General features: G+C 39.2%; 1 protein-coding gene and 1 pseudogene across 1 annotated transcript; both read left to right on the top strand.

The window, feature by feature from the left end:
* The first annotated feature begins 25,929 nt into the window (after positions 1 to 25,929).
* LOC141639622 (uncharacterized) lies at positions 25,930 to 30,186 on the top strand (annotated as a pseudogene).
* Positions 30,187 to 32,759: 2,573 nt separating this feature from the next.
* Positions 32,760 to 35,432, top strand: LOC141639621 (uncharacterized). The gene is made up of 2 exons (XM_074448695.1): positions 32,760 to 33,525; positions 33,571 to 35,432. The coding sequence occupies exons 1-2, from the start codon at positions 32,760 to 32,762 to the stop codon at positions 35,430 to 35,432; spliced, it is 2,628 nt and encodes an 875-aa protein (XP_074304796.1).
* Positions 35,433 to 64,330: the final 28,898 nt, after the last annotated feature.

Raw genomic sequence — 64,330 nt, 5'->3', positions numbered from 1 at the left:
TTAAACCATTTGCCATTGTTTATTAGTCCCTGTGACTCGTTGTGTAAACCATTTGTCCTTGTTATTGTGACTTGTCGTGTGAACCATTTTTCCTTTTTCATTAGTCCTTGTGACTCGTTGGTGAACCAATTGTCCTTGTTCATTAGTCCTTGTGACTCGTTGTGTAAACTATTTGTCCTTGTTCATTAGTCCTTGTGACTCGTTGTATGAACCATTTGTCCTTGTTCTTTAGTCCTTGTGAATCATTGTGTAAACTATTTGTCCTTGTTCTTTAGACCTTGTGACTCGTTGTGTGAACCATTTGTCCTTGTTTATTAGTCCTTGTGATTCGTTGTGTAAACCATTTGTCCTTGTTATTGTGACTTGTTGTGTGAATCATTTATCCTTGCTCATTAGTCCTTGTGACTCGTTGTGTGAACCATTTGTCCTTGTTCATTAGTCCTTGTGACTCGTTGTGTAAACTATTTGTCCTTGTTCTTTAGACCTTATGACTCGTTGTGTGACCCATTTGTCCTTGTTCTTTAGTCCCTGTGACTCGTTGTTTAAACTATTTGTCCTTGTTCTTTAGACCTTGTGACTCGTTGTGTGAACCATTTGTCCTTGTTTATTAGTCCTTGTGATTCGTTGTGTAAACCATTTGTCCTTGTTATTGTGACTTGTTGTGTGAATCATTTTGTAATACTCCGTATTTATGGTCTTGGGGGTACTCTATCGAGTAGCCCTTACTCTGTCGAGTAAGGGTATGTTGCAGAATAAAATAGTTTCTGACCTGTTGGGCACTCGATCGAGTAGCTGGGGCACTCGATCGAGTAGGGTGGTACTCGATCGAGTACCTTGGGTACTCGATCGAGTGTCCCATTTCTGAGGGAGTTTTTCGCGGGTTTTGTTAATTATGCGATTAGGGTATTTAAACTTAATCGTCGTTGTTTTAATTCACTTTTACCAAAACCTAAAACCTGTTTAAGAGAGAAAGCAGTCAGTCATCTTCCTAATCGCATCCTTAACAATTCCCGGAGTTCAGACGGTCAGTTCGCATCGTAGTTCGTGTCGTTGGATTCCTTGTGTCAAGGGTAAGCTTTTAATATAATTTATATAATGTTTTGCTAGGTTTGGTCAAACCCTAATTTGGGATTTGGGGGTTTTATGAATAGTAAGTAATTGGTAGTCTTTATGTGTTATATGTTAGGAGGAGAATTCGTAGAAGAGGCGTTTTGAGACAAATTTGTAGATACCGTCTGCGTGTTGTGCTTTCCAGGTAGGATTTCCTACTCGGTATTAGTCCCATAATGGGATATTGGTGATGTCTTTGTAGTTAGTTGCGTGATATAATGATTGTGTTTGTAATTGTGCTTGTGGTTGTGTTGTTGATGGTTCTCGAGATGCGTTCTCGGCTGAGTGGGGTCACTTGCGGGAGTGATCTCACGCCCTAGTTTCGCCCTTCGTGGAACCCGCCACGAAAGGGGATGTGCACATTAATGGACAGGGTTATCGCTCGTACGATGAGCGGGGCTTAGGTGGGAACGGCTGCGGTCCCCCAGCATCGCGGGGTCCAAAGGACGATCGGTATTGAGATGATGGGAGTTGGTGGTGTTGTGTGTGTGTGACAGTTCAATTTGTCTGTTTGTCTTATTGTTGTTATCTATATTGATTGTGTGATTAGTCTTGACCCCGTGTTGTTTTGTAAACCTGCGGTGATCCATTCGGGGATGGTGAGCGGATATTGAACAGTATAGAGATGATATCTGGGATAGGCTGGGATGGTCACGACATGACGATAGAGTCTTCCGCTGTAGTTTAGCATTTATTTACATTTCAGTTGAGAACGGATAGTTTGGAATAATGTATTGTACTTTCAGTTTGGTTTCGAGGATTGTACTTATTCATTAAACTACTTATAATAAATGTTGTTTCTGTTTTGTCTATTTGATTATCATGCCTCGGGCAACCGAGATGGTGATGTCTTCATACCTGAGTGGTCCTGGTAAGGCACTCGGAGTATGGGGGTGTTACAAATGGTATCAGAGCGACGATCCTGAAACCTGTAACCAATGAACTTAATAGGGAGTCAATTAAAATGAACCCGGGGTAAAAGTTGTAGGAGCTAGTGCAAAGGCTTGGGAGACGTCCTAAAGTCGCGGGGGTTGCCCTACAACTTTGAACCGGTCACATGGGGAAAGTGTTTGTCGAGTCATCTGTATGTTTGATTAACGTGTGCAACAAAGTGATGAAGTGTGTTGATTGTTTGGTGTTGAAATAGGAAGTTGAGCAAGTGAAAGGATATGATATGTTGAACATGTTAGTGAGATGATAACATGTTGAATGATTTACAATGTGGCTTTAATAGCATGATAAATTGATCTTGTTGATAGTATAATAGATGCGTAGCATATGTATTCTGATAGCATGTGGTTTTGTAAAGTTAGCATGTTAGTATACGACGTAATATGCGGGTAGCTCTTACGTATTGGGGGTACTTGATCGAGTGAGGCTGACTCGATCGGGTAGGTTTTTGGCGATTTTGAGTCCAGAATCGAGTTTTGGGGCACTCGATCGAGTAACTAGGGGTACTCGATCGAGTAGAAATCACTCGATCGAGTAGCCTAGATACTCGATCGAGTGGGTTAGAGATCGAAGGTCCGTTTGGTTCTCGGAGTTTGGGTACTCGATCGAGTACATGGGGGCACTCGATCGAGTAGCCCGTTACTCGATCGAGTGGGTTTGGATACTCGATCGAGTAGGTTCTGGGCAGCGTGTTTTCGTGTTTTGAGGTTTAGCACGCGTGTTTATGTTTATCCCTTTCTTATATAGCTTCAAGATGCCGCCCAAGAGAAATGCTTTGTACGCGAGAGCTGAGCTTATGACTACGGATGACATCGTTAAGATGTTGGAACACCAGGACGCTCTTCTTACGAGACCCCGAAGAGAGTGAATGAGGACAAGGATAAGAGTAAGGAGAAGGAGGTTGACCATGCTAAAGTCAGCCTCTATATTGCGAGGTTTAACCCGAAGGAGTACAAGGGAGTTGAGGAGCCTAACCATCTTGATAGTTGGTGAGGGAGATGGAGAACATACTAGATTTAGTTCACTTGTCCCGATGAGATGAGAGTGGATCGGTGCATTTTATCCGAGGGAGGCGGTGGCAAGTGGTGGGATTCCGTGAAAGTGAGTGCCAAGGAGATATATACCAACCAGGGGTTACCTGCTATACCTTGGGAGGAGTTTCGTAGGGGGTTTGTGAGGAAGGAGTTCGTACCCGAGCATGTGAGGAGTAAGTTGAGAGAGGAGTTCGACAAGTTTAAGATGATCACGAGATGTCTGTGGTGAGTACTACGAGACAGTTCAATGAGAAATCCAGATATCTTTGAGGATATGGGTTTGAGTGAGGAGAATCTGGCTTTGAGGTTTGAGAGAGGGCTAACCACGAAAATTATGGATAAGTTACCCGTGGGAGTCCTTACTGATGTGAAGGAAGCATATGAGAGGGCTGGGAGAGCTGAGAGGCTAGTGGAGATGGCTCAGGAGAGGTCAGGTGGAGAAAAGAGGAAGTCTGAGAGCGAGGGTGGGGGCCAATCTAATTTCAAGAAAGGCAACCACAATCAATCTAAGGGATTTTCTTCTGGGTCTGGGTTTAGTCTTTGGAACTTCCTTTGGGCGAGGTCGTGGGAGTGTGAGCAACAGGGGGAGTGACTCGCTTTGGTTGTGGTGGCGTAGGCCACAAGAGACATGAGTGCACGAGCGCACCGGGATCCTTTCGAGACTGCGCGAGCTTTGCAAGCAACAGACCCGGGATCATGGCCAAACCGGGAGGTCGAGCTACCAGTGGGAGGCAACCACAACGGCGGTAATTCTTATCAGAAGACACCGATGAACAACAACAACAATCAAGGGTCGGGTGCTAAGCCGACCGCATCAGCTAGTACTGTCCAGGGAGGTGACAAGAAGGCAGCTGAGGAGGATGCGCACGTTATCACCGGTACATTCCTTGTTAATGGTATTCCTACGTTTGTTTTGTTTGATTCGGGGGCTTCTCAATCGTTTGTGTCTTCGAGTCATGTAAAACAGTTTGGTTTGAGAGTATATGAGTCTGTTAGGGAGCAAGTTTTCATACCTTCAGGTGAGTCTGTATCGTGTGGGAGGTTGTTTAGAGATGTATCTTTGATAGTTGGGCAAGTCGATTTCCCTGTAGACTTGCTAGAGTTTCCTTTTAATGGTTTTGAGATGATAGTTGGGATGGATTGGTTAGGAAAGTATAAGGCTAAGATAGACTGTCATCAAAAGAGAGTGTCCCTAAGAGGTCCTAGGGGTGTAAGTGTGTCTTATCGTGGGTTTCTAGTCAAACCCAAAGTTAAGTTGATTGCAAATTGTCACTTTGAAGTCGTATCTGAGGAAGGGATGTCCTCTGATTTTGTGCCATGTGAGAGATGACCGGATAGAGAGCCGGCGATTGACGAGATACCATGGTGGGAGAGTATGCGAGATGTTTTTCCGAGAGGAGATTCCGGGTTGCCACCGAAGAGGGAGATAGATTTCACCGTTGAGTTGAAGCCGGGGACGGGGCCAATCTCTAAGGCACCGTACCGTATGGGTCCTAAGGAGATGGAGGAGCTTAGGAAGCAGTTGGATGATTTGATAGAGAAGGGATACATTAGACCAAGTGTATCGCCTTGGGGAGCACCAGTTCTTTTCGTGAAGAAGAAGGATGGAACTTTGAGGTTATGCATGGACTACCGGAGGTGAACCGTGTGACGATAAAGAACAAGTATCCTTTGCCAAGGATAGATGACCTGTTTGATCAGTTGAGTGGTGCAACGGTCTTTTCTAAGATCGATTTGAGGTCGGGGTACCATCAGGTGAAGATTAGAGATGTGGACATACCGAAGACAGCTTTCACGTCGAGGTATGGCCACTATGAGTATGTGGTGATGCCATTTGGGTTGTCTAATGCGCCGGCGGTGTTTATGGATTTGATGAATAGAATCTTGAGACGTTCTTGGACCATTTGTGGTGGTGTTTATCGATGACATCTTAGTCTACTCTAAGACTAAGGAGGAGCATGAGGAGCATCCGAGGATCGTGTTGCAGACTTTGAGGGATCATGAGTTGTATGCTAAGCTGTCCAAGTGTGAGTTACGTTAGAGAAAGTTGCTTTTAAAGGGGGGCATGTAATCTCTAAAGATGGAGTAGTTGTGGATCCGGCGAAGATTGAGGCGGTGACAAAGTGGGAAGCACCGAAGAATGTTCTTTGAGGTTAGGAGTTTCTTGGGTTTAGCTGGATACTACAGACGGTTCGTGAAAGATTTCTCCAAGATAGCTAGACCTATGACATCGTTGATGAGGAAAGAGAACAAGTTTCGTTGGGATGAGAGTTGTGAGACGGCGTTCCAAACCTTAAAGGAGCGTTTGACCACGCTCCCTGTCTTGGCATTACCTGAAGGGAGCGAGAATTTCGAGGTCTATACAGATGCCTCGAAGAATGGGTTGGGATGTGTGTTGATGCAGAATGGTAAAGTAATTGCCTATGCTTCTAGGCAGTTGAAGCCTTATGAGGAGAACTACCCTACTCATGACCTGGAGTTGGGTGCAGTGGTGTTTGCTCTCAAGATTTGGAGGCACTACCTTTATGGAGCAATCTTTAAGGTATTTTCTGATCACAAGAGTCTCAAGTACATCTTCACGCAGAAGGAGTTGAACATGAGACAGAGGAGGTGGATGGAGCTGATTGGTGATTACGACATGGAAATCATCTACCATGAAGGAAAGGCCAATGTTGTTGCTGATGCTTTGAGTAGAAAGAGTGTACATTCCTTGTGTACAACTCTATCTTTGATGAGGCCGAGGGATGAGGTAGCGAGCTTTGGGATTCATATGATACGAAAGGAGATGCTATGGGTGATATGACAAAGACACATGGAGTTTTATGATGATATTCGAGGTAAACAGGCTTTGGATCCTAAGATAGTGGAGTGGAGAGCCGGAGTAGAGAAAGGGACAGTGTCCCGGTTTTCCATTCATACGGATGGTAGCTTGAGGTTTGATGGTAGGTGGTGTGTTCCTAATGACGAGGAGTTGAAAAAGACAATCATGAAAGAAGCGCATTGCACACCATATTCGATTCATCCGGTGGAGACAAGCTTTACAAAGATTTGAAGAAAACGTTTTGGTGGCACAGGATGAAGAAAGAGATAGCTGAGTTTGTGTCCCGTTGTTTGACATGCCCGAGAGTTAAAGGGGAACAGAGAAGACCACAAGGTAAGGTTCAGTCTTTGGAGGTGCCCGAGTGGAAGTGGGAATCCATTTCCATGGATTTCATTGTGGGTTTACCTAAGAGTCAACAAGGTAACAATATGATTTGGGTGATAGTGGATCGCTTGACCAAGTCGGCTCACTTTGTTCCAATGAAAGATACATGGACTAAGGCACAATTGGCTATGGCCTATCGAAAGAACGTGCTTAAGTTACATGGAGTCCCTAAGGACATAGTGTCCGACAGAGATGCGAGGTTTATATCGAGGTTTTGGAAGGAGTTGCGGGAATCGTTGGGAACGACTTTGAAGATGAGTACAACATTTCATCCTGCGACAGATGGGCGACGAGAGAACAATCAAGACTCTTGAGGATATGTTGCGAGCTTGTGTGATGGATTTTGGTGGTAGGCGGGAGCGGAGGTTGGACTTGATAGAGTTTTCTTACAACAACAGCTATCACACCGGTATTGGTATGGCACCGTTTGAGGCTTTGTATGGGAGGAGATGTAGGAGTCCGATCTGTTGGGACGATAGTCTTTGAGGCGGTGGTTTTAGGACCAGAGATGGTACATGAGATGGTGGAACAGTTTAAGATGATCGAGAGAACGTATGAGAGCGACCCGGGATAGACGAAAGAGTTATGCGGATCTACATCGTCGGGACATAGAGTTTCAGGTTGGGGACAAGGTTCTTCTAAAAGTGTCTCCTATGCGAGGAGTTATGAGATTTGGGAAGAAAGGCAAGCTAAGCCAGAAGTTTATAGGGCCTTATGAGATCTTAGAGCGAGTTGGGGAAGTGGCTTATCGTTTGGCTTTACCGGCTGCTTTGGAGAGAGTGCATAATGTGTTTCATGTATCGCAGCTGCGGAAGTATGTGAGTGACCCGTCACATGTGTTGGAGGCAGAGAGCTTAGAGCTGGATGAGTCTTTATCGTACCTTGAGGTGCCTAAGCAGATCCTAGACCGAAAAGTTAGAAAGACCAGGAGTGGTGAGACAGTTTTGCTTAAGATCCTTTGGTCTAACCATGAGACTGAGGAAGCTACATGGGAGGCGGAGGATATCATGAAAGAGCGTTACCCTTTCCTTTTTTATCAGGTATGTATGGTTACGGGGACGTAACCTTGTTTCTTTTAGGGGGGTAGGAGATGATCGCGAGAGTTTTTAAGAGTTTTTACACCCCTTTTATGTGTTGTGTCGGTATGTTTGTCGGGATAAGTTGGGTTAGTAGCATGTTTTACGTTGTGTTTATTTTGACCTTCGAGTCGGGAAGCTTATGGGAGTACCTTTGTTTAGTAGTGGTTTGAACTTCGGGGACGAAGTTCCTTTTAAGGAGGGAAGACTGTAATACTCCGTATTTATGGTCTTGGGGGTACTCTATCGAGTAGCCCTTACTCTGTCGAGTAAGGGTATGTTGCGAAATAAAATAGTTTCGACTGTTGGGCACTCGATCGAGTAGCTGGGGCACTCGATCGAGTAGGGTGGTACTCGATCGAGTACCTTGGGTACTCGATCGAGTGTCCGGTTTACGGGGAGTTTTTCGCGGGTTTTGTTAATTATGCGATTAGGGTATTTAAACTTAATCGTCGTTGTTTTAATTCACTTTTACCAAAACCTAAAACCTGTTTAAGAGAGAAAGCGATCATCATCTTCCTAATCGCATCCTTAACAATTCCCGGAGTTCAGACGGTCAGTTCGCATCGTAGTTCGTGTCGTTGGATTCCTTGTGTCAAGGGTAAGCTTTTAATATAATTTATATAATGTTTTGCTAGGTTTGGTCAAACCCTAATTTGGGATTTGGGGGTTTTATGAATAGTAAGTAATTGGTAGTCTTTATGTGTTATATGTTAGGAGGAGAATTCGTAGAAGAGGCGTTTTGAGACAGCTGTAGATACCGTCTGCGTGTTGTGCTTTCCAGGTAGGATTTCCTACTCAGTATTAGTCCCATAATGGGATATTGGTGATGTGCTGTAGTTAGTTGCGTGATATGATGATTGTGTTTGTAATTGTGCTTGTGGTTGTGTTGTTGATGGTTCTCGAGATGCGTTCTCGGCTGAGTGGGGTCACTTGCGGGAGTGATCTCACGCCCTAGTTTCGCCCTTCGTGGAACCCGCCACGAAAGGGGATGTGCACATTAATGGATAGGGTTATCGCTCGTACGATGAGCGGGGCTTAGGTGGGAACAGGCTGCGGTCCCCCATCGGCGGTGGTCCGGTCCAAAGGTGGACGATCGGTATTGAGATGATGGGAGTTGGTGGTGTTGTGTGTGTGTGATTCGATTCAAATTTGTCTGTTTGTCTTATTGTTGTTATCTATATTGATTGTGTGATTAGTCTTGACCCGGTGTTGTTTTGTAAACCTGCGGTGATCCATTCGGGGATGGTGAGCGGATATTGAACAGTATAGAGATGATCTTTGGGATAGGCTGGGATGGCCACGACATGACGATAGAGTCTTCCGCTGTAGTTTAGCATTTATTTACATTTCAGTTGAGAACGGATAGTTTGGAATAATGTATTGTACTTTCAGTTTGGTTTCGAGGATTGTACTTATTCATTAAACTACTTATAATAAATGTTGTTTCTGTTTTGTCTATTTGATTATCATGCCTCGGGCAACCGAGATGGTGATGTCTTCATACCTGAGTGGTCCTGGTAAGGCACTCGGAGTATGGGGGTGTTACACATTTATCCTTGCTCATTAGTCCTTGTGACTCGTTGTGTGAACCATTTGTCCTTGTTCATTAGTCCTTGTGACTCGTTGTGTAAACTATTTGTCCTTGTTCTTTAGACCTTGTGACTCGTTGTGTGACCCATTTGTCCTTGTTCTTTAGTCCCTGTGACTCGTTGTTTAAACAATTTGTCCTTGTTTTTTAGTTCTTGTGACTCGTTGTGTAAACCATTTGTCCTTGTTATTGTGACTTGTTGTGTGAACCATTTTTCCTTGCTCATTAGTCCTTGTGACTCGTTGTGTAAACGATTTGTCCTTGTTCATTAGTCCTTGTGACTAGTTGTGTGAACCCTTTGTCCTTGTTCTTTAGTCCTTGTGACTCGTTGTTTAAACAATTTGTCCTTGTTGTTTAGTTCTTGTGACTCGTTGTGTAAACCATTTGTCCTTCTTATTGTGACTTATTATGTGAACCATTTTTCCTTGTTCATTAGTCCTTGTGACTCGTTGTTTGAATCATTTGTCCATGTTCATTAAACCTTCTAACTCGTTGTGTAAACTATTTGCCCTTGTTCATTAGTCCTTCTAAATCGTTGTGTGAGCCATTTATCCTTGTTCTTTAGTCCATGTGACTCGTTGTGTGAACCATTTGTCCTTGTTCATTAGTCTTGTGACTCTTTGTGTAAACCATTTGTCCTTGTGAGTCGTTGTGTAAACCCTTTGTCCTTGTTCGTTAGTCTATGTGACTCGTTGTTTAAACCATTTGTCCTTGTTTATTAGTCCTTGTGATTCGTTGTGTAAACCATTTGTCCTTGTTATAGTGACTTGTTGTGTGAATCATTTATCCTTGCTCCTTAGTCCTTGTGACTCGTTGCGTGAACCATTTGTCCTTTGTCATTAGTCCTTGTGACTCGTTGTGTAAAGTATTTGTCCTTGTTCTTTAGACCTTGTGACTCGTTGTGTGAACCATTTGTATTTGTTCTTTAGTCCTTGTGACTCGTTGTTTAAACCATTTGCCATTGTTTCTTAGTGCTTGTGACTCGTTGTGTAAACCATTTGTCCTTGTTATTGTGACTTGTTGTGTGAACCATTTTTCCTTTTTCATTAGTCCTTGTGACTCGTTGTGTGAACCAATTGTCCTTGTTCATTAGTCCTTATGACTCGTTATGTAAACTATTTGTCCTTGTTCTTTAGACTTTGTGACTCGTTGTGTGAACCATTTGTCCTTGTTCTTTTGTCCTTGTGAGTCGTTGTTTAAACAATTTGTCCTTGTTGTTTAGTTCTTGTGACTCGTTGTGAAAACCATTTGTCCTTGTTATTGTGACTTGTTATGTGAACATTTTTTTCCTTGTTCATTAATCCTTGCGACTCGTTGTGTGAATCATTTGTCCTTGTTCATTAGTCCTTCTAACTCGTTGTGTAAACTATTTGCCCTTGTTCATTAGTCCTTCTAAATCGTTGTGTGAGCCATATGTCCTTGTTCTTTAGTCCATGTCACTTGTTGTGTGAACCATTTGTCCTTGTTCAATAGTCTTGTGACTCGTTGTGTAAACCATTTGTCCTTGTGACTCATTGTGTAAACCATTTGTCCTTGTTCATTAGTCTATGTGACTCGTTGTTTAAACCATTTGTCCTTGTTTATTAGTCCTTGTGATTCGTTGTGTAAACCATTTGTCCTTGTTATTGTGACTTGTTGTGTGAATCATTTATCCTTGCTCATTAGTCCTTGTGACTCGTTGTGTGAAGCATTTGTCCTTGTTCATTAGTCCTTGTAACTCGTTGTGTAAACTATTTGTCCTTGTTCTTTAGACCTTGTGACTCGTTGTGCGAACCATTTGTATTTGTTTTTTAGTCCTTGTGACTCGTTGTTTAAACCATTTGCCATTGTTTATTAGTCCTTGTGACTCGTTGTGTAAACCATTTGTCCTTTTTATTGTGACTTGTCGTGTGAACCATTTTTCCTTTTTCATTAGTCCTTGTGACTCGTTGGTGAACCAATTGTCCTTGTTCATTAGTCCTTGTGACTCGTTGTGTAAACTATTTGTCCTTGTTCATTAGTCCTATTTGTCCATTTGTCCTCATTAGTCCTTGTGAATCGTTGTGTGACCCATTTATCCTTGTTCATTACCATTTGTCCATTTGTTCTTTTTAGTCCTTGTGATTCGTTGTGTAAACCATTTGTCCTTGTTCTTGTGACTTGTTGTGTGAATCATTTATCCTTGCTCATTAGTCCTTGTGACTCGTTGTGTGAACCATTTGTCCTTGTTTATTTGTCCTTGTTCTTTAGATTCGACTTGTGAACCATTTGTATTTGTTTTTTAAACCATTTGTCCTTTTTATTGTGACTTGTTGTGTGAACCATTTATCCTTGCTTTTTCCTTTTTCATTAGTCCTTGTGACTCTTTGTGTGAACCAATTGTCCTTGTTCATTAGTCCTTGTGATTCGTTGTGTAAACATTTGTCCTTGTTCATTAGTCCTTGTGACTCGTTGTATGAACCATTTGTCCTTGTTCTTTAGTCCTTGTGAATCATTGTGTAAACTATTTGTCCTTGTTCTTTGTAAACCATTTGTCCTTGTTCTTTGTGATTCGTTGTGTAAACCATTTGTCCTTGTTATTGTGACTTGTTGTGTGAACCATTTGTCCTTCTTCTTTAGTCCTTGTTACTCGATGTGTGAACCATTTGTCCTTGTTCATTAAACTAAACTTTTGTCCTTGTTCTTTAGACCTTGTGACTCGTTGTGTGAACCATTTGTCCTTGTTTATTAGTCCTTGTGATTCGTTGTTTAAACCATTTGTCCTTGTTATTGTGACTTGTTGTGTGAATCATTTATCCTTGTGATTCTTTAAACCATTTGTCCTTGTTATTGTGAATCATTTGTCCTTGCTCATTAGTCCTTGTGACTCGTTGTGTGAACCATTTGTCCTTGTTCATTAGTCCTTGTGACTCGTTGTGTAAACTATTTGTCCTTTGTTCTTTAGACCTTGTGACTCGTTGTGTGACCCATTTGTCCTTGTTCTTTAGTCCCTGTGACTCGTTGTTTAAACAATTTGTCCTTGTTTTTTAGTTCTTGTGACTCGTTGTGTAAACCATTTGTCCTTGTTATTGTGACTTGTTGTGTGAACCATTTTTCCTTGCTCATTAGTCCTTGTGACTCGTTGTGTAAACGATTTGTCCTTGTTCATTAGTCCTTGTGACTAGTTGTGTGAACCATTTGTCCTTGTTCTTTAGTCCTTGTGACTCGTTGTTTAAATAATTTGTCCTTGTTGTTTAGTTCTTGTGACTCGTTGTGTAAACCATTTGTCCTTCTTATTGTGACTTATTATGTGAACCATTTTTCCTTGTTCATTAGTCCTTGTGACTCGTTGTTTGAATCATTTGTCCATGTTCATTAAACCTTCTAACTCGTTGTGTAAACTATTTGCCCTTGTTCATTAGTCCTTCTAAATCGTTGTGTGAGCCATTTGTCCTTGTTCTTTAGTCCATGTGACTCGTTGTGTGAACCATTTGTCCTTGTTCATTAGTCTTGTGACTCTTTGTGTAAACCATTTGTCCTTGTGACTCGTTGTGTAAACCCTTTGTCCTTGTTCGTTAGTCTATGTGACTCGTTGTTTAAACCATTTGTCCTTGTTTATTAGTCCTTGTGATTCGTTGTGTAAACCATTTGTCCTTGTTATAGTGACTTGTTGTGTGAATCATTTATCCTTGCTCCTTAGTCCTTGTGACTCGTTGCGTGAACCATTTGTCCTTTGTCATTAGTCCTTGTGACTCGTTGTGTAAAGTATTTGTCCTTGTTCTTTAGACCTTGTGACTCGTTGTGTGAACCATTTGTATTTGTTCTTTAGTCCTTGTGACTCGTTGTTTAAACCATTTGCCATTGTTTATTAGTGCTTGTGACTCGTTGTGTAAACCATTTGTCCTTGTTATTGTGACTTGTTGTGTGAACCATTTTTCCTTTTTCATTAGTCCTTGTGACTCGTTGTGTGAACCAATTGTCCTTGTTCATTAGTCCTTATGACTCGTTGTGTAAACTATTTGTCCTTGTTCTTTAGACTTTGTGACTCGTTGTGTGAACCATTTGTCCTTGTTCTTTTGTCCTTGTGAGTCGTTGTTTAAACAATTTGTCCTTGTTGTTTAGTTCTTGTGACTCGTTGTGAAAACCATTTGTCCTTGTGACTCGTTGTGCAAACTATTTGTCCTTGTTCATTAGTCCTTGTGACTCGTTGTATGAACCATTTGTCCTTGTTCTTTAGTCCTTGTGAATCGTTGTGTAAACTATTTATCCTTGTTCTTTAGACTTTGTGACTCGTTGTGTGAACCATTTGTCCTTGTTCTTTAGTCCTTGTGACTCGTTGTTTAAACAATTTTTCCTTGTTTTTTAGTTCTTGCGACTCGTTGTGTAAACCATTTGTCCTTGTTATTGTGACTTGTTATGTGAACCATTTTTCCTTGTTCATTAGTCCTTGTGACTCGTTGTTTGAATCATTTGTCCATGTTCATTAGTCTTTCTAACTCGTTGTGTAAACTATTTTCCCTTGTTCATTAGTCCTTCTAAATCGTTGTGTGAGCCATTTGTCCTTGTTCTTTAGTCCATGTGACTCGTTGTGTGAACAATTTGTCCTTGTTCATTAGTCTTGTGACTCTTTGTGTAAACCATTTGTCCTTGTGACTCGTTGTGTAAACCATTTGTCCTTGTTCGTTAGTCTATGTGACTCGTTGTTTAAACCATTTGTCCTTGTTTATTAGTCCTTGTGATTCGTTGTGTAAACCATATGTCCTTGTTATAGTGACTTGTTGTGTGAATCATTTATCCTTGCTCCTTAGTCCTTGTAACTCGTTACGTGAACCATTTGTCCTTTGTCATTAGTCCTTGTGACTCGTTGTGTAAATTATTTGTCCTTGTTCTTTAGACCTTGTGACTCGTTGTGTAAACCATTTGTCCTTGTTATTGTGACTTGTCATGTGAACCATTTTTCCTTTTTCATTAGTCCTTGTGACTCGTTGTGTGAACCAATTGTCCTTGTTCATTAGTCCTTATGACTCGATGTGTAAACTATTTGTCCTTGTTCTTTAGACCTTGTGACTCGTTGTGTGAACCATTTGTCCTTGTTCTTTAGTCCTTGTGACTCGTTGTTTAAACAATTTGTCCATGTTCATTAGTCTTGTGACTCGTTGTGTAAACCATTTGTCCTTGTTTATTCGTCCTTGTGACTCATTGTGTAAGTTATTTGTCCTTGTTCTTTAGACCTTGTGACTCGTTGTGTGAACCATTTGTCCTTGTTCTTTAGTCCTTGTGACTCGTTGTTTAAACAATTTGTCCTTGTTTTTAGTTCTTGTGACTCGTTGTGTAAACCATTTGTCCTTGTTATTGTGACTTGTTGTGTGAACCATTTTTCCTTGCTCATTAGTCCTTGTGACTCGTTGTGTAAACGATTTGTCCTTGTTTATTAGTCCTTGTGACTAGTTGTGTGAACCATTTGTCCTTGTTCTTTAGTCCTTGTGACTCGTTGTTTAAACAATTTGTCCTTGTTGTTTAGTTCTTGTGACTCGTTGTGTAAACCATTTGTCCTTGTTATTGTGACTTATTATGTGAACCATTTTTCCTTGTTCATTAGTCCTTGTGACTCGTTGTTTGAATCATTTGTCCATGTTCATTAAACCTTCTAACTCGTTGTGTAAACTATTTGCCCTTGTTCATTAGTCCTTCTAAATCGTTGTGTGAGCCATTTGTCCTTGTTCTTTAGTCCATGTGACTCGTTGTGTGAACCATTTGTCCTTGTTCATTATTCTTGTGACTCTTTGTGTAAACCATTTGTCCTTGTGACTCGTTGTGTAAACCCTTTGTCCTTGTTCGTTAGTCTATGTGACTCGTTGTTTAAACCATTTGTCCTTGTTTATTAGTCCTTGTGATTCGTTGTGTAAACCATTTGTCCTTGTTATAGTGACTTGTTGTGTGAATCATTTATCCTTGCTCCTTAGTCCTTGTGACTCGTTGTGTGAACCATTTGTCCTTTGTCATTAGTCCTTGTGACTTGTTGTGTAAAGTATTTGTCCTTGTTCTTTAGACCTTGTGACTCGTTGTGTGAACCATTTGTATTTGTTCTTTAGTCCTTGTGACTCGTTGTTTAAACCATTTGCCATTGTTTATTAGTGCTTGTGACTCGTTGTGTAAACCATTTGTCCTTGTTATTGTGACTTGTTGTGTGAACCATTTTTCCTTTTTCATTAGTCCTTGTGACTCGTTGTGTGAACCAATTGTCCTTGTTCATTAGTCCTTATGACTCGTTGTGCAAACTATTTGTCCTTGTTCATTAGTCCTTGTGACTCGTTGTATGAACCATTTGTCCTTGTTCTTTAGTCCTTGTGAATCGTTGTGTAAACTATTTATCCTTGTTCTTTAGACTTTGTGACTCGTTGTGTGAACCATTTGTCCTTGTTCTTTAGTCCTTGCGACTCGTTGTTTAAACAATTTTTCCTTGTTTATTAGTTCTTGCGACTCGTTGTGTAAACCATTTGTCCTTTTTATTGTGACTTGTTATGTGAACCATTTTTCCTTGTTCATTAGTCCTTGTGACTCGTTGTTTGAATCATTTGTCCATGTTCATTAGTCTTTCTAACTCGTTGTGTAAACTATTTTCCCTTGTTCATTAGTCCTTCTAAATCGTTGTGTGAGCCATTTGTCCTTGTTCTTTAGTCCATGTGACTCGTTGTGTGAACAATTTGTCCTTGTTCATTAGTCTTGTGACTCTTTGTGTAAACCATTTGTCCTTGTGACTCGTTGTGTAAACCATTTGTTCTTGTTCGTTAGTCTATGTGACTCGTTGTTTAAACCATTTGTCCTTGTTTATTAGTCCTTGTGATTCGTTGTGTAAACCATATGTCCTTGTTATAGTGACTTGTTGTGTGAATCATTTATCCTTGCTCCTTAGTCCTTGTAACTCGTTGCGTGAACCATTTGTCCTTTGTCATTAGTCCTTGTGACTCGTTGTGTAAATTATTTGTCCTTGTTCTTTAGACCTTGTGACTCGTTGTGTAAACCATTTGTCCTTGTTATTGTGACTTGTCATGTGAACCATTTTTCCTTTTTCATTAGTCCTTGTGACTCGTTGTGTGAACCAATTGTCCTTGTTCATTAGTCCTTATGACTCGATGTGTAAACTATTTGTCCTTGTTCTTTAGACCTTGTGACTCGTTGTGTGAACCATTTGTCCTTGTTCTTTAGTCCTTGTGACTCGTTGTTTAAACAATTTGTCCATGTTCATTAGTCTTGTGACTCGTTGTGTAAACCATTTGTCCTTGTTTATTCGTCCTTGTGACTCATTGTGTAAGTTATTTGTCCTTGTTCTTTAGACCTTGTGACTCGTTGTGTGAACCATTTGTCCTTGTTCTTTAGTCCTTGTGACTCGCTGTTTAAACAATTTGTCCTTGTTTTTTAGTTCTTGTGACTCGTTGTGTAAACCATTTGTCCTTGTTATTGTGACTTGTTGTGTGAACCATTTTTCCTTGTTCATTAGTCCTTGTGACTCGTTGTGTGAATCATTTGTCCTTGTTCATTAGTCTTTCTAACTCGTTGTGTAAACTATTTGCCCTTGTTCATCAGTGCTTATATATCGTTGTGTGAACCAACCGTCCTTGTTCTTTAGTCCATGTGACTCATTGTGTGAGCCATTTGTCCTTGTTCATTAGTCCTTGTGACTCGTTGTGTGAACCATTTGTCCTTGTTCATTAGTTTTATGACTCGTTGTGTAAACCATTTGACCTTGTTTAGTAGTCCTTGGGACTCGTTGTATGAACCATTTGTCCTTGTTCTTTAGTCCTTGTGACTCGTTGTTTAAACAATTTGTCCTTGTTTTTTAGTTCTTGTGACTCGTTGTGTAAACCATTTGTCCTTGTTATTGTGACTTGTTGTGTGAACCATTTTTCCTTGCTCATTAGTCCTTGTGACTCGTTGTGTAAACGATTTGTCCTTGTTTATTAGTCCTTGTGACTAGTTGTGTGAACCATTTGTCCTTGTTCTTTAGTCCTTGTGACTCGTTGTTTAAACAATTTGTCCTTGTTGTTTAGTTCTTGTGACTCGTTGTGTAAACCATTTGTCCTTGTTATTGTGACTTATTATGTGAACCATTTTTCCTTGTTCATTAGTCCTTGTGACTCGTTGTTTGAATCATTTGTCCATGTTCATTAAACCTTCTAACTCGTTGTGTAAACTATTTGCCCTTGTTCATTAGTCCTTCTAAATCGTTGTGTGAGCCATTTGTCCTTGTTCTTTAGTCCATGTGACTCGTTGTGTGAACCATTTGTCCTTGTTCATTATTCTTGTGACTCTTTGTGTAAACCATTTGTCCTTGTGACTCGTTGTGTAAACCCTTTGTCCTTGTTCGTTAGTCTATGTGACTCGTTGTTTAAACCATTTGTCCTTGTTTATTAGTCCTTGTGATTCGTTGTGTAAACCATTTGTCCTTGTTATAGTGACTTGTTGTGTGAATCATTTATCCTTGCTCCTTAGTCCTTGTGACTCGTTGTGTGAACCATTTGTCCTTTGTCATATGTCCTTGTGACTCGTTGTGTAAAGTATTTGTCCTTGTTCTTTAGACCTTGTGACTCGTTGTGTGAACCATTTGTATTTGTTCTTTAGTCCTTGTGACTCGTTGTTTAAACCATTTGCCATTGTTTATTAGTGCTTGTGACTCGTTGTGTAAACCATTTGTCCTTGTTATTGTGACTTGTTGTGTGAACCATTTTTCCTTTTTCATTAGTCCTTGTGACTCGTTGTGTGAACCAATTGTCCTTGTTCATTAGTCCTTATGACTCGTTGTGCAAACTATTTGTCCTTGTTCATTAGTCCTTGTGACTCGTTGTATGAACCATTTGTCCATGTTCTTTAGTCCTTGTGAATCGTTGTGTAAACTATTTATCCTTGTTCTTTAGACTTTGTGACTCGTTGTGTGAACCATTTGTCCTTGTTCTTTAGTCCTTGCGACTCGTTGTTTAAACAATTTTTCCTTGTTTATTAGTTCTTGCGACTCGTTGTGTAAACCATTTGTCCTTGTTATTGTGACTTGTTATGTGAACCATTTTTCCTTGTTCATTAGTCCTTGTGACTCGTTGTTTGAATCATTTGTCCATGTTCATTAAACCTTCTAACTCGTTGTGTAAACTATTTGCCCTTGTTCATTAGTCCTTCTAAATCGTTGTGTGAGCCATTTGTCCTTGTTCTTTAGTCCATGTGACTCGTTGTGTGAACCATTTGTCCTTGTTCATTATTCTTGTGACTCTTTGTGTAAACCATTTGTCCTTGTGACTCGTTGTGTAAACCCTTTGTCCTTGTTCGTTAGTCTATGTGACTCGTTGTTTAAACCATTTGTCCTTGTTTATTAGTCCTTGTGATTCGTTGTGTAAACCATTTGTCCTTGTTATAGTGACTTGTTGTGTGAATCATTTATCCTTGCTCCTTAGTCCTTGTGACTCGTTGTGTGAACCATTTGTCCTTTGTCATATGTCCTTGTGACTCGTTGTGTAAAGTATTTGTCCTTGTTCTTTAGACCTTGTGACTCGTTGTGTGAACCATTTGTATTTGTTCTTTAGTCCTTGTGACTCGTTGTTTAAACCATTTGCCATTGTTTATTAGTGCTTGTGACTCGTTGTGTAAACCATTTGTCCTTGTTATTGTGACTTGTTGTGTGAACCATTTTTCCTTTTTCATTAGTCCTTGTGACTCGTTGTGTGAACCAATTGTCCTTGTTCATTAGTCCTTATGACTCGTTGTGCAAACTATTTGTCCTTGTTCATTAGTCCTTGTGACTCGTTGTATGAACCATTTGTCCTTGTTCTTTAGTCCTTGTGAATCGTTGTGTAAACTATTTATCCTTGTTCTTTAGACTTTGTGACTCGTTGTGTGAACCATTTGTCCTTGTTCTTTAGTCCTTGCGACTCGTTGTTTAAACAATTTTTCCTTGTTTATTAGTTCTTGCGACTCGTTGTTCTTGACTAAACCATTTGTCCTTGTTATTGTGACTTGTTATGTGAACCATTTTTCCTTGTTCATTAGTCCTTGTGACTCGTTGTTTGAATCATTTGTCCATGTTCATTAGTCTTTCTAACTCGTTGTGTAAACTATTTTCCCTTGTTCATTAGTCCTTCTAAATCGTTGTGTGAGCCATTTGTCCTTGTTCTTTAGTCCATGTGACTCGTTGTGTGAACAATTTGTCCTTGTTCATTAGTCTTGTGACTCTTTGTGTAAACCATTTGTCCTTGTGATTCGTTGTGTAAACCATATGTCCTTGTTATAGTGACTTGTTGTGTGAATCATTTATCCTTGCTCCTTAGTCCTTGTAACTCGTTGCGTGAACCATTTGTCCTTTGTCATTAGTCCTTGTGACTCGTTGTGTAAATTATTTGTCCTTGTTCTTTAGACCTTGTGACTCGTTGTGTAAACCATTTGTCCTTGTTATTGTGACTTGTCATGTGAACCATTTTTCCTTTTTCATTAGTCCTTGTGACTCGTTGTGTGAACCAATTGTCCTTGTTCATTAGTCCTTATGACTCGATGTGTAAACTATTTGTCCTTGTTCTTTAGACCTTGTGACTCGTTGTGTGAACCATTTGTCCTTGTTCTTTAGTCCTTGTGACTCGTTGTTTAAACAATTTGTCCATGTTCATTAGTCTTGTGACTCGTTGTGTAAACCATTTGTCCTTGTTTATTCGTCCTTGTGACTCATTGTGTAAGTTATTTGTCCTTGTTCTTTAGACCTTGTGACTCGTTGTGTGAACCATTTGTCCTTGTTCTTTAGTCCTTGTGACTCGTTGTTTAAACAATTTGTCCTTGTTTTTTAGTTCTTGTGACTCGTTGTGATACGAAAATTTGCGCGGAAGCGATTTTAAGAATAACGAACAATAAAGAAGTAAGGATATTTGATGCGGGAGCAATGTCGAGCTCTAGCGCACTCTTACTTAACGCTGATCCGAGTCCTTATTTTGGTGCTAAAAGAAATGCGAGTTATGTCACAATGATAAGTTGGACATCGAGCTCTAGCTGATCCAAGGAGTGCCGCCCAAGGAGAGTGCCGCCCAAGTTAGAGGATGATTTTAGTCTTCCTCACCTAGTTTTCCTCACCTAGTTTTTACAAAAATCTAGCATATTTTTTCTATATAATTTTAAATAATGCCTTGGTGCCCAAGCATGCCTAGGAAATAGTTTTTAGCATTTAATGTTGCCTTGGAGCCCAAGCACATATTTGCTATATAAGGGGCGAAAATCCTCATTTGTAAGAATCCAATTTTCAGAAATATAAACCCAAGTGTAGAGATTTTCTCTCAAACTTTGAATGCTTGCGAGTGTTCTTGTCTTCCTTGCGAGGTCGGCGCCTTATTTCAGCCTTGTTTACTGTGTGTTCTTGGTTGAAATATCCTTTATTTCCCTCCTTGTTCCTGTGTGGTCTTGGTTGGAGATTCCAGTTTTAGTTGAGTTATCTTGCGAGGTTTCTTAGCTAATCCATATCCATTTTACTTAACATTTTCCGCTGCAATTTAAACTCATAAAACACCAAAAATATCACTCACAATACTTTACCAAATCAGGCCTTTTCGTGTCTAACATTCACACCGATTTGGTATCCGGTTTTACATCAAATTGGTTATCAGAGCTGTGTTCAAATTTGTTTCTTAACAAGTTTGTCTTGGGAAAAGCATAATCATGGGAGATAAAGATGGAAAAAAGTTGGATTGCTACAATGAAGAAGTTGAACTAGAGGATAATTTATTCTTTTCCAAAGATTTTATGGAGGAAGGTGATTCTTCCTTAAATTTTGATTTGCCACCAATATTTGACGACTATGGTGATGATGATGCATTGGATGATGTCACTTTCAAAGTTACAAATCCTATGAACTTCTATGTGATTGATTTTCAAGAAAAAAAAGCGTTATCGATCTCCACTTGAAAGCTACATTAAGAAGAAGCTCAACGGACATATCGTGAGTAAAATTAGTTTGAGCATATTTCTTTATCATGATGAACACAAGCAATTCAAGGTTGCTACCTTGAAAATGACCAAGTATGCATCCTTGTGGTATGAGAACCTTAAGAAGCAAAGAAGGCGTGAAAGAAAGAGTAAGATTGAGACTTGGGATAAGTTGAAGAAGCACTTGCAAAAACGCTTCGTGCCAAGAGACTATGAACAAGAGCAAAGACTTGATGCTTACATCTCTTTCTCAAGGTAATTTAAGTGTGACTGATTACATTAAGGAGTTTGAAAGACTAATTATGGTGTGTGACCTTGAGGAACGGGAGGAGATGCAAATTGCTCGGTTCATTAAGGGTTTGAGTCCTTCATTGGCCCAACGAGTTGAAGTTCAGAATTTCCTTGATTTTAATGATGTGTGTAAGCTTGCTCTTAAGTTTGAAAAGCAGGACAAAGGAAAGAAACCCCTGGTTGCTCGTGATGGTTCTAAGGGTGTTAATCCTTTTTATAAGTCAAGCGCTACATCATCGTTCAATAAGGAAGCCAAAAAGGAAGAACCCAAAGACAAAGGCAAAGGAGTTCCTACTGATTTTAAAAATATGGGTGCTAGGAGATGCTTTAAATGCCAAGGTTATGGACACATCGCTAACGAATGTCCCCAAAAGAGAGCGCTTACTCTTCAAGAGTTAGGTGAGATTACTCCATGTTTCGTGGTGACAAATGAGACGGAGGTCAATTCTGTCCAGAACGATGGAGATGAAGAAGATGATGAGGTTCACACTCATATTGTCGAACCATCATATGACACCGATAAGGAGATGTTCGTGGTGAGAAACTTGCATATTCAATCCACACCGATTGAAATGGAGCAACGTGAGCAGATTTTCCATGCTCGTTGTAAGGTGCGTGGTAAGACTTGCAATTTGATTATTGATAGTGGGTCTTGCACAAATGCGGTTGCTACTGAATTGGTGGATTCCTTTAAGCTTGAGACTCGTAATCACCATAAACCATACATGCTGCATTGGTTGAATGAAAACAGTGGGATTAAAGTCAAGAAACAAGCTTTGCTTTCATTTGTTATGGGTCCCTATGAAGATGAAGTATGGTGTGACGTGTTACCCATGAGTGCATGTCATATTCTATTGGGACGACCATGGCAATTTGATAGAGAAGTTGTTCATCAAGGAAGGGATAACATTTACATTGTTAGTAAGGGTAAAAACAGATTCCACTTGAAACCCTTGTCACCTAACAAAGTAAAGAAGAAAAATGAGAATTTGTTTATGAATGCTAAAGAATTTGTTGAAGCATTAGAACAAGGGGAACAAGCTTATGTTCTTATGGTTCGAGATGTGGAAGAGGGAATTGGAGTTCATGACGAGACTGTCCAAATGTTGTTGAATGAGTTTGGTGATGTGTTCCCGGAAGAGTTGCCACTTGGATTACCTCCTAAGCGTGGCATAGAGCACCAAATTGATCTTATTCCAGGAGCTACACTTCCAAACAAACCAGCCTATCGATGCAATCCAGAAGAGGCTAAAGAGTTGCAAAGACAAGTGCAAGAATTGATTGATCGAGGCTATGTGCAAGAGAGTCTTAGTCCTTGTGCCGTACCTGCTCTTTTGGTACCCAAGAAGGATGGGACATGGCGTATGTGTATTGATAGCCGAGCGGTGAACAATATTACAATCAAATATCGCTTTCCTATGCCGAGACTAGATGATATGCTTGATGAGTTGAATGGAGCTCGTGTGTTCTCGAAAATTGATCTTCGAAGTGGTTATCATCAAATGAGGATTCGAGAAGGTGACGAATGGAAAACAGCCTTCAAAACAAAGCAAGGGTTGTATGAGTGGCTTGTTATGCCATTTGGGTTATGCAATGCTCCTAGTTCTTTCATGCGGCTGATGAATGAGGTCCTAAGGCCATTTCTTAATAAGTTTGTTGTTGTTTATCTTGACGACATTCTTATTTACAACAAAAATAAGGAACAACACTTGGAGGATTTGAGGAAGGTATTTGAGAAGCTAAGAGAACAAAAGCTTTATGGAAAGCTCGAGAAATGTATGTTCATGGTGCCTAGTGTAACCTTTCTTGGTTATATCGTTGGAGAAGAAGGGGTGAGCGTTGATCCTTCAAAAGTGGAAGCAATTCAATCGTGGCCTATTCCTAAAACAACTACTGAAGTTAGAAGTTTTCATGGATTGGCTTCGTTTTATCGAAGGTTCATTCAGAATTTTAGCTCTATTGTTGCACCTATCACAGAGCTAACAAAGAAAGGAGAGTTTGTGTGGAATCCAAGTGCACAAAAGGCATTTGATGAGATCAAAGATAAGTTGTGTTCAGCACCTATTCTAGCTTTGCCCAACTTTGACAAATTGTTCGAAGTTGAATGCGACGCTAGCGGAGTTGGAGTTGGAGCTGTTCTAATCCAAGAGAAACGACCTATTGCATTCTTTAGTGAGAAATTGGGTGGAGCAAGGCTAAAGTATTCCACCTATGACAAAGAGTTCTATGCGATTGTGCGAAACCTTTGGATCATTGGGCTCATTATCTTCGCCCAAAACCATTTGTTCTCGCATTCGATCACGAGGCTCTAAAGCACATTCATGGGCAACAAAAGTTGAATGCAAGACATGCCAGATGGGTAGAGTTCCTACAATCCTTTACCTTTTCTTCAAAGTATAAAATGGGAAACTCTAATGTTGTGGCTGATGCGCTTTCAAGGAGGCATTGTTTGCTTGTTGCACTTGATGCGAGGTTACTTGGATTTGAGCAATTGAAAGAATTATACAAAGATGATCCTGATTTCTCAAATGAACTTATTAGTCCTACTAATTTGTTCTCGGTGCAAGAAGGATATTTGTTCAAAGGAAACAAGCTTTGTATTCCTAAGAGCTCAATTCGAGAGCTATTGGTTAGAGAAGCGCATGGAGGAGCGTTGGCTGGACACTTTGGCGTCAATAAAACGTATGATATCCTTGGAGAGCACTTCTATTGGCCTAAGATGCTCAAGGATGTGCAAGATGTGATAGCAAGGTGTGCTACATGCCAAGTATCGAAAAGTTCATTCACTAAGGGGCTTTACACTCCCTTACCAGTTCCTACACAACCATGGGACGAGGTAAGCATGGATTTTATTGTTGGGTTGCCGCGAACTCAAAGAGGTAAAGATTCAATCATGGTGGTGGTTGATCGATTCTCAAAAATGGCTCATTTCATACCATGTCACAAAATTGATGATGCTTCTAAAGTAGCTGAGTTGTATTACAAGGAAGTTGTTCGTCTACATGGCATTCCTAAAACTATTGTTTCCGATCGAGACACTAAGTTTTTAAGCTACTTTTGGAAGACGTTGTGGCGTTTGGTTGGTACTAAGCTGTTGTTTAGTACTTCTCACCATCCCCAAACTGATGGTCAAACGGAGGTGACAAATCGAACTCTTGGAAGTTTGTTACGAGGTTTAGTGAGTAAGAGCACAAAGGATTGGGATGTAAAGTTGGCACATCTTTGAGTTTGCCTATAATCGTACACCGTCTATGACTACTGGCCGTGCACCATTCGAGATCGTTTATGGGATAAATCCTTATCTCCCTATTGATCTTATTCCTATTCCAAAGAAGGAGACGGTAAGTTTTGAAGCTAAGGAAAGACAAGCTGCATTCTTGCGTACTTGTGAGCAAATCAAAGCTCAAATTGAGAAGGCTAATGCAAGATACAAGGAGAAAGCTAATAAGCATCGAAAACAGCCTACATTCAAGGTGGGAGATCTTGTTTGGTTACATCTTCGCAAGGAGAGGTTTCCCTCTAAGCGAAAGAACAAGTTAATGCCAAGGGCCGATGGTCCATTTCGAGTGCTTGAACGCTACGGTGAAAGTGCTTACAAAATTGAACTCCCTGATGAATATGGTGGTGTAAGTGCTACTTTCAATATTGGTGATCTATCTCCATACTTGGATGATGAAAATTTGAGGACAAATTCTTTTGAAGAAGGAGAGAATGATGCGGGAGCAATGTCGAGCTCTAGCGCACTCTTACTTAACGCTGATCCGAGTCCTTATTTTGGTGCTAAAAGAAATGCGAGTTATGTCACAATGATAAGTTGGACATCGAGCTCTAGCTGATCCAAGGAGTGCCGCCCAAGGAGTGATACGATATTGATTGATGAGGAAGTTAACTTAGACCTGGAGCAGCTAAATAAAACAGTCCCGAGGACTGTTCAGATCCATCAGCTGTTTGGTGCCAAGTCCGAATCAGCCAAAGGAGTCGTGTGTTTACTTGGGCTCCAAGTATAGTCTTACCTTGGACGCCAAGCAACAAAGACCGAGTGTGGAGAAGCAAGGAAACGTGCATAGGCAAGCACAAAGTCGGTTGCCATATCTTTCCTTATTTAAGTTTTCCTAATTAGTAGTCTATTCGGTTTTAGGAAAGTTTCCAATTTTCTTAAAATCTGGTTTAGTTAATTATTTCCTAGTTGTTATTTCCTTTAATTATTTTCCCTAAAAGTATTAGGATTATAATAAGGCAAATTAGCCATAGCATATGTCGAGTAAGATTAGGGAAGTCGATTGTTTCCTTAAGTCCTCTAGGAGTCAGTCTAGTTTAGTATAAATAGGGAGCTATTGTATCCTTATTTCACATCCAAGAATTATCAATAAACTTGCAAAGTTTTCGTTTACATTGTGTAAGCATAGGTTCGACGAGTTTCGTTCCGAATTTCGTTATTGTTTGACGCGTTTTCGAACATTAACACGAGTTATAATCAATAGGTCTTGATTATAATTCACCATTGGTTGAGCTATAGGTCTAGCTCAAGCAAATATCCTTTTATTTTCTTGTTTCGTTTATATCACAAAAAAACACATAAAAATTACTAAGTTCTCGTTAAATCGACAGTTCAAAAAACCGTTCAAATCTTATAAATCCGACAATCGAGACAGTCTTGAAAGATTGTCCAGTTTGGTTAATTCCGCTGCAACTCTAACGAATCTTATTCTTTTGAGTAATTTTCGTATCATTTGGCATCGAGAGATGATTTGTTGATCCAAGACGGTGATCATGGATTTTAATGATCCAAATTTTCTTCAAAATCTCCAAGAGGCTTTAAAGAACATCAACTTTACCCCAGGACAACGTATGCAACCACGGAGAGAACCGGTCAAGTACATGGATGAGTTCAAAATCAATGAACTTCCAGAGTTTGTTGGTGGCACGGATCCCGAGGAATATTTTGAATGGGAAAGACAGATGGAGAGGATGTTCGACTTCAAGGACATTGATGATGAGAAGCGTTGCAAATATGCAATCTTGAAGCTACGCAAGAATGCATCTTTATGGTATGAAAGTTTGAAGGCTGCTAGGGCACGTGAAGGGAAGGAAAAGCTAGCTTCATGGGAGTCTTTAAAACGTAAGCTACGAAAGAGGTTTGTTCCCAAAACTCATAAGATTGATTTATATCGTAAATTGGCTGAATTAATGCAAGGGAGCTTGAGTATTGCCGATTATATTGCTGAATTTGAAAGAATAACCCTTATGAGTGAAGTAGAGGAGATTGAGGAACAAAAGATGGCTCGTTTCTTTCGAGGGTTAAACCTTAATATTGCTCATGCGGTCGAGATGCACCCTTATTCTTCTTTCGATATGTTATGTGATCTTTGTATCAAGGCGGAAGGGCAAAATAAGACTAAACGTGCTTATGTGAGTAACTCATCGAAAGTTAATCCTTGGAGTAAACCTGATTTGTCTAAGAATATGGGAGCTAGTTCGAGTTCTAGTTCGAAACCTCTGTTCCAAAGAACAACACCGAGTCGCTCAAACAGTCCCCAAGACTGTTCGGACGCCTAAGGAAAAGAGTTTGGCTACTTTTAAAAATTCGTTGTTTTAAGTGTCAAGGTTTTGGACACTTTCAGAATGCTTGTCCTAACAAACGAAATATCACATTGCGAGAGGCCGTGGATGTTCGTGATGAGTTATTTGAAGAAGACAACGAAGATGGGTTGTTTCTATTGAATGAAGCCGAGGAGGGAGAGGTGGATTTTGAGCCTTATGAACCACCTATGTATGATACTAATCTTGTTCTACGACGTACTTTGCAAGCTAATACAGAGCCTATTACAACGGAGCAACGAGACCAGATTTTTCATACAAAGTGTCAAGTGAAAGACAAGTGGTGTAGTGTGATTATTGACGGAGGAAGTTGCACGAATGTGGCTTCAACGGAGATGGTAGAAAAATTGGCACTCGTTACTATGGTACATCCTAAACCTTATAATTTACATTGGCTTGATGATGGTAGCAAGGTGAAGGTTACGAGACAGGTACGTGTTGGTTTTACAATGGGTTCTTACAAGGACGAGGTGCTTTGTGACGTTATTCCTATGGATGCTTGTCATATTCTCTTAGGACGTCCTTGGCAATTTGATCGTAATGTTAATCACAATGGAAGAAGTAATGAATATTCTTTATTGGTGAATGGCAAGAAGATAGTATTGCGTCCTATGTCCCCGTAAGCAATTCGAGCTATGCACGCAAAGAAGGGTAAGAAACCAAGTTTGTCTATGTTTGCTAGTGAACGAGAGGTGGAGCAAGCTATTGATGATGGTGAAACAGTATATGCATTGGTCTCAAGTGAGAGTCCTACAAAGACCATCACAACGAGTCATGAAGACGGAATACTTAAAGAACTATTGCACGAGTTTAAGGATGTCTTCCCCGAAGATGTACCACCGGGTTTGCCTCCTATTCGTGGAATTGAGCATCAAATTGATCTCGTACCAGGTGCACCACTTCCTAACAAGGCCGCTTATCGTAGTAATCCCGAGGAGACCAAGGAGTTACAACGTCAAATTGAAGAACTCATGGAGCGTGGCTATGTTCGTGAGAGTATGAGTCCTTGTGCCGTTCCCGCATTGCTTGTACCAAAAAAGGATGGAACGTGGAGGATGTGCATCGATAGTAGAGCGGTAAATAATATCACTATCAAATATCGCTTTCCTATTCCAAGACTTGATGATATGTTAGATGAGCTTCATGGTTCGGTCATATTTTCAAAAATCGATTTGAGAAGTGGTTATCATCAGATTCGAATGCGTGAAGGTGATGAATGGAAGACCGCGTTCAAAACAAAGCATGGTTTATATGAGTGGTTGGTAATGCCATTCGGTCTCACTAATGCCCCAAGTACCTTTATGAGATTAATGAATGAAGTTTTGAAACCATTCTTGGGACGTTTTGTTGTCGTCTACTTGGACGATATTCTAATTTATAGTAAGAGCATCCAGGAGCATTTTGAACACTTACGGGCGTGTGTTTGAAACACTTGAAAGCAAAGCTATATGGTAAGTCCGAGAAGTGTACATTCTTGGTAGATAACGTGGTGTTCTTGGGTTATGTTGTCTCGAAAGATGGAGTATCGGTTGATCAAACAAAGATAGAGGCTATTCGTTCTTGGCCAAGTCCTAAAACAAGAATCGAGGTTAGATCTTTTCATGGACTTGCTTCCTTCTATCGACGTTTTATTCGTGATTTTAGTACCGTTACTAGTCCTATTACGGAGTGTATGAAGAAAGGCACATTCCATTGGAGCGAGGCTGCCCAAGGGGCGTTTGAAACAATTAAAAGGAAGCTATGTGAAGCTCCCGTGTTAGCATTACCCGACTTCTCCCAACCTTTCGAAGTCGAATGCGATGCTAGTGGTGTAGGAATTGAGTCGTTCTTATTCAAAATAAGCGACCCATTGCTTATTTCTCGGAGAAGTTAGGAGGAGCTCGACTTAATTATTCAACCTATGACAAGGAATTTTATGCTATTGTTAGGGCTCTTAATCATTGGAGTCATTATCTTCGTCCTAGTCATTTTATTTTACACTCGGATCATGAATCATTAAAACATATACATGGGCAACAAAAGTTGAATCCGAGGCATGCTAAGTGGGTTGAATTCCTACAATCATTTTATTTTTCATCGAAGTATAAGGATGGTAAGAGTAACGTTGTGGCAGATGCTCTTTCACGCCGTTATTCATTATTATCTACACTTGAAGTTCGTTTGCTAGGTTTTGAGACCTTGAAAGATTACTATATTGAAGATATTGATTTTGGAAAGATTTACAAGGAATGTCAAGATGGTTCATTCAAAGAATTCGTGATTCAAGACGGATTCCTCTTCAAAGGTAATCTTCTTTGTGTACCTAAGCATTCAGTTCGTGAATTATTGGTGCGTGAAGCACATGGAGGTGGGTTAGCTGGTCATTTTGGTGTGCAAAAGACGTTGGATGTATTGAAGGAACATTTTCATTGGCCAAAGATGCAAGGAGATGTATACAACATTGTGAGCAAGTGTGTGACTTGTCATCTTATGAAAAGCAAGTTCAAGCCCGGAGAATACACCCCATTGCCGATTCCAATTAGACCATGGGAAGATGTGTCGATGGATTTCATTGTTGCTTTGCCTCGCACTCAACGAGGTAAGGATGCTATCATGGTGGTAGTTGATCGTTTCTCAAAGATGGCGCATTTTGTGGCTTGTAACAAGACAGATGATGCAAGTAATGTGGCTGATTTGTATTACAAGGAGATCGTTCGTCTACATGGAATACCAAAGACAATAGTTTCTGATCGTGATTCGAAATTTTTGAGTTACTTTTGGAACACGTTATGGAGGAAGGTTGGAACAAAGCTTTTGTTTAGTACTTCACACCATCCTCAAACAGATGGGCAAACTGAAGTTACTAATCATATTCTTGGAACTATTTTACGAGGATTGGTAAGCAAGACTCAAAAGGATTGGGATTTAAAATTATCACATGCCGAGTTCGCTTACAATCGTTCTCCCACGTTTGCAACAACTCACTCTCCATTTGAAGTTGTTTATGGTTTAAATCCTTACTTACCGTTAGACTTGATACCGTTACCTAAAGATGAATTGGTGCATAAGGATGCGGAGTCAAAGTTGAAGTCTATGATCAAGCTACATGAACAGGTAAGAGAACGGATCAAAACCGTTAATGAGGCTTACAAGAAGAAATCAAACAAACATAGGAAGCCAAGGCTTTTCAATCCAGGAGATTTGGTATGGTTACATTTGAGGAAAGAAAGGTTCCCTAGCAAGAGGAAGAACAAATTAATGCCAAGGGCCGAGGGACCTTACAAAGTGATCGAGAAAGTGAATGATAATGCATACAAAATCGAACTTCCAGGAGACTATGGAGTACATGCTACATTTAATGTCGGGGATCTATCTCCATACCTTGATGATGATGGGATTTCAGAATTGAGGACAATTCCTTTCAAAGGGGAGGGGATGATACGATATTGATTGATGAGGAAGTTAACTTAGACTGAGCGACTAAATGAAACAGTCCAGAGGACTGCTTCGATCCATCAGTTTTTTGGTGCCAAGTCCGAATCAGCCAAAGGAGTCGTGTGTTTACTTGGGCTCCAAGTATAGTCTTACCTTGGACGCCAAGCAACAAAGACCGAGTGTGGAGAAGCAAGGAAACGTGCATAGGCAAGCACAAAGTCGGTTGCCATATCTTTCCTTATTTAAGTTTTCCTAATTAGTAGTCTATTCGGTTTTAGGAAAGTTTCCAATTTTCTTAAAATCTGGTTTAGTTAATTATTTCCTAGTTGTTATTTCCTTTAATTATTTTCCCTAAAAGTATTAGGATTATAATAAGGCAAATTAGCCATAGCATATGTCGAGTAAGATTAGGGAAGTCGATTGTTTCCTTAAGTCCTCTAGGAGTCAGTCTAGTTTAGTATAAATAGGGAGCTATTGTATCCTTATTTCACATCCAAGAATTATCAATAAACTTGCAAAGTTTTCGTTTACATTGTGTAAGCATAGGTTCGACGAGTTTCGTTCCGAATTTCGTTATTGTTTGACGCGTTTTCGAACATTAACACGAGTTATAATCAATAGGTCTTGATTATAATTCACCATTGGTTGAGCTATAGGTCTAGCTCAAGCAAATATCCTTTTATTTTCTTGTTTCGTTTATATCACAAAAAAACACATAAAAATTACTAAGTTCTCGTTCTGAATCAGACAGTTCAATAAACCGTTCAAATCTTATTATCCGACAATCAGACAGTCTTCAGCACTGTCCAGTTTGGTTAATTCCGCTGCAACTCTAACGAATCTTATTCTTTTGAGTAATTTTCGTATCAAGGAGAGTGCCGCCCAAGTTAGAGGATGATTTTAGTCTTCCTCACCTAGTTTTCCTCACCTAGTTTTTACAAAAATCTAGCATATTTTTTCTATATAATTTTAAATAATGCCTTGGTGCCCAAGCATGCCTAGGAAATAGTTTTTAGCATTTAATGTTGCCTTGGAGCCCAAGCACATATTTGCTATATAAGGGGCGAAAATCCTCATTTGTAAGAATCCAATTTTCAGAAATATAAACCCAAGTGTAGAGATTTTCTCTCAAACTTTGAATGCTTGCGAGTGTTCTTGTCTTCCTTGCGAGGTCGGCGCCTTATTTCAGCCTTGTTTACTGTGTGTTCTTGGTTGAAATATCCTTTATTTCCCTCCTTGTTCCTGTGTGGTCTTGGTTGGAGATTCCAGTTTTAGTTGAGTTATCTTGCGAGGTTTCTTAGCTAATCCATATCCATTTTACTTAACATTTTCCGCTGCAATTTAAACTCATAAAACACCAAAAATATCACTCACAATACTTTACCAAATCAGGCCTTTTCGTGTCTAACATTCACACCGATTTGGTATCCGGTTTTACATCAATATTTGCTTCGAAATCTGTCTTGAAGTCGAAACAATGGGATATTTGCGCGATCTAGACCTATAGATCGAACAATGGTGAACTATAATCAAGACCTATGATGCGTATGGAGGGGGGGTAAAAATTCTAATAAATTTCAGCGGAAATCACGAATAAAACCCGTCCAAAATAAGCCCAAAATAAATACGACGGTTAAGAAATTACGGGTTGACAAGTGAAGCAAGTACGCATAAACATGGATGAGCTCGTTTAAAGAAAAGGAAATATGCGCGGTTGAAGCTCGAGATCCGCACACCCCTTGAAGCCGTGTGGGAACAAAAGAAAAATCAAATGGGAACAAGGGGAGAGGGCCGAATGTGGCGGCACCAAGGGAGAAGAATCCTAGTTTATATTTTTGCATTTTTCAACATAGTTTGAATAAGATTTGACAAAAGGTCTAGGTTGTAAGTTCTATGCATCTAATCATCCTAGAACTTTCAACTAGCATTTAATGTTTTGCTTGGAGGCCAAGGACTTTTTCCTATAAAAGGACCTAGCCTCCCTCATTTGTAATCATCAAAGTTGAAGTAAAAACATTTTAGAGAGAGAAACTTGGTGGTTTCAATCTTTTTTCCAAAGAGTCGAGGCTTTCGAATCTTGCCTTAAACTAAGGACGTGCTCCGCAGTTTGAGATTGAGTTGCTTGACGCGTTTCGAGTAATTCCCCATTGTTATCACTATAGGTCTAGTGATACCAAATATCCCATTGTTTTCGATCTCTTCTCAAGGAATCGAAACAAATATCCTTTATCTTTTGCACAACAAAAACTCAAAAACAAAACAATTAAGTCTTCCGCTACGTATACGCTCCAAATGGTATCAGAGCTTCGGCTCTTGATCACCCCAAAAAAAATCAAGACGGTCCTAAGGAGGTCCCAATCCGTTGATAGTTGAATATCCAACGCGCTTGGTGTTCAAAGATTAAACTCGGCAAGGAAGTTGAGGTTTAATCGATTGGATCTTGAAGGCACGAATTGAACACAAAAAAAAAAAAAGAAAAAAACGAAAATCACTGTTCACGGTACTGTTCACGGTACTGTTCACCAGCAAAAAAAAAAAAAAAAAAAAAAAAAAAAAGATCCGAAACTTCAAAGAAAATTTTTATCAACATGGACTTCGACGATCTCAATTTTCTTAAGAGTCTCCAAAAGGCCTTGAAGAATTTGCAAGAAGCCGATTCCAAATTGCAGCCTAGACGAGAACGAGTCATTGACGAGTTCAACGTAAGTGAACTACCCGAGTTCACAGGAGGAACGGATCCCGAGGCTTATCTCGAATGGGAGAGACAAATTGAACGAGTGTTTTATTTCAAGGGTCTGGATGACGCGAAATGCTGCAAGTACGCTATTCGAAGACTTAGTGGAGAGGCTTCACTATGGTACGAGAGTTTGAAAGCAAGGCGTGCTCGCGCTAGAAAAAAGAAATTATCATCTTGGGATTCTCTTAAACACAAATTGCGCAATAGATATGTTCCAGCAACTTATATGCTTACGACTTATCGTAAGATCGCCCATCTTAAACAACGGAGCACGACGAATAGTGTTGGCGAACCCAAGTCGGCTGCCACCCCAAGTTCCGAGGCAAGAACGCCCGATTCCAAGGAAACAAGTCTCTCCAAGGTACGATGTTTAAAGTGTCCGGGGTGTGGGCACTATCAAAGCGCGTGTCCAAATGAACGATTGAACACCTTGAGAGACACTGTTGCTTATCAGGATGAGTTGTTTGATGAGGAGGAACGAATGAGTGATGTGTTCAATCTCGAAGAAGGAGAAAAGGACGAGATTATTACAATAGAGCCATTGAGTGATGATGATCAACTTAAAAATATGATTGAAGAGGACTTATTTTCTTTTGAGGATGAACCTCATACAAAAGGTACTTCTTTATTTGATCCAAATCAACCAATTGTTTTTGATGAAGAATTGGAAGGAGTTTATGATGAAACTCACATCGAAGAAAGTGATTATACAAGTTATGACGATGCAACTCAGGATAATCCTAATCTTGTGCCAATCTCGGATGAGGAATTCAAGGATGTTTCCTCCGAGGAACTACCCGCTGGTTTACCACCTATTCGAGGGATAGAACACCAAATCGTTCTCCTACCCAGAGCCCCCTTACCAAACAAAGCCGCCTATAGATGCAATCCAATGGAGACAAAGGAATTGCAAATCGAGGAATTGATGGAACGAGGTTATGTGCGCGAGAGCATAAGTCCATGTGCTGTCCCTACTCTATTTGCTCCAAAGAAGGATGGGACGTGGCAAATGTGCACTGATAGTCGAGCCAAGAACAACATAACTATCAAGTATCGTTTCCCTATTCCAAGGCTTGAAGACATGCTTGATGGGTTACATGGATCCAAAACCTTTTCTAAGATCGACTTGAGGAGTGGTTATCACCAAATGCGAATGAGAGAAAGGGATAAGTGGAAAACCGCGTTCAAGACTAGACATGGGTTATACAAATGGACCGTCATGCCATTAGGATTAACCAATGCTCCGGGTACCTTTACGCGACTCATGAACGTGGTACTCAAACCTTTCTTGAGCAGATTTGTTGTCGTCTACTTGGATGACATTTTGATCCTCGGCCGGAGCAAGGATGATCGTTTCAAACACTTTCGCGAGGTGTTCAATACGCCCCGAGAGCAACAACTCTATGATAAAAAGGAGGAGTGTTCATTCTTGGTCGAGAGCGTTATCCTTCTTGGGTACAGGGTTTCAAAAGACGGAGTTTTGGTCGATCGATTTAAAGCAATCAAGTCATGGCCTACTCCTAAGACCATCACGGAGGTCCAATCATTTCATGGACTCGCCTTATTCTATCAGAGGTTCATTCAGGACATTAGTACCATTACTAGTCCTATCACCGAGGGTACGAAGAAAGGAACCTTCATATGGACCACAGCCGCTCAAAAGGAGTTCGAAACCATTATTCAAAAACTTTGCGAGGCACCATTATTGGTACTCCCGGATTTCACTCAACCATTTGAGGTGGAATGTGACGCAAGCGGTGTTGAAATTGGAGCCATATTAATACAAGGAAAGCGGCCCATCGCTTATTTCTCCGAGAAATTGAGTGGTCCTAAACTCAACTACTCTACAAACGATAAAGAGTTCTATGCGATCGTGAGAGCTCTTAATCATTGGAGTCATTATCCCCGTCCGAATCACTTCATACTACATTCGGATCATGAATCGTGGAAGTACATTAACAGGAAGCAGAAGTTGAATCCGCAACATGCCAAATGGGCGGATCACATTAGTTTTGATTCCCAAGGGAAAGAACCGTATCAATCGCCCATTGATAAATACATTGACGAGAAGCTACATGGTGGGAATTCTAACTTCGTATTGAAGTCAATTTCCATGGAAGCTCATGATGATCTTGTTGCTTCGAGCAACCATTATTTGGATTTTGGTAGAATTGTGCATGAAAGGTGGTGGGAAGGAAATCACAAAAAAGTAAAGCACAAGCAAAGATGGCACAAAATGGTTGTGATTGACAATACTCATTACAAATTCAAATCACCGGAGAGGGATAAATATGAAGACTACATTGAAGATGATGAGCTGAAAAAGAGATCAACGGGGTGCGTAAACTGCTTCATGTTCTTAATCAAGTTTGAATCTAACTTCCAGATTTGCTTTGATCCCGGTGGCATCAAAGATGATTCGACTAAGTGTTCGGGCTTGTTCGGGTTTATAATATTCATCTTTGATCCCGGCATACTGAGGCAAAGAATTGAGGACAATTCTTTTTTAAGGGAGAGAATTTGATGCGTATGGAGGGGGGGTAAAAATTCTAATAAATTTCAGCGGAAATCACGAATAAAACCCGTCCAAAATAAGCCCAAAATAAATACGACGGTTAAGAAATTACGGGTTGACAAGTGAAGCAAGTACGCATAAACATGGATGAGCTCGTTTAAAGAAAAGGAAATATGCGCGGTTGAAGCTCGAGATCCGCACACCCCTTGAAGCCGTGTGGGAACAAAAGAAAAATCAAATGGGAACAAGGGGAGAGGGCCGAATGTGGCGGCACCAAGGGAGAAGAATCCTAGTTTATATTTTTGCATTTTTCAACATAGTTTGAATAAGATTTGACAAAAGGTCTAGGTTGTAAGTTCTATGCATCTAATCATCCTAGAACTTTCAACTAGCATTTAATGTTTTGCTTGGAGGCCAAGGACTTTTTCCTATAAAAGGACCTAGCCTCCCTCATTTGTAATCATCAAAGTTGAAGTAAAAACATTTTAGAGAGAGAAACTTGGTGGTTTCAATCTTTTTTCCAAAGAGTCGAGGCTTTCGAATCTTGCCTTAAACTAAGGACGTGCTCCGCAGTTTGAGATTGAGTTGCTTGACGCGTTTCGAGTAATTCCCCATTGTTATCACTATAGGTCTAGTGATACCAAATATCCCATTGTTTTCGATCTCTTCTCAAGGAATCGAAACAAATATCCTTTATCTTTTGCACAACAAAAACTCAAAAACAAAACAATTAAGTCTTCCGCTACGTATACGCTCCAACCTATTGATTATAACTCGGGTTAATGCTTGAAAACGCGTCAAACAATAACAATTTTGGAACGAACTCGTCGAACCGATGTTTACAACTGTAAACGAAAAACTCACTGTTTTTATTCAATAACTCAATCTATCTGATAAACAATACATTAGACCTCCTTATATAGGAGTTAGAAACCAACCTAGCTAACCTAAAACACAATCTGAAACTTACCTAAAATCGTCTTGCCTTATTTTGTTAACTATGAAATAAAATAAACTAATTAATAATATCTAATTAGGAAATAAACTAGTCCTAATGATTTATGGAAAACCTTTATTTTGTATCATACTCCCTTTCTTCAAAAGAATCGTCCCGATTCTTAGAACCATGGAATCCACCGGGATCGAATACAATCCTAGCAAATTCAGATGCAAAATTGACTAAGAACATGAAGTTATTCGTGAAAATCATTGCTCTCCTTTCCAGCTCGTCATCTTCAATGCAACAGCCTTCAAGCTTATCCATCTTTTCCCATATGAGCTCGTGCCTTCCACCCCACCACCCTCCTTGCACGACATCAAGATTTAATCTTTTTGAATCACCTATGTCAACTACAGGAATCCGGTTCATAAAATAATTATGCCCATCAGCATTACCAAATAATTTTCCATTGATGCACTTATTAACTAGATCTTGTTCTTGAAAAATAACATCACCATTAACCTCAATTGTCTCTTCATCATTATAATCATCAAAAATAGGAGGCAATTTCGGATCAAACTTAACATTCTCCTCGTAGATGCTTTGACTTGAGAATACTCCCGACATGTCTTCTTCTTTTTGCTCCTTGATTTTTTTTCAGTTTTTTTTTTTTTTCGCGGATGAACAGTACCACGTGTGAACAGTAACTTTTTTTTTTTTTTTTTTTTTTTTTTGTAACCTTCACGCTTTGAATAACAAGTTACTAGAAACTTTTTCCTGAGATGCAAAACCGATTAACCCTCAAACTACCTGCTTGAGTTTAACCCTTGAACTCCAATCGCAATCAGAAATTCAACTAATAACTTGGTTTTGACACGCCTAGGACCGTCTAGATTTGAGGAAATCAAGAGCCGAAGCTCTGATACCACTTATGATACGAAAATTTGCGCGGAAGCGATTTTAAGAATAACGAACAATAAAGAAGTAAGGATATTTGCTTCGAAATCTGTCTTGAAGTCGAAACAATGGGATATTTGCGCGATCTAGACCTATAGATCGAACAATGGTGAACTATAATCAAGACCTATTGATTATAACTCGGGTTAATGCTTGAAAACGCGTCAAACAATAACAATTTTGGAACGAACTCGTCGAACCGATGTTTACAACTGTAAACGAAAAACTCACTGTTTTTATTCAATAACTCAATCTATCTGATAAACAATACATTAGACCTCCTTATATAGGAGTTAGAAACCAACCTAGCTAACCTAAAACACAATCTGAAACTTACCTAAAATCGTCTTGCCTTATTTTGTTAACTATGAAATAAAATAAACTAATTAATAATATCTAATTAGGAAATAAACTAGTCCTAATGATTTATGGAAAACCTTTATTTTGTATCACGTTGTGTAAACCATTTGTCCTTGTTATTGTGACTTGTTGTGTGAACCATTTTTCCTTGTTCATTAGTCCTTGTGACTCGTTGTGTGAATCATTTGTCCTTGTTCATTAGTCTTTCTAACTCGTTGTGTAAACTATTTGCCCTTGTTCATCAGTCCTTATATATCGTTGTGTGAACCAACTGTCCTTGTTCTTTAGTCCATGTGACTCATTGTGTGAGCCATTTGTCCTTGTTCATTAGTCCTTGTGACTCGTTGTGTGAACCATTTGTCCTTGTTCATTAGTTTTATGACTCGTTGTGTAAACCATTTGACCTTGTTTAGTAGTCCTTGGGACTCGTTGTATGAACCATTTGTCCTTGTTCTTTAGTCCTTGTGACTCGTTGTTTAAACAATTTGTCCTTGTTTTTTAGTTCTTGTGACTCGTTGTGTAAACCATTTGTCCTTGTTATTGTGACTTGTTGTGTGAACCATTTTTCCTTGCTCATTAGTCCTTGTGACTCGTTGTGTAAACGATTTGTCCTTGTTCATTAGTCCTTGTGACTAGTTGTGTGAACCATTTGTCCTTGTTCTTTAGTCCTTGTGACTCGTTGTTTAAACAATTTGTCCTTGTTGTTTAGTTCTTGTGACTAGTTGTGTAAACCATTTGTCCTTGTTATTGTGACTTATTATGTGAACCATTTTTCCTTGTTCATTAGTCCTTGTGACTCGTTGTTTGAATCATTTGTCCATGTTCATTAAACCTTCTAACTCGTTGTGTAAACTATTTGCCCTTGTTCATTAGTCCTTCTAAATCGTTGTGTGAGCCATTTGTCCTTGTTCTTTAGTCCATGTGACTCGTTGTGTGAACCATTTGTCCTTGTTCATTATTCTTGTGACTCTTTGTGTAAACCATTTGTCCTTGTGACTCGTTGTGTAAACCCTTTGTCCTTGTTCGTTAGTCTATGTGACTCGTTGTTTAAACCATTTGTCCTTGTTTATTAGTCCTTGTGATTCGTTGTGTAAACCATTTGTCCTTGTTATAGTGACTTGTTGTGTGAATCATTTATCCTTGCTCCTTAGTCCTTGTGACTCGTTGCGTGAACCATTTGTCCTTTGTCATTAGTCCTTGTGACTCGTTGTGTAAAGTATTTGTCCTTGTTCTTTAGACATTGTGACTCGTTGTGTGAACCATTTGTATTTGTTCTTTAGTCCTTGTGACTCGTTGTTTAAACCATTTGCCATTGTTTATTAGTGCTTGTGACTCGTTGTGTAAACCATTTGTCCTTGTTATTGTGACTTGTTGTGTGAACCATTTTTCCTTTTTCATTAGTCCTTGTGACTCGTTGTGTGAACCAATTGTCCTTGTTCATTAGTCCTTATGACTCGTTGTGTAAACTATTTGTCCTTGTTCTTTAGACTTTGTGACTCGTTGTGTGAACCATTTGTCCTTGTTCTTTAGTCCTTGTGACTCATTGTTTAAACAATTTGTCCTTGTTCATTAGTCTTGTGGCTCGTTGTGTAAACCATTTGTCCTTGTGACTCGTTGTGCAAACTATTTGTCCTTGTTCATTAGTCCTTGTGACTCGTTGTATGAACCATTTGTCCTTGTTCTTTAGTCCTTGTGAATCGTTGTGTAAACTATTTATCCTTGTTCTTTAGACTTTGTGACTCGTTGTGTGAACCATTTGTCCTTGTTCTTTAGTCCTTGCGACTCGTTGTTTAAACAATTTTTCCTTGTTTATTAGTTCTTGCGACTCGTTGTGTAAACCATTTGTCCTTGTTATTGTGACTTGTTATGTGAACCATTTTTCCTTGTTCATTAGTCCTTGTGACTCGTTGTTTGAATCATTTGTCCATGTTCATTAGTCTTTCTAACTCGTTGTGTAAACTATTTTCCCTTGTTCATTAGTCCTTCTAAATCGTTGTGTGAGCCATTTGTCCTTGTTCTTTAGTCCATGTGACTCGTTGTGTGAACAATTTGTCCTTGTTCATTAGTCTTGTGACTCTTTGTGTAAACCATTTGTCCTTGTGACTCGTTGTGTAAACCATTTGTTCTTGTTCGTTAGTCTATGTGACTCGTTGTTTAAACCATTTGTCCTTGTTTATTAGTCCTTGTGATTCGTTGTGTAAACCATATGTCCTTGTTATAGTGACTTGTTGTGTGAATCATTTATCCTTGCTCCTTAGTCCTTGTAACTCGTTGCGTGAACCATTTGTCCTTTGTCATTAGTCCTTGTGACTCGTTGTGTAAATTATTTGTCCTTGTTCTTTAGACCTTGTGACTCGTTGTGTAAACCATTTGTCCTTGTTATTGTGACTTGTCATGTGAACCATTTTTCCTTTTTCATTAGTCCTTGTGACTCGTTGTGTGAACCAATTGTCCTTGTTCATTAGTACTTATGACTCGATGTGTAAACTATTTGTCCTTGTTCTTTAGACCTTGTGACTCGTTGTGTGAACCATTTGTCCTTGTTCTTTAGTCCTTGTGACTCGTTGTTTAAACAATTTGTCCATGTTCATTAATCTTGTGACTCGTTGTGTAAACCATTTGTCCTTGTTTATTCGTCCTTGTGACTCATTGTGTAAGTTATTTGTCCTTGTTCTTTAGACCTTGTGACTCGTTGTGTGAACCATTTGTCCTTGTTCTTTAGTCCTTGTGAGTTGTTGTTTAAACAATTTGTCCTTGTTTTTTAGTTCTTGTGACTCGTTGTGTAAACCATTTGTCCTTGTTATTGTGACTTGTTGTGTGAACCATTTTTCCTTGTTCATTAGTCCTTGTGACTCGTTGTGTGAATCATTTGTCCTTGTTCATTAGTCTTTCTAACTCGTTGTGTAAACTATTTGCCCTTGTTCATCAGTCCTTATATATCGTTGTGTGAACCAACTGTCCTTGTTCTTTAGTCCATGTGACTCATTGTGTGAGCCATTTGTCCTTGTTCATTAGTCCTTGTGACTCGTTGTGTGAACCATTTGTCCTTGTTCATTAGTTTTATGACTCGTTGTGTAAACCATTTGACCTTGTTTAGTAGTCCTTGGGACTCGTTGTATGAACCATTTGTCCTTGTTCTTTAGTCCTTGTGACTCGTTGTTTAAACAATTTGTCCTTGTTTTTTAGTTCTTGTGACTCGTTGTGTAAACCATTTGTCCTTGTTATTGTGACTTGTTGTGTGAACCATTTTTCCTTGCTCATTAGTCCTTGTGACTCGTTGTGTAAACGATTTGTCCTTGTTCATTAGTCCTTGTGACTAGTTGTGTGAACCATTTGTCCTTGTTCTTTAGTCCTTGTGACTCGTTGTTTAAACAATTTGTCCTTGTTGTTTAGTTCTTGTGACTCGTTGTGTAAACCATTTGTCCTTGTTATTGTGACTTATTATGTGAACCATTTTTCCTTGTTCATTAGTCCTTGTGACTCGTTGTTTGAATCATTTGTCCATGTTCATTAAACCTTCTAACTCGTTGTGTAAACTATTTGCCCTTGTTCATTAGTCCTTCTAAATCGTTGTGTGAGCCATTTGTCCTTGTTCTTTAGTCCATGTGACTCGTTGTGTGAACCATTTGTCCTTGTTCATTATTCTTGTGACTCTTTGTGTAAACCATTTGTCCTTGTGACTCGTTGTGTAAACCCTTTGTCCTTGTTCGTTAGTCTATGTGACTCGTTGTTTAAACCATTTGTCCTTGTTTATTAGTCCTTGTGATTCGTTGTGTAAACCATTTGTCCTTGTTATAGTGACTTGTTGTGTGAATCATTTATCCTTGCTCCTTAGTCCTTGTGACTCGTTGCGTGAACCATTTGTCCTTTGTCATTAGTCCTTGTGACTCGTTGTGTAAAGTATTTGTCCTTGTTCTTTAGACCTTGTGACTCGTTGTGTGAACCATTTGTATTTGTTCTTTAGTCCTTGTGACTCGTTGTTTAAACCATTTGCCATTGTTTATTAGTGCTTGTGACTCGTTGTGTAAACCATTTGTCCTTGTTATTGTGACTTGTTGTGTGAACCATTTTTCCTTTTTCATTAGTCCTTGTGACTCGTTGTGTGAACCAATTGTCCTTGTTCATTAGTCCTTATGACTCGTTGTGTAAACTATTTGTCCTTGTTCTTTAGACTTTGTGACTCGTTGTGTGAACCATTTGTCCTTGTTCTTTAGTCCTTGTGACTCATTGTTTAAACAATTTGTCCTTGTTCATTAGTCTTGTGGCTCGTTGTGTAAACCATTTGTCCTTGTGACTCGTTGTGCAAACTATTTTCCTTGTTCATTAGTCCTTGTGACTCGTTGTATGAACCATTTGTCCTTGTTCTTTAGTCCTTGTGAATCGTTGTGTAAACTATTTATCCTTGTTCTTTAGACTTTGTGACTCGTTGTGTGAACCATTTGTCCTTGTTCTTTAGTCCTTGCGACTCGTTGTTTAAACAATTTTTCCTTGTTTATTAGTTCTTGCGACTCGTTGTGTAAACCATTTGTCCTTGTTATTGTGACTTGTTATGTGAACCATTTTTCCTTGTTCATTAGTCCTTGTGACTCGTTGTTTGAATCATTTGTCCATGTTCATTAGTCTTTCTAACTCGTTGTGTAAACTATTTTCCCTTGTTCATTAGTCCTTCTAAATCGTTGTGTGAGCCATTTGTCCTTGTTCTTTAGTCCATGTGACTCGTTGTGTGAACAATTTGTCCTTGTTCATTAGTCTTGTGACTCTTTGTGTAAACCATTTGTCCTTGTGACTCGTTGTGTAAACCATTTGTTCTTGTTCGTTAGTCTATGTGACTCGTTGTTTAAACCATTTGTCCTTGTTTATTAGTCCTTGTGATTCGTTGTGTAAACCATATGTCCTTGTTATAGTGACTTGTTGTGTGAATCATTTATCCTTGCTCCTTAGTCCTTGTAACTCGTTGCGTGAACCATTTGTCCTTTGTCATTAGTCCTTGTGACTCGTTGTGTAAATTATTTGTCCTTGTTCTTTAGACCTTGTGACTCGTTGTGTAAACCATTTGTCCTTGTTATTGTGACTTGTCATGTGAACCATTTTTCCTTTTTCATTAGTCCTTGTGACTCGTTGTGTGAACCAATTGTCCTTGTTCATTAGTACTTATGACTCGATGTGTAAACTATTTGTCCTTGTTCTTTAGACCTTGTGACTCGTTGTGTGAACCATTTGTCCTTGTTCTTTAGTCCTTGTGACTCGTTGTTTAAACAATTTGTCCATGTTCATTAATCTTGTGACTCGTTGTGTAAACCATTTGTCCTTGTTTATTCGTCCTTGTGACTCATTGTGTAAGTTATTTGTCCTTGTTCTTTAGACCTTGTGACTCGTTGTGTGAACCATTTGTCCTTGTTCTTTAGTCCTTGTGACTCGTTGTTTAAACAATTTGTCCTTGTTTTTTAGTTCTTGTGACTCGTTGTGTAAACCATTTGTCCTTGTTATTGTGACTTGTTGTGTGAACCATTTTTCCTTGTTCATTAGTCCTTGTGACTCGTTGTGTGAATCATTTGTCCTTGTTCATTAGTCTTTCTAACTCGTTGTGTAAACTATTTGCCCTTGTTCATCAGTCCTTATATATCGTTGTGTGAACCAACTGTCCTTGTTCTTTAGTCCATGTGACTCATTGTGTGAGCCATTTGTCCTTGTTCATTAGTCCTTGTGACTCGTTGTGTGAACCATTTGTCCTTGTTCATTAGTTTTATGACTCGTTGTGTAAACCATTTGACCTTGTTTAGTAGTCCTTGGGACTCGTTGTATGAACCATTTGTCCTTGTTCTTTAGTCCTTGTGACTCGTTGTTTAAACAATTTGTCCTTGTTTTTTAGTTCTTGTGACTCGTTGTGTAAACCATTTGTCCTTGTTATTGTGACTTGTTGTGTGAACCATTTTTCCTTGCTCATTAGTCCTTGTGACTCGTTGTGTAAACGATTTGTCCTTGTTTATTAGTCCTTGTGACTAGTTGTGTGAACCATTTGTCCTTGTTCTTTAGTCCTTGTGACTCGTTGTTTAAACAATTTGTCCTTGTTGTTTAGTTCTTGTGACTCGTTGTGTAAACCATTTGTCCTTGTTATTGTGACTTATTATGTGAACCATTTTTCCTTGTTCATTAGTCCTTGTGACTCGTTGTTTGAATCATTTGTCCATGTTCATTAAACCTTCTAACTCGTTGTGTAAACTATTTGCCCTTGTTCATTAGTCCTTCTAAATCGTTGTGTGAGCCATTTGTCCTTGTTCTTTAGTCCATGTGACTCGTTGTGTGAACCATTTGTCCTTGCTCATTATTCTTGTGACTCTTTGTGTAAACCATTTGTCCTTGTGACTCGTTGTGTAAACCCTTTGTCCTTGTTCGTTAGTCTATGTGACTCGTTGTTTAAACCATTTGTCCTTGTTTATTAGTCCTTGTGATTCGTTGTGTAAACCATTTGTCCTTGTTATAGTGACTTGTTGTGTGAATCATTTATCCTTGCTCCTTAGTCCTTGTGACTCGTTGCGTGAACCATTTGTCCTTTGTCATTAGTCCTTGTGACTCGTTGTGTAAAGTATTTGTCCTTGTTCTTTAGACCTTGTGACTCGTTGTGTGAACCATTTGTATTTGTTCTTTAGTCCTTGTGACTCGTTGTTTAAACCATTTGCCATTGTTTATTAGTGCTTGTGATTCGTTGTGTAAACCATTTGTCCTTGTTATTGTGACTTGTTGTGTGAACCATTTTTCCTTTTTCATTAGTCCTTGTGACTCGTTGTGTGAACCAATTGTCCTTGTTCATTAGTCCTTATGACTCGTTGTGTAAACTATTTGTCCTTGTTCTTTAGACTTTGTGACTCGTTGTGTGAACCATTTGTCCTTGTTCTTTAGTCCTTGTGACTCATTGTTTAAACAATTTGTCCTTGTTCATTAGTCTTGTGGCTCGTTGTGTAAACCATTTGTCCTTGTGACTCGTTGTGCAAACTATTTGTCCTTGTTCATTAGTCCTTGTGACTCGTTGTATGAACCATTTGTCCTTGTTCTTTAGTCCTTGTGAATCGTTGTGTAAACTATTTATCCTTGTTCTTTAGACTTTGTGACTCGTTGTGTGAACCATTTGTCCTTGTTCTTTAGTCCTTGCGACTCGTTGTTTAAACAATTTTTCCTTGTTTATTAGTTCTTGCGACTCGTTGTGTAAACCATTTGTCCTTGTTATTGTGACTTGTTATGTGAACCATTTTTCCTTGTTCATTAGTCCTTGTGACTCGTTGTTTGAATCATTTGTCCATGTTCATTAGTCTTTCTAACTCGTTGTGTAAACTATTTTCCCTTGTTCATTAGTCCTTCTAAATCGTTGTGTGAGCCATTTGTCCTTGTTCTTTAGTCCATGTGACTCGTTGTGTGAACAATTTGTCCTTGTTCATTAGTCTTGTGACTCTTTGTGTAAACCATTTGTCCTTGTGACTCGTTGTGTAAACCATTTGTTCTTGTTCGTTAGTCTATGTGACTCGTTGTTTAAACCATTTGTCCTTGTTTATTAGTCCTTGTGATTCGTTGTGTAAACCATATGTCCTTGTTATAGTGACTTGTTGTGTGAATCATTTATCCTTGCTCCTTAGTCCTTGTAACTCGTTGCGTGAACCATTTGTCCTTTGTCATTAGTCCTTGTGACTCGTTGTGTAAATTATTTGTCCTTGTTCTTTAGACCTTGTGACTCGTTGTGTAAACCATTTGTCCTTGTTATTGTGACTTGTCATGTGAACCATTTTTCCTTTTTCATTAGTCCTTGTGACTCGTTGTGTGAACCAATTGTCCTTGTTCATTAGTCCTTATGACTCGATGTGTAAACTATTTGTCCTTGTTCTTTAGACCTTGTGACTCGTTGTGTGAACCATTTGTCCTTGTTCTTTAGTCCTTGTGACTCGTTGTTTAAACAATTTGTCCATGTTCATTAGTCTTGTGACTCGTTGTGTAAACCATTTGTCCTTGTTTATTCGTCCTTGTGACTCATTGTGTAAGTTATTTGTCCTTGTTCTTTAGACCTTGTGACTCGTTGTGTGAACCATTTGTCCTTGTTCTTTAGTCCTTGTGACTCGTTGTTTAAACAATTTGTCCTTGTTTTTTAGTTCTTGTGACTCGTTGTGTAAACCATTTGTCCTTGTTATTGTGACTTGTTGTGTGAACCATTTTTCCTTGTTCATTAGTCCTTGTGACTCGTTGTGTGAATCATTTGTCCTTGTTCATTAGTCTTTCTAACTCGTTGTGTAAACTATTTGCCCTTGTTCATCAGTCCTTATATATCGTTGTGTGAACCAACTGTCCTTGTTCTTTAGTCCATGTGACTCATTGTGTGAGCCATTTGTCCTTGTTCATTAGTCCTTGTGACTCGTTGTGTGAACCATTTGTCCTTGTTCATTAGTTTTATGACTCGTTGTGTAAACCATTTGTCCTTGTTCTTTAGACCTTGTGACTCGTTGTGTGAACCATTTGTCCTTGTTCTTTAGTCCTTGTGACTCGTTGTTTAAACAATTTGTCCTTGTTGTTTAGTTCTTGTGACTCGTTGTGTAAACCATTTGTCCTTGTTATTGTTACTTATTATGTGAACCATTTTTCCTTGTTCATTAGTCCTTGTGACTCGTTGTTTGAATCATTTGTCCATGTTCATTAAACCTTCTAACTCGTTGTGTAAACTATTTGCCCTTGTTCATTAGTCCTTCTAAATCGTTGTGTGAGCCATATGTCCTTGTTCTTTAGTCCATGTCACTTGTTGTGTGAACCATTTGTCCTTGTTCAATAGTCTTGTGACTCGTTGTGTAAACCATTTGTCCTTATGACTCATTGTGTAAACCATTTGTCATTGTTCATTAGTCTATGTGACTCGTTGTTTAAACCATTTGTCCTTGTTTATTAGTCCTTGTGATTCGTTGTGTAAACGTCCTTATTATTGTGACTTGTTGTGTGAATCATTTATTCTTGCTCATTAGTCCTTGTGACTCGTTGTGTGAAGCATTTGTCCTTGTTCATTAGTCCTTGTAACTCGTTGTGTAAACTATTTGTCCTTGTTCTTTAGACCTTGTGACTCGTTGTGTGAACCATTTGTATTTGTTTTTTAGTTCTTGTGACTCGTTGTTTAAACAATTTTCCTTGTTTTTTAGTTCTTGCGACTCGTTGTGTAAACCATTTGTCCTTGTTATTGTGACTTTCCTTGTTCATTAGTACTTATGTGACTATTTGTCCTTGTTCTTTAGACCTTGTGACTGAACCATTTTTCCTTTTTTCATTAGTCCTTGTGACTCGTTGGTGAACCAATTGTCCTTGTTCATTAGTCCTTGTGACTCGTTGTGTAAAGTATTTGTCCTTGTTCATTAGTCCTTGTGACTCGTTGTATGAACCATTTGTCCTTGTTGTTTAGTCCTTTTGAATCGTTGTGTAAACTATTTGTCCCTGTTCTTTAGACCTTGTGACTCGTTGTGTGAACCATTTGTCCTTGTTCATTAGTCCTTGTGACTCGTTGTGTAAACTATTTGTCCTTGTTCTTTAGACCTTGTGACTTAGTCGACTGTGTGACCCATTTGTCCTTGTTCTTTAGTCCCGTTGTGACTCGTTGTTTTTAAACAATTTGTCCTTGTTTTTTTTAGTTCTTGTGACTCAATTTGTCCTAAACCATTTGTCCTTGTTATTGTGACTTGTTGTGTGAACCATTTTTCCTTGCTCATTAGTCCTTGTGACTCGTTGTGTAAACTTATTGTCCTTGTTCATTAGTCCTTGTGACTAGTTGTGTGAACCATTTGTCCTTGTTCTTTAGTCCTTGTGACTCGTTGTTTAAAAAATTTGTCCTTGTTGTTTAGTTCTTGTGACTCGTTGTGTAAACCATTTGTCCTTGTTATTGTGACTTATTATGTGAACCATTTTTCCTTGTTCATTAGTCCTTGTGACTCGTTGTTTGAATCATTTGTCCATGTTCATTAAACCTTCTAACTCGTTGTGTAAACTATTTGCCCTTGTAAATTAGTCCTTCTATATCGTTGTGTGAGCCATTTGTCCTTGTTCTTTAGTCCATGTGACTCGTTGTGTGAACCATTTGTCCTTATTCATTAGCCTTGTGACTCTTTGTGTAAACCATTTGTCTTTGTGACTCGTTGTGTAAACCCTTTGTCCTTGTTTGTTAGTCTATGTGACTCGTTGTTTAAACCATTTGTCCTTGTTTATTAGTCCTTGTGATTCGTTGTGTAAACCATTTGTCCTTGTTATAGTGACTTGTTGTGTGAATCATTTATCCTTACTCCTTAGTCCTTGTGACTCGTTGCGTGAACCATTTGTCCTTTGTCATTAGTCCTTGTGACTCGTTGTGTAAAGTATTTGTCCTTGTTCTTTAGACCTTGTGACTCGTTGTGTGAACCATTTGTATTTGTTCTTTAGTCCTTGTGACTCGTTGTTTAAACCATGTGCCATTGTTTATTAGTCCTTGTGACTCGTTGTGTAAACCATTTGTCCTTGTTATTGTGACTTGTTGTGTGAACCATTTTTCCTTTTTCATTAGTCCTTGTGACTCGTTGTGTGAACCAATTGTCCTTGTTCATTAGTCCTTATGACTGACTCGTTGTTTGTAAACTATTTGTCCTTGTTCTTTAGTCCTTGTGACTCGTTGTTTAAACAATTTGTCCTTGTTCATTAGTCTTGTGACTCGTTGTGTAAACCATTTGTCCTTGTGACTCGTTGTGCAAACTATTTGTCCTTGTTCATTAGTCCTTGTGACTCGTTGTATGAACCATTTGTCTTTGTTCTTTAGTCCTTGTGAATCGTTGTGTAAACTATTTATCCTTGTTCTTTAAACCTTGTGACTCGTTGTGTGAACCATTTGTCCTTGTTCTTTAGTCCTTGTGACTCGTTGTTTAAACAATTTTTCCTTGTTTTTTAGTTCTTGCGACTCGTTGTGTAAACCATTTGTCCTTGTTATTGTGACTTGTTATGTGAACCATTTTTCCTCGTTCATTAGTCCTTGTGACTCGTTGTTTGAATCATTTGTCCATGTTCATTAGTCCTTCTAACTCGTTGTGTAAACTATTTTCCCTTGTTTATTAGTCCTTCTAAATCGTTGTGTGAGCCATTTGTCCTTGTTCTTTAGTCCATGTGACTCGTTGTGTGAACAATTTGTCCTTGTTCATTAGTCTTGTGACTCTTTGTGTAAACCATTTGTCCTTGTGACTCGTTTTGTAAACCATTTGTCCTTGTTCGTTAGTCTATGTGACTCGTTGTTTAAACCATTTGTCCTTGTTTATTAGTCTTTGTGATTCGTTGTGTAAACCATTTGTCCTTGTTGTAGTGACTTGTTGTGTGAATCATTTATCCTTGCTCCATATTCCTTGTAACTCGTTGCGTGAATCATTTGTCCTTTGTCATTAGTCCTTGTGACTCGTTGTGTAAATTATTTGTCCTTGTTCTTTAGACCTTGTGACTCGTTGTGTAAACCATTTGTCCTTGTTATTGTGACTTGTCGTGTGAACCATTTTTCCTTTTTCATTAGTCCTTGTGACTCGTTGTGTGAACCAATTGTCCTTGTTCATTAGTCCTTATGACTCGTTGTGTAAATTATTTGTCCTTGTTCTTTAGACCTTGTGACTCGTTGTGTGAACCATTTGTCCTTGTTCTTTAGTCCTTGTGACTCGTTGTTTAAACAATTTGTCCTTGTTCATTAGTCTTGTGACTCGTTGTGTAAACCATTTATCCTTGTGACTCGTTGTGTAAACCATTTGTCCTTGTTCATTAGTCCTTGTGACTCATTGTGTAAACTATTTGTCCTTGTTCTTTAGACCTTGTGACTCGTTGTGTGAACCATTTTTCCTTGTTCTTTAGTCCTTCTGACTCGTTGTTTAAACAATTTGTCCTTGTTTTTTAGTTCTTGTGACTCGTTGTGTAAACCATTTGTCCTTGTTATTGTGACTTGTCGTGTGAACCATTTTTCCTTGTTCATTAGTCCTTGTGACTCGTTGTGTGAATCATTTGTCCTTGTTCATTAGTGTTTCTAACTTGTTGTGTAAACTATTTGCTCTTGTTCATCAGTCCTTATATATCGTTGTGTGAACCAACTGTCCTTGTTCTTTAGTCCATGTGACTCATTGTGTGAGCCATTTGTCCTTGTTCATTAGTCCTTGTGACTCGTTGTGTGAACCATTTGTCCTTGTTCATTAGTTTTGTGACTCGTTGTGTAAACCATTTGACCTTGTTCATTAGTCCTTGTGACTCGTTGTATGAACCATTTGTCCTTGTTCTTTAGTCCTTGTGAATCGTTGTGTAAACTATTTGTCCTTGTTCTTTAGACCTTGTGACTCGTTGTGTGAACCATTTGTCCTTTGTCTTTAGTCCTTGTGACTCGTTGTTTAAACAATTTGTCCTTGTTTTTTAGTTCTTGTTCTTTAGACTCGTTGTGTAAACCATTTGTCCTTGTTATTGTGACTTGTTATGTGAACCATTTTTCCTTGTTCATTAGTCCTTGTGACTCGTTGTTGGAATCATTTGTCCATGTTCATTAGTCCTTCTAATTCGTTGTGTAAACTATTTTCCCTTGTTCATTAGTCCTTCTAAATCATTGTGTGAGCCATTTGTCCTTGTTCTTTAGGCCATGTGACTCGTTGTGTGAATAATTTGTCCTTGTTCATTAGTCTTGTGACTCTTTGTGTAAACCATTTGTCCTTGTGACTCGTTGTGTAAACCAATTGTCCTTGTTCGTTAGTCTATGTGACTCGTTGTTTAAACCATTTGTCCTTGTTTATTAGTCCTTGTGATTCGTTGTGTAAACCATTTGTCCTTGTTATAGTGACTTGTTGTGTGAATCATTTATCCTTGCTCCTTAGTCCTTGTGACTCGTTGCGTGAACCATTTGTCCTTTGTCATTAGTCCTTGTGACTCGTTGTGTAAACTATTTGTTCTTGTTCTTTAGACCTTGGGACTCGTTGTGTGAACCATTTGTATTTGTTCTTTAGTCCTTGTGACTCGTTGTTTAAACCATTTGCCCTTGTTTATTAGTCCTTGTGACTCGTTGTGTAAACCATTTGTCCTTGTTATTGTGACTTGTCGTGTGAAGCATTTTTCCTTTTTCATTAGTCCTTGTGACTCGTTGTGTGAACCAATTGTCCTTGTTCATTAGTCCTTATGACTCGTTGTGTAAACTATTTGTCCTTGTTCTTTAGACCTTGTGACTCGTTGTGTGAACCAATTGTCCTTGTTCTTTAGTCCTTGTGACTCGTTGTTTAAACAATTTGTCCTTGTTCATTAGTCTTGTGACTCGTTGTGTAATTCATTTGTCCTTGTGACTCGTTGTGTAAACCATTTGTCCTTGTTCATTAGTCCTTGTGACACATTGTGTAAACTATTTGTCCTTGTTCTCTAGACCTTGTGACTCGTTGTGTGAACCATTTATCCTTGTTCTTTAGTCCTAGTGACTCGTTGTTTAAACAATTTGTCCTTGTTTTTTAGTTCTTGTGACTCGTTGTGTAAACCACTTGTCCTTGTTATTGTGACTTGTTGTGTGAACCATTTTTCCTTGTTCATTAGTCCATGTGACTCGTTGTGTGAATCATTTGTCCTTGTTCATTAGTCTTTCTAACTCGTTGTGTAAACTATTTGCCCTTGTTCATCAGTCCTTATATATCATTATGTGAACTAACTGTCCTTGTTCTTTAGTCCATGTGACTCGTTGTGTGAGCCATTTGTCCTTGTTCATTAGTCCTTGTGACTCGTTGTGTGAACCATTTGTCCTTGTTCATTAGTTTTGTGACTCGTTGTGTAAACCATTTGTCCTTGTTCATTAGTCTATGTGACTCGTTGTTTAAACCATTTGTCCTTGTGACTCGTTGTGTAAACTTGATGCAGGAGCATACTCGGAGGATAAATCAAATGGTAAAAGGATTCGGGTTTGTTCCAACGGGCAAGATTATGCTAAAATGTGGTTTGCATCAAGACATCAAGAAGTTCAAAATCGGCCACATAGCTGCTGGACACGGTTCCCTAGGCCAAGTAGGATACACGATTTCCTAAATCGTGTAGGATTTATTATTTAGATTAATTTATCAAGTTTTCAATAAAGTTAGGAAAGCTAGATGTTTCCTAATCCTAGTTTAATTAGAATACCCTAAATCTGATTGTATTTTAATTATTATTAGTTTAATAACTTTCCTAGTTAGCTAAGGGAAGGAGTAGATAGCTTGAGGAGCAAGCTAAGGAATTAGATCTCGAGTCGGATTTCTGACATCGAGTAGAATTAGGAAAGATAGCTTATTAGTCAAGCTAAGTAGAAGTATAAATAAGGACCGTGTATGACATTGTTCAACACGTGAGATTCAGAATTTTAATAGAAGTTTCCATTGTGAACTTTGTTTTGATTAGGCTTGCGAGTTTAGTCTTTAATCTTCCTTGCGAGGTTGTTTGTGAGTGTTTCGAGTTCGTACCTTGCGAGGCGGAGAGCGAGATTCACCATACTATCCAGGTTACATCCAAATTCACGAAATATATAGTACAACAAACACAATTCCGCTGCCAATTTACCCATTACATCTACAAACATACACGAATTTATCCTATCCCGAGAACGAACAGTCTGTCGTGACCGTTTAATCACGTTTGTTCATACAGTTTTACATCAAATTGGTTACCAGAGCTAAGTTCAGATTTATTCCTTAATAGATCTGTCTTGGGACGTTGCTAATCATGGTTAAAGACGGTGATGAGGGTCCGAAAACATGGGAAGATGGTCATAACGAGTCAAGATAGAGATGGCTCAGATGGCTTATGTGTTAAAAAACATAGCAAGCATGTTGAAGGCTAAAGAGAAGAAAAAGAATCGGACACTCCATCCGAATCTAAAGAAGAAGACGAGCAGCCAAAGAGGAAGTCAAAAAATAAGAACGATGATGATCGGGGTTTAAAACTCGATATTCCGGACTTTGATGGCGAGATGGATCCTTGTTGTTTCTGATTGGGTAAGACAAGCTGAGAGGGTTTTCGAGTATAAAAAGTATGATGACAAGAAGCAATTTAAATTTGCAATCTTGAAGCTTACAAAGTATGCATCTTTATGGTACGAGAACTTAAAGAAGCAAAGAAAGAAAGAAGGTAAAGCAAAGATCGAATCTTGGCTGAAATTGAAGAAGCATCTCCTGAAACGGTTAGTGCCAAAGGACTATGAACAAGATAACTACTTAAAGCTCCAATCTTTAGAGCAAGAAAGCATGTCCGTGACTGATTATATCAAAGAATTCGAAAAGATGTCAATCGTGTGCGATCTTGAGGAGAAAGAAGAGCTAAGAGTGGCGAGATTTGTCAAGGGCCTAACACCCGCGCTTGCTAAAAGAGTCGAGAACCAGAATTATGAAGGTTTTAATGATGTGTGCCGATTAGCATTGAAGTTCGAAAAACATGATAAGGCACAAAAATCTCATGCTTATTCGAAAGGGACGAGCTCTTATTCAATGCCAAAGAACTAGCGAGTCCAAGGATATCCAAGCAGAAGACGTGAAGGACAAGGGAACGAGCGTGATCGTGGAATCTAAAAGTGCTAGTTCAAGACGGTGTTTCAAGTGCCAAGGATATGGACACATAGCAAGTGAATGTCCACAAAAGAGAGCCCTTACAATACACGAGTTAAGCGAGATGGTACCTTGTTTTGTTCTACCGAACAGTCAAAAGACTGTCCAATCCAAAGACAAAGAAGCAAAAGAGGACGGTGAGTCTGTCACATACGATGTTGAGCCAATGATGAGTGACGATGACCAACCAGAGACGGTGATTCGTAATCTGCATATTCATGCTGGTCCGTTCAAGGAGGAAAAGTTCGAGTCTTGCAATGATGCTATTGACGAGGATGAGCAACAAAGTTGAAAGGGGCTTGGTTGAACTAATTGTCGGTGAGCACGAGGTATTTTCGAATCTGTCCAAGGCTGAAACAATTGATGATAATAAACTGATATTGGGTAGGGCATTGTCACATGTTAATGATTGTTCAAACTTTCAAGATAAAGAACTTTATCAATCACCACTTGATAAATCGATTAACAAGAAGCTAGGTGTTGAAGATTATCGGTGCTGTTGGTTTTTGAGTTCGGTACTAGTAGATGCTCACGGTGAACTTACTAGCCAAAGCAAGTGCTATTTCAATTTTTCATTACTTGTGCAAGGAGGGAGGCGGGGTGGAAGGCACAAGCAGGAGTGGTTCGAAGATCATAAAAGCCACAAGAAGATTGCTACTACAGAGGAAGTCGAAAGAATCTTAACTAAGACTGTCATTAGAATTATGATTCGGCTTGTGCGGTACGTTTTTGATCCCGGTGGCAGCATGCATGATCGAAATTTGAGGTCAAATTTAAAATCAAAAGAAGGAGAGTATGATGCAGAGCATACTCGAGGATAAATCAAATGGTAAAAGGATTCGGGTTTGTTCCAACGGGCAAGATTATGCTAAAATGTGGTTTGCATCAAGACATCAAGAAGCTCAAAATCGGCCACATAGTCTGCTTTGGACACGGTTCCCTAGGCCAAGTAGGATACACGATTTCCTAAATCGTGTAGGATTTATTATTTAGATTAATTTATCAAGTTTCGAATAAAGTTAGGAAAGCTAGATATTTCCTAATCCTAGTTTAATTAGAATACCCTAAATCTGATTGTATTTTAATTATTATTAGTTTAATAACTTTCCTAGTTAGTTTAGGGAAGGAGTAGATAGCTTGAGGAGCAAGCTAAGGAATTAGATCTCGAGTCGGATTTCTAACATCGAGTAGAATTAGGAAAGATAGCTTATTAGTCAAGCTAAGTAGAAGTATAAATAAGGACCGTGTATGACATTGTTCAACACGTGAGATTCAGAATTTTAATAGAAGTTTCCATTGTGAACTTTGTTTTGATTAGGCTTGCGAGTTTAGTCTTTAATCTTCCTTGCGAGGTTGTTTGTGAGTGTTTCGAGTTCGTACCTTGCGAGGCGGAGAGCGAGATTCACCATACTATCCAGGTTACATCCAAATTCACGAAATATACAAGACAAAACAAACACAATTCCGCTGCCAATTTACCCATTACATCTACAAACATACACGAATTTATCCTATCCTTTAGTCCTGTCGTGACTGTTTAATCACGTTTGTTCATATAGTTTTACATCAAAACTATTTGTCCTTGTTCATTAGTCCTTGTGACTCGTTGTATGAACCATTTGTCCTTGTTCTTTAGTCCTTGTGAATCATTGTGTAAACTATTTGTCCTTGTTCTTTAGACTTTGTGACTCGTTGTGTGAACCATTTGTCTTTGTTCTTTAGTCCTTGTGACTCGTTGTTTAAACAATTTGTCCTTGTTTTTTAGTTCTTGCGACTCGTTGTGTAAACCATTTGTCCTTGTTATTGTGACTTGTTATGTGAACCATTTTTCCTTGTTCATTAGTCCTTGTGACTCGTTGTTTGAATCATTTGTCCATGTTCATTAGTCCTTCTAACTCATTGTGTAAACTATTTTCCCTTGTTCATTAGTCCTTCTAAATCGTTGTGTGAGCCATTTGTCCTTGTTCTTTAGTCCATGTGACTTGTTGTGTGAACAATTTGTCCTTGTTCATTAGTCTTGTGACTCTTTGTGTAAACCATTTGTCCTTGTGACTCGTTGTGTAAACCATTTGTCCTTGTTCGTTAGTCCATGTGACTCGTTGTTTAAACCATTTGATGCAGGAGCATGTTCGGAACAAGCAAATGAGATCCTTATTAGTCGAAATGTAACTCAACTAGTAAAAGGATTTGAGCTTGGATCGAGTAATGTGTTGATGCTAAAATGGGAAGGCATGGGAGCTGCATAACACGGCTCCGGAGCCGCATATCACGACCCCTAGGATGATTAGGATACACGGTTTCCTAAATCGTGTAGAATAATAAGTTAGTTAATCACTATTTCTAATAAAGTTAGGAAAGCTAGATTTTCCTAATCCTAGTCAAATTAGAATACCCTAAATCTGATTGTATTCTAGTTATTAGTATTTTAATTACTTTCCTAGTTAGTTTAGGAAAGGGGAATAATTTTCCTAGTTAGTTTAGGAAAGGGAAAGATAGCTTAATTTCCAAGCTAGGGTTTGGGTCGAATTGTGACCTCGTTTAAGAGTATATTAGGCCGTGTATGATCGGGAAACACCATCGAATTTCCAGAATAAAATTGTTTACATTTGTGAGCATTATTCCGATTAGGTTTGCGAGCTTAATCTTTAGATCTTCCTTGCGAGGTTGATTGCGTGAATCTGCGTTTGACACCTTGCGAGGTTAGGACTAGGAATTCACCATACTATCCAGGTTACATCCATAATCACGAAATAATCAGTCCAAACAAATCAATTTCCGCTGCAAATTTACCAAATATCACGACATACACAATCACAGAATTAACAAACTCAAACGAACAGTTCAACGATCCGTTCATTCTCGTTTTTCATACTTGTTTTACATCAAATTAGTTACCGAGCTAAGTTCGATTTATTCCTTAATAGATCTGTCTTGGGACGTTGCTAATCATGGTTAAAGATGGTGAAGAAGGTCCGAAAACATGGGAAGATGGTCATAACGAGCTGAAGTTGGAGATGGCTCAGATGGCTTATGTGTTAAAAAAACATAGCAAGCATGTTGAAGGCTAAAGAGAAGAAAAAAGAATCGGACACTCCATCCGAATCTGAAGAAGAGGACGAGTAGCCAAAGAGGAAGTCAAAAAATAAGAACGATGATGATCGGGGTTTAAAACTCGATATTCCAGACTTTGATGGCGAGATGGATCCGGAAAAATTTCTGGATTGGGTAAGACAAGCTGAGAGGGTTTTCGAATATAAAGAATACGATGACAAGAAGCAATTTAAAGTTGCAATCCTGAAGCTTACAAAGTATGCATCTTTATGGTACGAAAATCTGAAAAAACAGAGGAGAAAGGAAGGCAAAGACAAGATCGAATCTTGGATCAAATTAAAAAAGCACTTGATGAGGCGATTCCTGCCAAGGGATTATGAACAAGATAACTACTTAAAGCTCCAATCTTTAGAGCAAGGAAGCATGTCCGTGACTGATTATATCAAAAAATTCGAAAAGATGTCAATCGTATGCGATCTTGAGGAGAAAGAAGAGCTAAGAGTGGCGAGATTCATCAAGGGCCTAACACCCGCAATTTCAACGAAGGTAGAAATTCAGAATTTCGATGGATTTAGCGATGTCTGCAGATTGGCGTTAAAATTTGAAAAGCATGATAAGGCACGAAAACCTTATACTTACTCCAAGGGACAAAGTTCGGGAACAAATTCGTATTCCGTGCCGCTCCTAGCAAGGCTAAAGAAACCCCGAAAGAAGAACCCAAGGACAAAGGAAAGGATGTTGCCGAGCCAAAAGGGAGTTCTTTGAGGCGTTGTTTCAAGTGTCAAGGCTATGGTCATATAGCAAACGAATGTCCTCGAAACGAGCCCTAACAAAAGTAAGAATTGTATGATATGATTCCTGTATTTGTCACGCCAGAGGAGGAAACAGCTCAAGAGAATGTTGAAGCTGATGGTAAAGGAATAGTCTATGATTTGGATCCGTTGAGTGACGAGGAGTGTTTAGTGCTGCGTAATTTACATATGGAAACGGGTTCAGCTGAGAATGAACAACGGGAGCAAATCTTCCATACTCGGTGCAAGGTAAACCGTAAAATTTGCAATCTTATTATTGATAGTGGATCTTGTGCTAATGTAGTAGCAAGGGATCTTGTTGATGAACTGAAATTGCAAACTAAAGACCGAGTTAAACCATATAAATTACATTGGCTGAATGGGGAGAATGGGATCCAAGTTAAGAAACAGGCCTTAGTTTCGTTGAGTCTAGGACCCTATACTGATGAGGTGTGGTGCGATATAATTCCTATGAATGCATGCCACATTCTGTTGGGTAGGCCTTGGCAATTCGATAGAAAGGTTGAACATGACGGGAGAGCCAATGTGTATAGCGTGATGAAGGGTAATGTGAGATATAATCTGAAACCTATGTCACCTAATAAGATTAAAGAGTCTAAAACAAAGAAGGGGAGTATGTTTATGGAGGCTCGGGAGGTTGAAGAGGCTTTAGCTCGTGGGGAACGAACTTATGTGCTGCTGGTTCGTGAATTGGGGTCCGTTGGTGTGTGTGATGACCGTGAGGTACAGGGGTTGTTAGAAGAGTTCCGGGATGTGTTTCCGGATGAATTACCGGATGGGTTACCTCCTTTACGTGGTATTGAACACCAAATAGATCTGATTCCAGGGGCGGCATTGCCTAATAAGCCGGCCTATCGCCGTAATCCGAGAGGAAGCAAAGGAGTTACAGAGACAAGTCCAAGAATTGATAGATAGGGGATATGTTCAAGAGAGCTTAAGTCCATGTGCGGTGCCTGCGTTATTAGTGCCAAAGAAGGAAGGGACTTGGAGAATGTGCATTGATAGTAGAGCGGTAAATAACATTACAATCAAATATCGCTTTCCTATGCCAAGACTTGATGATATGCTTGACGAACTTTCTGGTTCGAGTGTCTTTTCTAAACTGGATTTGAGGAGTGGCTACCATCAAATGAGGATTAGAGAAGGGGATGAGTGGAAGACCGCGTTTAAAACGAAGCAAGGGTTATATGAATGGCTTGTGATGCCGTTTGGATTGTGCAATGCTCCTAGTTCGTTTATTTGGTTGATGAATGAAGTGTTAAGGCCATTCCTTAACAAATTTGTGGTGGTCTATCTTGACGACATCCTGATTTATAGCAAAGATGAAGAGTCGCACAAACGACATTTGCGAGCTGTGTTTGAAGTTTTGCGAGATCAGAAGCTTTATGGTAAGATGGAAAAATGTACTTTTATGGTCTCAAGTGTTGTCTTTCTTGGTTATATTGTGGGAAAAGACGGAGTAAGTATGGACCCATCTAAGGTCGATGCTATTCAAGCCTGGCCGCCCGAAATCAACTACAGAGGTGCGAAGCTTTCATGGTTTAGCATCATTTTATAGACGGTTCATCCAGGGTTTTAGCTCGATTGTGGCTCCAATTACAGAGCTAACCAAGAAGGGAGAGTTCGTGTGGACTAACAGCGCCCAAAAGGCGTTTGAAGAAGTGAAACGCAAGCTATGCTCCGGACCTGTTTTAGCACTACCTGATTTTAATAAATTGTTTGAAGTCGAGTGTGATGCAAGTGGTGTTGGGATTGGTGCCGTGTTAATACAAGAAAAGAGACCTATTGCATATTTCAAATGAGAAATTAAACGGTGCAAGGTTGAACTATTCAACCTATGACAAGGAGTTTTATGCAATCGTGAGAGCATTGGATCATTGGAGTCATTATCTGCGTCCCAAAACCGTTTATTTTACATTCTGATCACGAGGCTCTTAAACACATCCATGGACAGCAAAAGTTAAATCAAAGACATGTCAAATGGGTAGAATTCTTGCAATCATTCACGTTTTCTTCAAAATATAAGACGGGAAGTTCTAATATCGTGGCTGATGCATTATCACGAAGGCATTCATTGTTGATTGAGTTGGATGCAAGGATTCTTGGTTTCGAACATATCAAGGAACCGTGTAAGTCGATCCAGAATTTTCAAAGGAAATCATTGATCCGACAGTTTTGTATCTTGTTCAGGATGGCTATCTCTTCAAGGGTAATCGGCTATGCATTCCGAATGGGTCGATTAGGGAGTTGTTGGTACGTGAAGCTCATGGCGGGGCTATTGCTGGACACTTTGGAGTTAATAAGACGAGTGACATCCTAAGTGAACATTTCTACTGGCCGAGAATGATTAAGGACGTACAAGAAATCGTGGCGAAATGCGTGGTATGTCAAAAGGCTAAAAGTACGTTCAACAAAGGCTTGTATACACCGCCCGCACTGCAACCGTGGAATGAGGTAAGCATGGATTTTATCCTTGGTTTGCCGAGAACTCAGAGGGGTAAGGACTCGATTATGGTGGTAGTTGATCGATTCTCGAAGATGGCACATTTTATTCCGTGTCACAAGACTGATGATGCAACTAAAGTGGCTGATTTGTACTATAGAGAGATCGTTCGATTACATGGAATACCTCTTACTATTGTTTCAGATCGAGATGTGAAGTTTCTTAGTTACTTCTGGAAAACGTTATGGCGTTTGATGGGGACTAAGCTTCTTTTCAGTACATCACACCATCCACAAACCGATGGTCAGACCGAGGTAACCAACCGTACTCTAGGGAGTCTATTGCGAGGATTGGTTAGTAAAAGCACAAAGGATTGGGATATCAAATTGGCGCATGCTGAATTCGCTTATAATCGTACACCATCAATGACGACAGACGAGCTCCTTCGAGATTGTCTATGGCGTGAATCCATACCTGCCAATCGATTTAGTGCCCATTCCAAAGAAAGATGTGTTAAGTTTTGAAGCCAAAGAAAGACAAGCTGCATTTCTCCGAGTATGTGAACAAGTTCGAGCTCAAATTGAGAAGGCAAATGCTAAATACAAAGAGAAGGCTAATAAACATCGAAAGCAGCCTGTTTTCAAGGAAGGTGATCTTGTGTGGTTACATTTGAGAAAGGAACGATTTCCGTCCAAAAGGAAGAATAAGTTGATGCCGCGAGCAGATGGTCCATTCAAGATCCTCGAATGTTATGGTTCTAACGCATACAAGCTGGAGTTGCCGAGTGAATATGGTGGGGTGAGCGCGACATTCAATGTAGGCGACCTATCACCGTATCTAGAAGACGAGGATTTGAGGGCAAATTCTCAAAAAGAAGGAGAGAATGATGCAGGAGCATGTTCGGAACAAGCAAATGAGATCCTTATTAGTCGAAATGTAACTCAACTAGTAAAAGGATTTGAGCTTGGATCGAGTAATGTGTTGATGCTAAAATGGGAAGGCATGGGAGCCGCATAACACGGCTCGGAGCCGCATATCACGGCCCCTAGGATGATTAGGATACACGGTTTCCTAAATCGTGTAGAATAATAAGTTAGTTAATCACTATTTCTAATAAAGTTAGGAAAGCTAGATTTTCCTAATCCTAGTCAAATTAGAATACCCTAAATCTGATTGTATTCTAGTTATTAGTATTTTAATTACTTTCCTAGTTAGTTTAGGAAAGGGGAATAATTTTCCTAGTTAGTTTAGGAAAGGGAAAGATAGCTTAATTTCCAAGCTAGGGTTTGGGTCGAATTGTGACCTCGTTTAAGAGTATATTAGGCCGTGTATGATCGGGAAACACCATCGAATTTCCAGAATAAAATTGTTTACATTTGTGAGCATTATTCCGATTAGGTTTGCGAGCTTAATCTTTAGATCTTCCTTGCGAGGTTGATTGCGTGAATCTGCGTTTGACACCTTGCGAGGTTAGGACTAGGAATTCACCATACTATCCAGGTTACATCCATAATCACGAAATAATCAGTCCAAACAAATCAATTTCCGCTGCAAATTTACCAAATATCACGACATACACAATCACAGAATTAACAAACTCAAACGAACAGTTCAACGATCTGTTCATTCTCGTTTTTCCATACTGTTTTACATCACCATTTGTCCTTGTTTATTAGTCCTTGTGATTCGTTGTGTAAACCATTTGTCGTTGTTATAGTGACTTGTTGTGTGAATCATTTATCCTTGCTCCTTAGTCCTTGTGACTCGTTGCGTGAACCATTTGTCCTTTGTCATTAGTCCTTGTGACTCGTTGTGTTAACTATTTGTCCTTGTTCTTTAGACCTTGTGACTCGTTGTGTGAACCATTTGTATTTGTTCGTTAGTCCTTGTGACTCGTTGTTTAAACCATTTGCCCTTGTTTATTAGTCCTTGTGACTCGTTGTGTAAACCATTTGTCCTTGTTATTGTGACTTGTCGTGTGAACCATTTTTCCTTTTTCAAAAGTCCTTGTGACTCGTTGTGTGAACCAAATTTCCTTGTTCATTAGTCCTTATGACTCGTTGTGTAAATTATTTGTCCTTGTTCTTTAGACCTTGTGACTCGTTGTGTGAACCATTTGTCCTTGTTCTTTAGTCCTTGTGACTCGTTGTTTAAACAATTTGTCCTTGTTCATTAGTCTTGTGACTCGTCGTGTAAACCATTTGTCCTTGTGACTCGTTGTGTAAACCATTTGTCCTTGTTCATTAGTCCTTGTGACACATTGTGTAAACTATTTGTCGTTGTTCTTTAGACCTTGTGACTCGTTGTGTGAACCATTTGTCCTTGTTCTTTAGTCTTTGTGACTCGTTGTTTAAACAATTTGTCCTTGTTTTTTAATTCTTGTGACTCGTTGTGTAAACCATTTGTCCTTGTTATTGTGACTTGTTGTGTGAACCATTTTTCCTTGTTCATTAGTCCTTGTGACTCGTTGTATGAATCATTTGTCCTTGTTCTTTAGTCTTTCTAACTCGTTGTGTAAACTATTTGCCCTTGTTCATCAGTCCTTATAGATCTTTGTGTGAACCAACTGTCCTTGTTCTTTAATCCATGTGACTCGTTGTGTGAGCCATTTGTCCTTGTTCATTAATCCTTGTGACTCATTGTGTGAACCATTTGTCCTTGTTCATTAGTCTTGTGACTCGTTGTGTAAACCATTTGTCCTTGTGACTCGTTGTGTAAACCATTTGTCCTTGTTCATTAGTCCTTGTGACACATTGTGTAAACTATTTGTCCTTGTTCTTTAGACCTTGTGACTCGTTGTGTGAACCATTTGTACTTGTTCTTTAGTCCTTGTGACTCGTTGTTTAAACAATTTGTCCTTGTTTTTTAGTTCTTGTGACTCGTTGTGTAAACCATTTGTCCTTGTTCGTTAGTCCATGTGACTCGTTGTTTAAACCATTTGTCCTTGTTTATTAATCCTTGTGATTCGTTGTGTAAACCATTTGTCGTTGTTATAGTGACTTGTTGTGTGAATCATTTATCCTTGCTCCTTAGTCCTTGTGACTGGTTGCGTGAACCATTTGTCCTTTGTCATTAGTCCTTGTGATTCGTTGTGTTAACTATTTGTCCTTGTTCTTTAGACCTTGTGACTCGATGTGTGAACCATTTGTATTTGTTCTTTAGTCCTTGTGACTCGTTGTTTAAACCATTTGCCCTTGTTTATTAGTCCTTGTGACTCGTTGTGTAAACCATTTGTCCTTGTTATTGTGACTTGTAGTGTGAACCATTTTTCCTTTTTCATTAGTCCTTGTGACTCGTTGTGTGAACCAATTTTCCTTGTTCATTAGTCCTTATGACTCGTTGTGTAAACTATTTGTCCTTGTTCTTTAGACCTTGTGACTCGTTGTGTAAACCATTTGTCCTTGTTCTTTAGTCCTTGTGACTCGTTGTTTAAACAATTTGTCCTTGTTCATTAGTCTTGTGACTCGTTGTGTAAACCATTTGTCCTTGTGACTCGTTGTGTAAACCATTTGTCCTTTTTCATTAGTCCTTGTGACACATTGTGTAAACTATTTGTCCTTGTTCTTTCGACCTTGTGACTCGTTGTGTGAACCATTTGTCCTTGTTCTTTAGTCCTTATGACTCGTTGTGTAAACTATTTGTCCTTATTCTTTAGACCTTGTGACTCGTTGTGTGAACCATTTGTCCTTATTCTTTAGTCCTTGTGACTCGTTGTTTAAACAATTTGTCCTTGTTCATTAGTCTTGTGACTCGTCGTGTAAACCATTTGTCCTTGTGACTCGTTGTGTAAACCATTTGTCCTTGTTCATTAGTCCTTGTGACACATTGTGTAAACTATTTGTCGTTGTTCTTTAGACCTTGTGGCTCGTTGTGTGAACCATTTGTCCTTGTTCTTTAGTCCTTGTGACTCGTTGTTTAAACAATTTGTCCTTGTTTTTTAATTCTTGTGACTCGTTGTGTAAACCATTTGTCCTTGTTATTGTGACTTGTTGTGTGAACCATTTTTCCTTGTTCATTAGTCCTTGTGACTCGTTGTGTGAATCATTTGTCCTTGTTCATTAGTCTTTCTAACTCGTTGTGTAAACTATTTGCCCTTGTTCATCAGTCCTTATATATCTTTGTGTGAACCAACTGTCCTTGTTCTTTAGTCCATGTGACTCGTTGTGTGAGCCATTTGTCCTTGTTCATTAATCCTTGTGACTCATTGTGTGAACCATTTGTCCTTGTTCATTAGTCTTGTGACTCGTTGTGTAAACCATTTGTCCTTGTGACTCGTTGTGTAAACCATTTGTCCTTGTTCATTAGTCCTTGTGACACATTGTGTAAACTATTTGTCCTTGTTCTTTAGACCTTGTGACTCGTTGTGTGAACCATTTGTACTTGTTCTTTAGTCCTTGTGACTCGTTGTTTAAACAATTTGTCCTTGTTTTTTAGTTCTTGTGACTCGTTGTGTAAACCATTTGTCCTTGTTCGTTAGTCCATGTGACTCGTTGTTTAAACCATTTGTCCTTGTTTATTAGTCCTTGTGATTCGTTGTGTAAACCATTTGTCGTTGTTATAGTGACTTGTTGTGTGAATCATTTATCCTTGCTCCTTAGTCCTTGTGACTGGTTGCGTGAACCATTTGTCCTTTGTCATTAGTCCTTGTGACTCGTTGTGTTAACTATTTGTCCTTGTTCTTTAGACCTTGTGACTCGTTGTGTGAACCATTTGTATTTGTTCTTTAGTCCTTGTGACTCGTTGTTTAAACCATTTGC

The sequence above is a fragment of the Silene latifolia genome, unplaced genomic scaffold (genome assembly GCF_048544455.1).
Source record: "Silene latifolia isolate original U9 population unplaced genomic scaffold, ASM4854445v1 scaffold_474, whole genome shotgun sequence".
In the NCBI taxonomy this organism is placed as follows: domain Eukaryota; kingdom Viridiplantae; phylum Streptophyta; class Magnoliopsida; order Caryophyllales; family Caryophyllaceae; genus Silene; species Silene latifolia.
Note: the sequence above shows the minus strand (reverse complement) of the source record. Positions and strands in the feature narration are given on the sequence as shown.

Excerpts from the sequence above, each read along its gene's own strand:
- LOC141639621 (XM_074448695.1), top strand. The coding sequence starts at position 32,760 with ATGGACTTCGACGATCTCAATTTTCTTAAGAGTCTCCAAAAGGCCTTG. Across the intron at positions 33,526-33,570 it reads GGATGAACCTCATACAAAAG|AATTGGAAGGAGTTTATGAT; the intron begins GTACTTCTTTAT and ends TTTTTGATGAAG.